Genomic DNA, 72,089 nt, shown 5'->3' on the forward strand with positions numbered 1-72,089 from the left:
ACATACATACATACCATGATCGAAGAGAAGCGTGGGTTGATTGGGAGGAAAACATCTTTGATGAGCGACGTAGTTTGGGAATCATCGATTGGAATTTCGAATTCCAACATGCTTAGAACAGAAACGGACATCACTTTACTGTTGAAGTATTGTCCTGTAGGGCTCACTGGCTCAAGATATTTGTCCTCTTTTATCAACTCCATTGGATAGGACTTGTAATAATATCAATCTAAGAGCATCAGGTTGAGAATTCATAGAGAAGTCTTTGAAAGAATTGGATATCATTGACACACACACATATATGTCCATCGAGGGTTCTTAATTACGTTTCTGGCCATCCTTGTGACTGTGTACTATGACTCTCAGTACATTATAGGGATTAGTTGGGATAATAAAGTGTTGGTAGTTAGAAGTTGCTATGCATAGGGCATATTTTATATGGACGTGAAACACGTGTACTGAAAAAATCATAAAGACAGTTTTTCGAACGAACCCAGTTCAATCCAAGTTGCTACAAGTAGGACATATTTTATATGCAAAGTGAAGTTTTCACCATAGCCAATAACTTTCCGGACTTAGTGTAGTTCGGAAAAAAAGTAGCTTTTCAGGCTTTGTTTAGTAAAAAAGAAAAGGGTTAATACCACGAAAAACTTCAAACTGGTACACCTGTGACAAATTTTCCTTAAACTAATTTTTTAACTACAAAAAATCCCAAATTGGTACATTTGTGACAAATTTACCTTCTGTTAAATTGAATTAATATCACGAAAAATCACAAACTGGTACACCGATGACAAACAGAGGGTATCCGAAACTGGTACACCCGTCAATTACCACGTGTCATCCAACTCGAAATTTTGATGGCAAAATTTAACAGAAACTAACGGAGGGTAATATTGTCACAAATATACCAGTTTAGGATTTTTGGTGGTCAAAAAAATAATTTGGGATAAATTTGTCACGGGTGTACCGGTTTGGGGTTTTTTGTGATATTAACCCAAAAGAAAAAAACTTTTCAGGCTAAAAAACTGAATGTGTACAAATTTGTTGATGGTAAATTTTGCTAGTGATCATAATTTTCTGTGATTAAAAAAGATATTAAATCTAACTAATAGTAATAAGTATAATTATTTTTTTTTGGTAAGGTAATAAGTATAATTATTTATATCTTTGTATATCGAAAATAGAATGTGAATATCTTGTATTACAAATGATAACTTTTTCAACGTCAGCAACTTGTCAAGTTGAAAAGGCAAGCATTTATTTACTTGCTTAGTAACATTCGTTACCAAACCCTAAGTTTCAAATGCTTAGTATTCATATCTACTTCATAAGAAACTGCTGATCAGTGTAGAAAACTACCTGTAAACCAGTTTAACCAGTTGCTTATTCCATTTATTTAGATCTGATCCAAAGGTCTACATTTGTAGCATAAAATATGATGATCCAGATTACATGGATGGACTTCCACGGCCACATAGAATTCATCATAAAGATAAGAGAGTATTTGTTTCACTGAAAACTTCATGTTAAAGGAAAATATTTTTCAAGAAAATCATTTTCAAGGAAAGTGGTTATTTTTTGTTTGTTTTTTTGGTTTAGGGAAAGTGGTTTCCTTCTTACCATAAGAGGAAGTCATTTTCCCCGAATCTAAACTTGTTATTTTCAGTTCATAGAAAACATTCCCAAATACCAGAAAGTGGGAAAATAATTTCACTAGAACAATTTTGCTTCAAACAAACGGATCCCGAAAATAACTTGGTCACTAAGGACAAAAGAGAGAAGATCATTACAAAGGTGTTAGTAAGGTCGTGTGTACATATGCCGGCCAAAGAAGATGAAATAGGTCATGCATACATGATTCGAATTGGAACCCACTTGTTCAAAACCGATAGCGTTTTTTGTAAGGGATAATGACGCAAATAGTCCATAAACTTTGATCCAATATGCAATTTAATACATGAATTTTTAATTTGTTCAATGTGATCTCCAGACTTTAAGTATATGTTCAAGTTAGTCCAATGACTATATGAAAATATTCAATGCCATCATTTCATTAATTTAAGTTTAGGGATAACATTGAACGTTTTCATATACTCCAATTGTGCTAAAGTTTAGGAACCACATTGACCAAATTAAATGTTTAGGGAGCACATTATATATTGAGCCAAAGTTCAGAAATTATTTGTGTCATTTTCCCTTTTTGTAACATTCCAAAGTTTAATGTTGGGTGGAAACGATCTTATTGGATGATTCGCGAGTAAACACTTACCTCCAACAGTCACCATTACCTATAATACTCCTTTTTGAGTTTTATGTTATGTGCAGTTATTCAGAGTAGCCAATCCCATTTTGATATTGAAGTAATTTCCACCTTTAATACAAAGAATGAACGAAAAGACTTATATAATCGATAAAAAAAACCTTATAATAAGTCACTGATGAATTATTTAAAGGATTATGTCAAGCAACCAGATAAGGAATTTTTACATATGTCAATACATTAATTGACCTTTGTTGACACCTAAAATCTGGGGAGGTCGTGACAACCTTATTATATGTGCAGTCAATACTTTAAAAAATTGAATATTTTCTTCTTAAATACGTTTAAAAAATATCACACCGATTAACCACCAGATTACCGCTCGTTTGGATTTTTTGTACCCTCTTTTAACAGATATTCACGAAAAATACAGTGTGCTAACCGAGCCTTTTCTTTTAATAAGTTCGTCAATATAAAACAGTTGCATGTACATGATTGTGGCATATGGAAACCCATGAAAGATTGGAAATTTCTCGTGTCCGAATCAATCTAATAACTCACCGCTATAGTCACATCACGAGTAGGTACAATCTTTCTGAAGATGTCAGAAAAATTGAAGCTGGAGACACCTGGAAAAATTAAATAATGCCATAAAGTTGGCTCACAAATTAAATGGATGGTCAGAAGGGAAATAGAGGACACGAAGCGGCAGAAGAAAAAAAAACACCAAACACCCCAAAATTAGAATTACAGTTGACATCTTCCATGAGCTGACCTCAAAGCTCTAACCACCATGCATTGCAATTTCTGTAGGATCCAATTTAACCGCCTCTCTAACCATTTGAAGGATCTTTCTTTGCATTCGAAACTTTTAAAATCCTCGTAGATATATAGTTTCAATTGGTTTCTCGAGTTCTTTTTTCATGGGCCTTGCATAAGATAATGTTGGTGGTAATTGTAGGTTTGATATATGATTGATAATTCACTGGTAAGGGGAATTAAAAGTAAGAAAAGTGACATCTTAATAGGAAAAATGAGAACGGATTGGTCAACGAGATCAAGTTGGTAAGGATTAAAAAATTCATTCGTTTTTCTAGTCATCCCTATCGTCATCGGAGCCCCTTTACCATTATTAACCGATGGATTTGAAATCACTACTTATATACCTGGTATTGGTCATAATTCACAAGAACATTCTATAGTATTAGTAAGAGGGCGAATGGTTAAGGATTTACCGGGTGTGACATATTACATTGTTTGAGGAACCATAGATGTTGTCGAAGCAAAGGATCATCAACAAAGGCATTCTAGTGCGTTGTAGATTCTTATCCAATACTTGTATCATTTGATGATACCATGTGAATTGCTAGAAATATGTGAAGTGTATGGCTAACCCAATAATGAAAGTTTCATAAGGGGACTAGAACAGGCTACCATGAGACAAAAGATCTTCTTTCTAAAGAGATGCGATTCTGAATTGTCAGCCCCAAACCAAAAAAGTAATAGATGCTTGCAAGACTCCTGAATTTACCTAATTTTTGTCGAACTTACATTGCATCTAGAGGATAATGGGAAACACCTAAGAGAAGCCGACGGCTACCTGAAATAAATTAAAGAGCACTCCTGCTCGATCATTGAATGAGCAGAGCTGGCAGAACAATTTCAAAGAGCACCAATTTACCGACATTGAAAGCAAAGCGCCTTTTGAATCAAAATAGCTAGGCCTTGCTCAAATGGATGATTGGTAGTTTTCGATAAGAAGAAAGGTGTCGGCCTGTCTTATCCTATGATAAGAACATTCAAACCTTATTGTAGCATGCGTATGGACAAAAAGGCTCTTCAATAAGCATTCTTGGCTCCAATCCATTTACCACCTGTCATACCAAATCTGTCTCTTCCTGCATTTGTGTAGCCAGCCTTTTATCAAGATGAGGTGCTTCAAAAGACGCTTCCGGACCCGAATTCAAATGAGTGGTCGACAAAATGAACTTTCTTAATAAAATTTGTGGGAACCATCCATTTAGGACATCAATCCTGAGGAAAAGAGAAAGTGTATCGATTTCAATTACTCTTCGAAAATCTGCAGATGGCATTGAATACACATAATAGACATCCCTTGACTCCGCTGTGAGCGAATGGTCTCTCGTAAGAAGAAAGGCTTTAACCAAAAATATTTGTGCCAGAATAACAGATGCCAAGAAGAACATGTAGCTTACCTTTTAGACCTTTTCAAAAAAGTTCTGTTACTTGTATGTTTACTTTCATTGTGAGAAATGTATTTGGGTTTAAAGTCCTGCGTACTCTACGTCTGGAGGATCTGTGAATCCCTCCTTCCTATACAAAAACTTTCCAAGGCCCGCCTCATGGCATCCAAGTTGAGAAAGATAAATTGAACAAGTATGACTGTCCCTTATTGGGATGTACTATTAAATCTGAATTGGGGGATCAACCCCCATTACTTATCGGTACTTATTAGATATAGAAAAAATATGCTTCTCTCTGTAACTACGAACCGAATTATCGGCTCTTCCTGCTATGCCCTAGGCCTTTTGGTCTTATTACGTACATGGTCACCGCCCATTCATCAAGGCCCAGGTCTCTGTTGGACATCTTAGCAGTAGGATTGGATACCCGCATCTGATCCCGTTCTTGAAAATCCACACTTTTCCAAATCCAGAAAACAAACGGAATTCGAGGATTACTCCTCGGGGCAAATACTTTTATGCATACCTCTTTCGATTGATCTACACCATACTATATTCTCGTAAGATGATACACATCACTTTTATTCCTAAATCATTCATTCGAATCGCCATTCTATAAATAAATATATTTTGGGCCCCTTCTCGGCTATTGGATCACTCCAGTGCTTTGGGTACTACAGAACCTCTCAAATCCATTACAGTAGAGCCCTTTCATGAGTGGGGGGCTAAGCGTTGTTCTTTGAAATGCTATTTAGAAGAAATTAATGAAAGGACATCAATTCCAATCCCGGATTTTTGAATTGAGAGAAGAAAGATCTCCGTTCAGAAAAGAAAGGAGAAATCGTTTTGATTCGAGGCAGATCCCTTTTTTGTTTGCCTGAGTAAACAAAAAAGCTTTCTCGTTATTATTGGTTATAACACTCTAAAAAGCGGCTGCACGGTCCGAACGAAATGTAGTTGCTTTGACTTTTTTGTTCTTTGTTGAGATTGACTTGGTCTTTAGTGTACCGCACCAAAGCTTGTGGAGCCTATGCGAAGCAAGCAAGTAGAAGATAAAAAAGAATGCATTGGATGGATGCCAGGCTTCGAGAAGGAAGGATGCTTTAAGAGATGAAAGGCCATGGGGAGATAGCATCCGTGATCCATAAATCTGTGATCAGGAAATTGCATCCAAGCTCCGTGGCTAGTATACGCTTCTTGGACTTTTCAAACTTAGCGAATGGAAACATATGAGTAGCTAAAGGAAATAAAAATCAACTGAGACTCCGTTAGTAGTGGCGATCGAGAGCAGATTGACGGCAAGCTAAGGGCCAAGCCGAGGAGACCAATAGGACGATCTTACAAAGCCTTAAGACGACTTGATGGACCCACCCCATCGTCTCCACCCCGTAGGAACTCCCCCCGAGTCTACTCGAATGCCTTTGCTTGTGCGGCCATCACGGGAAGGGCTCGTGCAGCACAACAAGATTTGAAAAGGGAATTGATCGTGATTTCAAACCTGTTCTTTCTAGGACCCTCTTTAATTGAAACAGGACTAGAAGAAAGGTCATTATAAAGAAGCTTGGTCAGTGATAGTCTTCCCCAGCCAAGAATAGAAGGCGTTGACCATTGGAATGAATTTCAACTGCCCGAAGAATGTAAACTATCGCTTACGAATTAATTTGTACCCCGCCCGAGGCGAAGGAGAAATACGAGGTAATTGCTTGGGAAAATCGTATGGTTTTATGAAATCGTGTGCTATGAAGTAATCTAATAAAAACTTTCGCGGGTGAATATTTACTCTTTTAATATCTATTTTAGTTGTAGGGTTAGCTCATGAATTCTCGACTTGGTCCTTGGTTAGTTTCGCCATTCCACTTAACTATTTTTTTTTTTTATGGTTCTAAGATCAGTAGCTCCGGTGGTCGACTCGCTTCTTTTAAATTGGTCCCATTATTCCCTCAACACCTCAAGGGCCCTCCAAGCATGTGGCATTGCTCCATTAGGCTTTCGCACATCGCGGAAAACTCCCCACTGCTGCCCCCGTAGGAGTCCTTCCTTTCACTAGTCTTCGTGGCCGGAATCATCATCACATATGAACAAACAGTAAAAACTATAATTCTTATTGAGACTTGAACACATAGGGAAGAAAATCGATCTATGAATTGAATCAAATATGCATTACTTACAGAAAAAAAGTATTTGGTTGTTGGGGAAAAATCAATATACTTTCCACTCATGGAGTACTCCATTATATATATATAAAAGACCCATATGTATAGATATCATCATTTATATCTATATAAAAGACCCATGTGTATAGATATCATCATTTATATCTAGAAGCCCAAGCTCATGTAATTGTTGATCTTGTACCTATTCAATAGAAAAAATACCTATTTGTACAAATACTTTGGCGATTCCCATTCGTTAATACATATAGACCAATAAGCATATCTTCGATTGGTACGGAAATGGGAACCCAATAGCTGGAGACAATAGATTCATGTGAGAAAACATAAGTAAAGGAAAGAAAAGTCATGGACCGACCCCGTCATCTCCACCCTATAGGAACTACGAGATCACCCCAAGAACGCCTTCTGCATCCAGGGGTCGAAGGACGCTTTTAGAGGCAAAAGGCCATGGGGAGATACCATATATGATACTTGGATCTTCGATTGGGCAAGCCTTAGTAGGGCAATAGATTGATGTTCAATGCAATTAGTAGTGCATGAGCGGTACTCCAGTGCATTTCTTCCTCTGATTCAGAATAAATATGTTTTCGAACTCCCTTGAAAGTTATATTTTTTATTCGTTATTGATTTTGGCCCTGCTATGAAAAAAAAAAGAAAGAGGACTCGATCTAGATTTGTCCCCGTTAACAAGATCTTTATTTCAAAAAAAAAGGAAAAAAATAGGGTTTCATCATAAAAGTTGAACAGTGGAATAATGGAGATAGGAATGGCTTCTACTGCTTCCCACAAGCATTGTGAAGGATCACGTCCAAAGCATCATGGAGCGAGCAGGTGTGTAGCTCACCATCTAGGAACCCTTGCTGAGCTGCCACAGCTACTCTCAGATTTCCCGGATAGGTGATCATCCTTGTGTCGAGACTCTACATGAATGTATTTAATGTATTCTTTACATTATCGCTATGAAGAAGAATGCCACTCCCGATTTAGTCTTAGTGATTATGTGTTGTGGTAAACAAGAAACAATGATTATTGAACTCGAAATGCTATCAGACTCTTACTGATGACATGGGAGCGTAACTTTTGCGTAAAAAATGTTGCATATCATGTTGCATAATAGAAAAGTTTATCTTTGAATCCCATATATGTCCCAATTGTCAAAATCTAAATCTCGGAAGGAGATACATGCAATGCAATGACTTAAAAAATGAGGCCTAGTACCAAAACTTGAGACCTACCAATCAAGCATTGGTAATCTATGCTCTTTGGTCCAAAATCAAAACTTAAGTACATGCCTTTAAGCGGATGATTAGAGGCAGAGACAATTTCTGAATTGGCCCTATAACGTTGGAGATGACCATGCTTGAGTTTCTCATTGTCCTGTTAATCTACCTTGCTACCACCTGCAATAATTAAACACATTTTGTACAAGCAAACACACATCTGTTTTTTATCAATAATATCAATAAGAAGTAATGTTAGGTACACTTAAAACAGATTTACTAAATATATGACAGACCACAATAAATTATGCAATGAGAATGTGCCATGTTCAATACCTAACAATAGCCTATCACATCACTTACATTATCAATTTTGTAAATCAGACGTATCGTCCATTTGTTTGAAGGAAAATTGATTTCCGACTTTTTGATATTTGAATGATGGAAAACCAATCGATGTTTGGAAAGCGTTTTTCATGGATTGAAAACAATAAGCTTGGATTGGGAGAAGACAACTTTCTGTTGAGGTTGATGTCTTGTATTCTGTTATCCGAGAGATTATGAGGCGGTTCCGAAAGGCCCCCTGACGACTGGACAGCACGAGGGTCCCGCTCCCCGGTGAGCGGGCGGGGGTCCGAGGGGGCCGCCCCGGCGGGGGTCGAGGGGGCAGCGCCCCCGGGCCGTCAGAGACGTTTTATGTTCAGTCATAAAATAATTTATATGGGAAAGCTAAATATTTTAGGCTGTGTGGGCAATTTTGTAATTTGTGCCATGTAGGGTTTCGTTATATATATTTAGGGCAAAACGGGTCTTTAGAATAGAGGTAGGGAGTGAGAAATAGTGGATGTACACTTTTCTACGTTATTAGTTAAACGGATCTTTTTTCCCCGTGGACGTAGGTAGGCATAACATCTCTCCTACTGAATCACGTAAATTCTTGTGTTGTGCGAATTTTCATTACTTTCTTGCATCGTTGATAGGATCAAATTTAGATATTCGACAATTGGTATCAGAGCCCGGTTCGACGAGCTATCAAGATAGCAGGAAAGGGTTTGAGTGTCAAGTATGACATCGAGAGGTTTAATGGAAAGAACAACTTCACTCTCTGGTGACGAAGAATGATGGATCTTCTGATTCAGCAGGGCCTATCGAAAGTGCCGCTGGGGAAAGGGAAGGAACTAGAAACGAGTGATGAAGATTGGGGGGAGATGGAGGAAAGGGCGGTAAGCGCCATTCGATTGAACCTATCTGATGAGGTTTTGCAGTATGTGGTGGATCTCAAGTCGGCGCTGCAGGTGTGGACGAAACTTGAGAGCATCTATATGACCAAGTCCCTAACGAACAAACTTTTTTTGAAAAAATAGTTATACTCTCTACAGATGAAGGAAGGCTCAGATATGCTAGAACACATCAACATGTTCATTCAGATTCTGAGTAAACTTGCAAGTCTGGAGGTTTCAATGGAAGATGAAGATAAAGCCCTATTACTGCTATCGTCGCTACCAGCATCTTATGATCATCTGGTGACAACACTCTTGTATGGAAAAGAGACGCTTGAGACAGATGAAGTCACTGCTGCCCTATTATCTAATGATATGAGAAAGAGGGTTAACAGTGCTACGGCACAGGGTGAGGGTCTCATCGGAAAAGTTAAGGAGCAGGAACGGGGAAGAACAATCCAGCGGGGATCCGAGAATAAGGGTCGATTGAAATCAAGAAGGGGTAAAACGAAATTATCTTGTTATTATTGCAAAAATGAAGGCCATCTAAAAAGAAACTGTTATAAGAGAAAGGAAGACTTGAAGAAGCGCGAGAAAACTTCTAATCAAGCAAGTGTGGCTGATAGCTCATACGGTGATGATGGAGATCTTCTCTCTATTTCATTAGGTAAGAATCAGTTCGCTGATTCATGGATTTTAGACTCTGGATGCTCTTATCACATGTGCCCGAATAGGGATTGGTTTGATTCATACCGGTCATACAGTGGCGGATCTGTTCTAATGGGAAATGATGTGGTTTGCAAAACCATTGAAATAGGGACTATTAAAATCAGAATGTTTGATGGTGTAATCAGAACTTTGGTGGATGTAAGGCACGTTCCAGATCTAAAGAAAAATTTGATATCTTTGGGTGCGCTTGATGTGAATGGCTGCAAGTACGCAGCAGCAAGTGGAGTTCTCAAAGTCATCAAGGGAGCTATGGTTGTCATGAAAGGAGAGTTGACTGGAAGTTTATACAGGCTCATAGGGAGTATAGTAACAGGTGGAGCATCTGTGACTACAGCTGCAGAGTCCGATATAGACGACACTCATCTATGGCATATGCGGTTAGGGCATATGGGTGAAAGGGGTATGATGGAGCTTCATAAAAGGAAGCTGTTAAAAGGTGTCAAAAGCTGCAAATTGAACTTTTGCAAATACTGCGTTTTCGGGAAACAGAGCAGGGTTAGTTTCAGAACTGCAAAGCATACGAGCAAGGATGTACTTGATTATGTACACAGCAATGTATGGGGTCCTGCACTGATCAAATCAAAAGGTGGAGCCAAATATTTTGTAATCTTCATTGATGATTACTCAAGGAAAGTCTGGGTCTACTTCATGAAGGAAAAAAATGAAGTCTTCTCCAAATTCAAAGAGTGGAAGGCTGAAGTAGAAAGGCAGACAATAAAGAAGCTAAAGTGCTTGAGAACAGACAATGGACGGGAATACAGGTACACACCATTCCTGGAACTATGTAGAGCTGAAGGGATCACACGTCACTTCACAACATCAAATACACCACAGCAAAACGGTGTAGCTGAGAGGATGAACATGACACTTTTGGAAAGGGCTCGGAGTATGAGGCTGAATGCAGGGCTGAGTAAAAGTTTCTGGGCAGAAGCAGTTAATATGGCATGCTATCTCATTAACAGGTCTCCATCTACAGCCATTGAATGCAAAGTTCCTGAGGAGGTATGGACAGGTAATCTGATCGACTATTCTGGTTTGAGAGTATTTGGTTGTCCAGCCTATGTTCATGTACAAAGTGGACATCGTTCCAAGTTAGACTCAAAGTCTAAGCAGTGCATCTTTCTTGGCTATGAGAAAGGCGTGAAATGATTCAAGCTATGAGATCCAAATGCACGGAAGACCGTGGTTAGCAGGGACGTTATTTTTAATGAATCTGACATGGTGAAGGCAAGTAACAGTTCACATGCAGATGGCAAAAGTGAAGAAGGATCTACTGTGCAGGTGGAGTCAGGTGAACCGGAAATAACGGGAGGAAGGGAATCATCCAGTAACTCACCAGAATCACAGGAGACAATAGAAGATACCTACACCATCGCAGAAGGTAGAGGAAAACGTACTCACAAAGCACCTATGAGATACGAGTTTGAGGATATGGTTGCTTATGCCCTCACAGTAGGTACAGGCGATCCATCTTCCTATCAGGATGCGATATTTGATGCTGATAGTGATAAATGGATGTCAGCTATGATGGAAGAAATGGAATCCTTATAGAAAAATAGGACTTGGAAGATTGTGGAGAAACCTAAAGGGCGAAAGATCATTGGGTGTAAATGGATCTTTCGCAAGAAAGAGGCAGTGTCTAAGAATGGGTAGGTAAGGTACAAGGCTAGACTTGTAGCTAAAAGATATGCACAGAAGGAAGGGATGGATTATAATGAAATATTCTCTCCAGTAGTAAAGCACACTTCCATTCGGGTTCTACTTGCCTTGGTAGCCATGTTTGATTTTGAGCTGGAGCAACTTGATGTGAAGACGGCGTTTCTTCATGGAGACTTGGAGGAACAGATTTTCATGGAGCAACCTGACGGGTTCAAAGTGGCAGGAAAGGAAGATCACGTTTGTTTGCTTAAGAAGTCACTTTATGGCCTTAAGCAATCTCCGAGACAGTGGTACAAGCGTTTTGACTCTTTTATGATGAAAATTGGCTATTCGAGAAGTGAGTATGATTGCTGTGTTTTATTTTAAAGTGTCAGATGATAATTCGATTATTCTTTTGATGCTTTATGTTGATGACATCCTCATTGCTGCTACGGATATGCATGATATTATCTCTTTAAAGTCCTTGTTGAATAATGAGTTTGAGATGAAGGATCTTGGTGCTGCTAAGAGGATCCTTGGTATGGAAATTCATAGAGATAGAAGTGCAGGTAAACTCTAGGTATCTCAAAAGAGGTATGTTGAAAAGGTGCTTGAGCGTTTCAACATGAATAAGGCTAAACCAGTGAGGACACCATTAGCTAGCCACTTCAGGTTATCTGAACGGCAATGCCCCACAAAACATGAGAAGATTGAGGAGATGTCTCGAGTTCCCTATGCTAACGCAGTTGGGAGTCTCATGTATGCTATGGTGTGTAGTAGGCCAGATTTATCTCATGCAGTCAGTGTTGTTAGCAGATACATGAGTAATCCAGGGAAGCAGCATTAGAATGTAGTCAAGTGGATCTTTAGATATCTTAGCGGGACTGCATACTTGGGTATTATGTTCAGTCGCAATGGAGGTTCGAAAGAGCTAGCGGGATATGTTGATTCAGACTTTGCTGGTGACCTAGACAGGAGGAGGTCTACTACAGGATATGTCTTCACATTAGCTGGTGGACCTATCTTATGGAAGGCGATGCTCCGGTCCACAATTGCATTGTCTACTACAGAGACAGAGTACATGGCAGTTATAGAAGCTGCTAAGGAAGGGCTCTGGTTAACTGGGTTGGTTCGTGAGTTGGGTTTAGAGCAAGGAGGTGCGCTGTTACATTGTGACAGTTAGAGTGCCATACATCTCGCTAAGAATCAAGTGTTTCATGCAAGAACAAAGCATATAGATGTGAGGTTTCACAAAATTAGGGAGCTTGTGTCAGATGGTAGCATTCACTTGAGGAAGATTCACACGAATAGCAATCCTGCAGATTGTTTTACCAAGCCAGTCACTATTGAGAAGTTTGGGTCCTGTTTGGGCTCAATTAATATAACTCGCTGTTGAAGGTGAGAGACGCACTCAATGAGTGCGGGAGTGTACCTCTTATGGAGGTACGGGGATGAAGACATCTATATTTCATATTCTTTCACAGGTGGCTTTATAGAATCCAAGCCAAGGTGGAGATTGTTGAGGTTGATGTCTTGTATTCTGTTATCTGATAGATTATGAGGCGGTTCCGAAAGGCCCCCTGACGACTGGACAGCACGGGGATCCCGCTCCCCGGTGAGCGGGCGGGGGTCCGAGGGGGCCGCCCCAGCGGTGGTCGAGGGGTAGCGCCCCCGGGCCGCCAGAGGCGTTTTATGTTCAGTCATAGAAGGATTTATATGGGAAAGCTAAATATTTTAGGCTATGTGGGCAATTTTGTAATTTGTGCCATGTAGGGTTTCGCTATATATATTTAGGGCGAAACGGGTCTCTAGAATAGAGGCAGGGGATGAGAAAGAGTGGCTGTACACTTTTCTACGTTATTAGTGAAACGGATCTCTTATCCCTGTGGACGTAGGTAGGCGGAACATCTCCCCTGCTTAACCACGTAAATTCTTGTGTTGTGCGAATTTCCATTACTTTATTGCATCGTTGATAGGATCGAATTTAAAAATTCAATACTTTCCATTCTGGCAAGAAGGAAATCACTTTCTCTATACCACCAAACAAATGAATCCATGAAAAATATTGTCCTTTATCATGGAATTTTCAGTGAAACAAATGAGTGCTTAAAAAAGTTAGCTTTTTTGATTAATTAATTGTCTTTGTACATACTGTTGGATGTTTTTTTGTAAAACAAACAAAACAATACTTTTTCCTTTGTCCCACATAGGAAAGTTTTGGGTAAGTGGGCCATTTTATAACTGTAAGTGTCTTCTTACTCCTTAGAGTGAAGACAATGGGGTGTGTGCTAGTCCACACAATATCCGCGTGCGGGTGCGCGAATAATTGCTCGATTTTGGCGCGATTATTAGGCGCACTTAGCACTTAGCACGCTTGCGCGGCCGCGGTTTAATTAGCTCTAATCTCTTTATTTTTTTATTTTATTTCGTAAGGTTATCTCCTTAATCTTTATTAGTTGAAAGGTTGTTTTTTGTTTATTAAATAATTTTCGAAATTATGAAAATTCGGAATTTTATTTATATATATATTTTATTTTATTTTATTCCAAATTTTACATGTGTCTTTTCAAGACAACTTTTGGAGATTATACTTGTTCAGATTTCAACCTTTTCCGAAGGGTTGCATTTGTTCAGTTTGCAACTTCTTTCGAAGGAATATCTTTGTTAGCTTTGCAACCTTTCGTGAAGAGTTGCTTATGAAGACCGATTTCTATATATGTCAGTTTTTGGCAAGAAGGAAAAATCAATCAATTTTTCAAGTCTTCTTTCGAAAAAACTACGGCCATCATTTTCAATTGTTTCCTAGAGAGATCCTGGAGAAATACTAGAATTGCTATCTAGTATTCTCACTTTGAGACTTTATTGTATCCTGGAGGATTTTTGCCGGTGACCATTAGCAACAATTGTGGGGCAAATAAATCCTTACGGAAAGTGATATCACGCCTCAAAGTCCGACTTGATTGCTCTCTTGATTCGAAGCCATTCAATTTTTACAACAATCTTAAGGATTTATTTCGTTCAACAATGGAGTCGGAGACAATCAAAATCATGAACCAAGACATGGTCAAACTGGACCGGTTCGATGGGAACAACTATGCTCGCTGGAGGGACAAGATGATGTTCCTACTCACTACGCTGAAGATATCCTATATTCTGGATCCAAAATTGGCTCCTATTGAAGATCCGAAGCCTACTGTTGAGGGAGAACAATCAAGTGCGGAAGCCGTTGAAAGGGTTAACAAGGATAAGAGGAAACGTGAGGAGGACGAATTGCTGTGTCGTGGACACATTCTGAATACACTGTCTGATAGATTGTATGACTTATTCACTGAGATGAAGTCGGCCAGAGAAATTTGGAACGCACTGGAATTCAAGTACAAAGCGGAGGAGCAAGGTACCAATAAGTATTTAATCGCAAAGTATTTTGATTTCAAGTTTATTGATACTAAGCCCTTGTTGGAACAAGTCCACGAAATACAAGTGCTCGTCAACAAAATTCGTGCCCTCAAAATTGAAATTCCAGAAACCTTTCAAGTTGGAGCAATTATTGCAAAATTGCCTTCAACTTGGAAAGACTACGGAAAAAGGCTGATGCATAAGTCGGAGGACTTCACCTTGGAGCAAATACAGAAACATCTTTGTATTGAGGAAGAGTCACGTACACGTGATAATTCTGTTTTGTATAATTCCAAAGTAAATGCTGTGGAGAGAAAAAGAAAATTCGGCCAGAACTTTAAAGTAAAGAATGGGCATACATTTAAGAAGACACACAAGAAGAAGAAGGGTTGTTGTTTTGTTTGTGGCAAACAGGGACACTATGCCAAGGACTGCATTCATCGCAAGAGCATATCAAAGGACAAGAACATTCCAACGGTGAAGGCAGATGCAAATTTGGTTGAAGAGAACTATGTGGCCATGATTTCAACCAAGTTTTCAAATATGAACATTGCTGAAATCAATGGTTCGATGGCTATGATTTCTGAGATCAATTCTGCCACTGTCCAATCCGGTTGGTGGTTAGATTCTGGAGCGACAGTTCATGTGTGCAAGGACAAATATTTGTTCAAGCAATTTGAAGAGACTGTCGACACAAATGCTCAAGAGGTCTTGATGGCGAATAATGCTCTTGCAAAGGTTGCTGGCAAAGGCACGGTGGAGATAGATTTCACTTCTGGAAAGAAGATAACTCTTCTTAATGTGTTGTTTGTACCTGAAATTAGGAAAAACCTAGTTTCTATTGATTTACTTTGTAAAAGGGGATTTCGGGTTTTGTTTGAATCCGACAAGGTTATCCTGTCGAAGAATGGGCTATTTGTTGGAAAGGGCTATGCCAATGATGGCATGTATCAATTGAGTATCAATAATAATATCGCTACTTCTATTTATATTGTTGAGTCTCTATCTTTATGGCATAGTAGGTTGGCACATATAAATATTCGTTATTTAAAGAATATGAAAAAGTTAGACTTGATAAATTTCAATGGTGACATCGATAAATGCGAAATATGTTCTAAGTCTAAATTAACTAAGAAACCATTTCCTAGTGTCAAAAGAAATTCGAATTTATTGGAATTGGTGCATAGTGATATATGTGAATTCAATGGCATGTTAACTCGAGGTGGTAAAAGGTATTTTATTACCTTTGTGGACGACTGCAGTAGATATTTATACGTTTATCTCATGAGGACGAAAGATGAAGCTTTTACCATGTTCAAGAAATATAAGGCTAAAGTAGAAAATCAATTAGAAAGGAAAATCAAAGTTCTACGTTCAGATAGAGGTGGAGAATATTTCTTGAATGAATTTTCTTCATTCTGTGAAGAACATGATATCACTCATCAAGTTTTGGCACCATACACTCCACAACAAAATGGTTTGGCCGAAAGGAAAAATCGTTCCTTCGGAGAAATGGTTAATTGTATGCTTTCGAATTCAAAGCTACCAATTAATCTTTGGGGAGAAGCATTGCTTACTGCATGTCATATTCATAATAGAATACCATCCAAGAGAAATGACATAAGTCCTTATGAAATATGGAAGGGTAGAAAACCAAACTTGTCATATTTTAAAGTGTGGGGGTGTTTAGCATACTACCGAGTACCGGACCCCAAGAGAACTAAACTTGGTCCTAGAGCTATCAAAAGTGTCTTTATTGGATATGCTGAAAACAGTAAAGCTTATAGGCTTCTTGACTTAGAATCCAATGTCATTGTAGAATCAAGAGATGTTGAATTCTTTGAGAACAAATGTTCTACAGGTTCTGAAATTATTGAAAATTATTCAAGACCTATAGAAACTCGTGTAGATTCTCAAAAGAAAGGAACAAATGATTCTAGAGACATGACTGAATTGAGGAGAAGCTCTAGAGCAAGAAAATCTAAGGATTTAGGTCCAGATTATATTACTCACGTTTTCCTTATTGAAGGAGATAGAGATAATAACGTGGTAAATAAATACCCCATAGTATTAAATTTAGAAGACGATCCTAAATGTTTTAGTGATGCTATGTCTTCTAGAGATGCTTCTTTTTGGAAAGAAGCTGTAAATGATGAAATGGACTCAATTATGTCCAACAATACTTGGGTGTTAGTTGATTTACCGAAAGGATCCAAGCCTATTGGATGTAAATGGGTCTTTAGGAGGAAATACAATTATGATGGTTCTATCCAAACTTTTAAGGCTAGATTGGTGGCCAAGGGGTATAGACAAAAGGAAGGAATAGATTATTTTGATACGTATGCTCCTGTTGCACATATAACTTCTATTCAAATTCTTTTTGCTATAGCTTCCATTTATGATCTTTGTGTTCATCAAATGGATGTCAAGACTGCTTTCTTGAATGGAGACTTAAATGAGGAAATTTACATGGAACAACCAGAGGGTTTCGTTCTTCCTGGAAATGAAAGGAAAGTATGTAAATTGACTAAGTCTCTTTACGGACTTAAGCAAGCACCTAAGCAGTGGCATGAAAAATTTGATTCAGTCATATTATTTAATGGTTTCATTCACAATAGTGTTGATAAGTGTATATACTCTAAATTCACTAAAGACTATGGTGTCTTAGTGTGCTTATATGTTGATGATATGCTTATCTTTGGAACAAATATGACTGGAATTATTGAGACTAAGAAGTATCTAACTTTCATGTTTAAAATGAAAGACTTGGGTGAAGTAGATACTATCTTAGGTATTAAAGTTAAAAAACATAGTGGGGGTTATTCTTTGAGCCAATGCGATTACATTGAAAAAATGTTAAATAAATTTCAACATCTTGGTTTCAAGGACATAAGTACTCCATTTGATTTCAGTATTAAATTAAATTATAATACTGGTAGGGTTGTAGCACAACTTGAATATGCGAGTGCTATAGGGTCTTTAATGTATGCGATGCATTGTACTAGACCTGATGTTGCTTATTATGTGTGCAAGTTGAGTAGGTACACTAGTAATCCAAATATGGAACATTGGAAAGCTATTACTAGAATGTTTGGTTATCTTAAGAGAACTAAAAATTTAGGCTTGTTCTATAATAATTATCCAGCTGTATTAGAAGGATACACCGATGCTAGTTGGATTACAAGTGTGGGTGATAAATATTCCACTTCAGGATGGATTTTCACTCTAGGTGGAGATGATGTTTCTTGGGCAAGCAAGAAACAGACATGTATAACTCACTCAACTATGGAGTCAGAATTTGTTGCTTTAGCGCAATTGGGAAAGAGGCTGAGTGGATTAGGAATTTGTTGTTGGATATCAAATTATGGCCTAGTCCTATGCCTCCTATTTCTATCCATTGTGATAGTCAAGCTACTTTGGCAAGAGCTTATAGTAGTACCTATAATGGGAAGTCTAGACATATTAGCCTAAGGCATGAGTTTGTGAGACAATTGATTAAAGATGGTACCATAACAATTGTCTACGTGAGGTCAAGTAATAATTTGGCTGATCCTTTGACAAAGGCATTACCAAGAGAAATGGTAAAAATGACCTCACAAGAAATGGGGCTGAAACCCTTTAATTAAAATCACCAGTAATGGTAACCCAACCTTTTTCTAGAACATCACTAGTTAGAAGGTTTAATGGGTAAGAACAAGTTACTGAATGTGATTGTTTGATACTGACGCTAGCCTTAATATGAAAAGTTAGTATCGTCTGTTACGTTTTAGATAATGAATTAAATTCTTAATGAAGTATAGTACAAACTTGTAATGTGTTAATAGTAACAGAAACACATGATAGATACTTCACCTATATGAGCTTAGGAGTGGTGCCGCTTCTTACAAAAGTTTGGGTTACTTTCTAGAGAGCTCATGAAACAGGATCAAGCACAAGGCCATAATAGTGCGGAGTAATATAGAACTTCTCGCTGAAACAAGAGGTTAGTATATGTGCGGTATGTCCGATTCTATTATTTAAAAGTACAAGTTTAAAGCCGAGCTACTTGTCACTTTGATAGAGTTTTGAGATACTTGCACTAAGTAAAGGTTTAACTCGAAAGAGACCTTTATGCATGTATATTAATCTCACCAAAATCTTGGCTGTATGGTTTTTAAAATTTTAAAAAAAATTTTAAAATTTTTTTTTTTACAAACAAAGTGGGGGATTGCTGGATGTTTGTTTGTAAAACAAACAAAACAATGCTTTTTCCTTTGTCCCACATAGGAAAGTTTTGGGTAAGTGTGTCATTTTATAACTGTAAGTGTCTTCTTACTCCTTAGAGTGAAGACAATGGGGTGTGTGCTAGTCCACACAATACCCGCGTGCGGGTGCGCGAGTAATTGCGCGATTATTAGGCGCACTTAGCACTTAGCACTTAGCGGTTTAATTAGCTCTAATCCCTTTATTTTTTTATTTTATTTCGTAAGGTTATCTCCTTAATCTTTATTAGTTGAAAGGTTGTTTTTTGTTTATTAAATAATTTTCGAAATTATGAAAATTCGGAATTTTATTTATATATATATTTTTTATTTTATTTTATTCCAAATTTTACATGTGTCTTTTCAAGACAACTTTTGGAGATTATACTTGTTCAGTTTTCAACCTTTTCCGAAGGGTTGCATTTGTTCAGTTTGCAACTTCTTCCGAAGGAATATCTTTATTAGCTTTGCAACCTTTCGTGAAGAGTTGCTTATGAAGACCAATTTCTATATATGTCAGTTTTTGGCAAGAAGGAAAAATCAATCAATTTTTCAAGTCTTCTTTCGAAAAAACTATAGCCATCATTTTCAATTGTTTTCTAGAGAGATCCTGGAGAAATACTAGAATTGCTATATAGTATTCTCACTTTGAGACTTTGTTGTATCCTGGAGGATTTTTGCCGATGACCATTAGCAACAATTGTGGGGCAAATAAATCCTTAAGGAAAGTGATATCACGCCTCAAAGTCCGACTTAATTGCTCTCTTGATTCGAAGCCATTCAAATTTTACAACACATACTTCTGCGTTTCTACTTTTTTTTCATGGTCTTTAGTAGCTTCCCTATGAGGAATACACTGAAGGAACCTTGTTTCTGCTTAATCACCTCAAGAGGTTTGGGAACAATCTTCAAAGGATAGAGAACTGAGAATCGATTGATTTCAAATTTGGTAGTCTCGAATTAAGTCGGACCATATCTCTCACTAACTTGTAATCTTGCAAATTCCTCATATCTAGCAACACCGGCACCTTGGAGTTGGTGCTTAGGTTCAAGTTTAGGCTTGCTCTTTGCATGTACAATTGGTCATCAAGAAGACAATTCCCATAGTCACGTCGTTGGTAGTCTGTTTGGGAGGAGAAAATTCATGTGAAAAGAACTTATAATGTACCAGTATTTTGCCCACAGGGTCATTGCATTATTGATTGATTTGAAGCCTTAGGATTATTAATTGATTTCTCTGAAGTTTAAAAAGCAAATATACCTATTTCCAACTTGACCCTAGTTCAAGAAATAATGTTGCATAGTCATCGTCGAATATTACCTAAAGATCTTAGCATTCGAGGTTCCATTAGGTGTATTCACTACGATTGATAGAGAAATTGATTGATGGAACATGCTGATCAAGATATTTCTCCATCAAATGTCTCACTCATGCTTGCCAAAATGCGAATAAAATCAAAGAACCATCTAATGTTGGACCATCAAACATTCCTTTTTTTTGGTATTAAACGTGATGGAAAATGCAAGGAAACAACCGACATGGTGACTTTGTGGACTTACATACGACACCATCTGTTGCAAAAATCATAAGATCGAGTTTTTCTAATGATCCAGTTGGATCCCCGTTGACCAAGCTGAGTGCTAAAAAGGTTGGTCATTTAGGGGTGTTTACGAATGAGCTTCTATCTGATGTGAGACCTGGGGATGTTATCTTTTATAGATATCCATTTCTTGTTGACTCGGCCCAAAGTTACTTGAATGAAAGCCTCCAAATCTCACGAAGGTTGGACGAACCATCAGCCACTTTCAGCGGCTGTGCTGCTTGCCATTATGCCTGGCCAAAGAATGAAACACAAACAGTAGGGGATTTCGTCATTACTGGAGACTATCTTGAATGAAAAGGAAGATTCTTGGGAAGGTTTTGCTTGGAAAACAGTATTTCCAGGGAAGGAAAACATGATCCCGTAGATAAAAAATGTGAGTAGCACTAGCAATTGTGGATCACACCTCACGTGATTCAGTAGCACCAGCGCTATGGAGTTGCAGCTCAGGTTCGAGTTTGGGCTCGCTCTTTGCATGTACAACCGTGTTGCCAAGAAGATTACTCAATTAATCACGTCGTTGACGGTCTGTTTGAGTGAAGAGAAAATTCATGTGAAAACAACTGATGATATGTTAGTTTTTTGCGTAATCATTTATTTCCACGCTGTAAGGTAATTAATCGATATGTGTATAATGAAAAAGATATACCTACAGTTCCGACTTGACCTTATATGGTGACTTAATTGTAAAACAGACATAATTCAAAGCTAAAAAACGTAAGTGAACTAATCCAGCTGATAAACTAGTTTCCTCTTATTGGTGGGTTTGTTTAAGAAATTCTACATCTAGGGTAGATAAAATTTTAAAAAAAAAATCTATGTTGCATGCGGACATCTATATCTATAATCATGTAAATAAATGCAAAATTATCATTGGAAGAAGAAATTAACTAGTTCTCTAGATCGAAATTGTCCTGCTGTTTTCAAGGATGTCACGGTGTCCTCTATTGGGTACGTAGAAAAATCGTCGCACGCGTAAAATAAGAAAAAAAATTAATGTGCATTAAATGCATAAATCCATGTTATTTTCCTCGGTTAAACCTTGTACACCCCGAATACTAGCTGTATACTTATTTACAGTCTGAGGATAGTAAATGTCTAAAATAAATATCACCTAAACTACATATATTTTGCAAATATGTTAGAAAAAATTAAGACTTTTGAGCTAGTTATGTGAAGGTGACCATTATAATGCAAAAAATTAGAGACGAAAGTGTATTTTAAAAAATAAAATGCTAAAAGATCGAGTAATGCATGTGTGATGCAAGAAGCTAGACTTAGTATAGTCTTCATAATGATATTTGCTACCACTCGAAGGCGAGACTTGATCTCTTTGATTTGATCCAACGAGAACGTGATCGTCGACATCGAAAATGGCCAGAAGCTCTCCGACCCACACTGAATCGGCGACAAATCATCTTTGACACAAGTGCTTTTCTAGACGCTCCAACCAAAATCTCTTACGGTGTCAACGAGCAGCCAAAAACATTTGCTAACCACCTTCCGAAGTCCAATGTTTCTGTCATCTTTCTTGACTGAGCTGAAGTTATTGACTGAGGGAAAGGTTACCGGAAGAGAGGGATCGTCGGCTCTTTGAAGACAAGACAAGAGAGCACCCACAAGAGAATAGCCATCCCTGAGTGCATGGTGAAGCGTGAAAATTAGGGTTCCTTGTGCTTCACTGGTTGGACTCTTGATAATATGTATTTCCCACAATGGTTGGCCTTGTGGAAATGGTTCCATAGCTATTTGCGAAATGTAACTTTTGAGGAAACTATCATTCTCGGATGGAGATGATGTGCCCTTTGGAGAGCAAAAACTAGGGAAGTGTACATGGTTTTCCACATTCACTTCCACCTTCTTCCATTTTCTTCCTCCCTTCTTTGCATCCACCTATCCAAGACAAAAGAAAACCAAAATAATATCTATGTATGTGCAGTGAATTAGGGTTTATTCATTTAAGATATGTGATCATGCACGCAATCATCTAATAAACACTAATTATCCATATGTCAATCCCACCACTGGTGAATATCTATACATGGGGTACATACATACATACATACCATGATGGAAGAGAACCGTGGGTTGATTGGGAGGAAAACATCTTTGATGAGCGACGTAGTTTGGAAGTTATCGATTGGAATTTCGAATTCCAACATGCCAAGAACAGAAACCGACATCACTTTGCTGTTGAGGTACTGTCCGGTAGGGCTCACTGGCTCAAGATCTTCATCGTCTTTTAGTAACTCCATTAAACAGGACTCGTAATAATTTCAATCTAAGAGCAACAGACTGAGAATTTATAGAGAAATCTTTGAAAGAATTGGACATCATTGACATAAAAGAAGGGAAAAAGACAAACGGGGTTATCTCCCGTAACATTTAAGTACAAAGTTACCTACAGTTATTTGGTGAACAGTGCTCTATTTGTCTTTTGTTATAGTAGGTCGTCCTTTACTAGTACTATCTTATAAGTTTTTTTTTTTGTCGATATCTATCTTTTAAGTCTGCAAGGTCACTTTCAAAGAGTTTACTATCTGATAAAGTGATCTCTTCAGCATTACTCTCTTGGATGAACATAGAACACCTAGCCTTTTTTACTTCCAAGGCAAGTTGGACTCGTTCAAAGTTGTCAGGGGTCACTTCTATCATTTTCCTACTAGGTCCTGAAGTGTTGCTAGAAGAGCAAAGACCGGGATCATTGAATCTTGCATTGGGTTATGTTGGAGTTTCTGTTGGCTAAGGCCAGGTAGATGTATCGGGCATTCCACATGGTGGTACATTAGTTATCATGTCGTCTGGAAGACCAAAATCCCACGGAACCTGTGCAAGCAGTCCACCCAAAGGTCTTATTTTTTAGGTGAATGGACCGGAAGTGGAGGCTGTTGTCTTGCATTGAAATCTGCAAGAGCTTGTCTGACAGAATCCCTGGTTGGTTTGAATGCCTGTGAGTAATCCCATGGGACTTCTTCATTGTTAGCACTTGGTCAAATAAAGTGTTGTAATGCCTGTGAGCTTGTCTGGCCTTCCTTGTGACTTTGTGTACTATGACTCTCGGTGGACTATAAGGATTGGGTGGAGAATAAAGTGTTGGCAGTAAAAAGTAGCTATACATAGGACGTCATCTGCAGGAAAAATTCGACGGAGTTTTTCTAACAATCCAGTTTGATCTACATTGGCCAAACTTAACATTCAAAAGGGTAGCCATTTAGAGATGAATCATTTTTTACGAGTCAGTAGATATCACGTCTCCTATCAAACGTGAGACTTGGGGGTGTTCCACTTTTTTCCAAATGCTTTAGGCTCTTCAAGCGTCCGATTGCACCCCTTGTGCCTAAGACACACGGCACGTTGCCAAGGTGCACACGTTCGCGCTCAAGACAAATATGTGTTAAGATTGATGGGAACACTTGCCAAACTGCCTCTTTGAATTATTAGAAATGGTTTTGTTGGTGAGTGTTCTTGTAGCACTTATTACACATGAAAAATGAGGTATTTGATTTTCAGAGTAGTAATAGTACCTATCACGAGAAGGATCAGTGCATTAAAGATTACAATATTTTCTTATTCAGTTGTTTACTAAGTGTTATGGAAGCGCTCTTCAACAAAATCTTTATGCTAATATGCTTGTAAGTCTCAAAGATTTTCTTTAACTATGCTCCCACAAAGTTCCTACCAAAGCACGGATAAGTTGTTGTCCTCTGCCTTTTCTTTTACAGTTCGGCCCCACTACAAGAATAGTGATTGACCATGATTATGATCATCAAGATGTAGTCACATGATCACATAATGTAATCTTACCATAAAACAGCAAGAGAACCACCTCATAACAGCAAAAATCTCAGAGGATGAAAGTAAATGGAGAAAATATAAAGACAACCAAAAGATTTTTTCCCTTCAACACATGAAGAAAAAGAAAAGGTTGACTGAAACCTAATTCTTGTTATCTCTCTTCTTCTTTTTCTTGCGGTTAGGAATTCAGTAAGAGTACCATGGCTTGTGCCAGGTCCGGAGAAAGGTCCGGATACTAAATAGGCCACTCATCATCAATTGCTATGTCAAGCGACTAGAGAAAGGTTCGGTTCCTAGGCAGGTAATCTTTACAACTATGTCAGGCGATTGGAGACAGGTCCGGGTCCTAAACAAACAACCTATTGCTCCGATAGGCGACCGAAGAAAGATTTGTGTCTTGGACAAGCAATTTCTCTATCAAGGCAACCGAAGAAAGGTTCGGTTTCTAGATAAACAATTTGTTCCTCTGACAGGTGATCGAAGATAGGTTCGCATCATGAATAGGCCATTTCTCCTATCAAGAAAACAGAAGAAATGTTTGGATCCTAGACTAATAATTTTTTGGCCCAACAGGCAACCTGAGATAGGTATAGATCTTGGAAAGGCAATATTTGCCGTCAAGACGACCGGAGATAGGTCCGAGACCCAGACAACTAATTCATTGCTCTGACAGACGACTGAAGATAGATTTGGATCATGAATAAGTAATTTTCAATGTCAAGGTAACCGAAGATAGGTTCGGGTGCCAGTTCATGCCTCGAATTATTCTACCAATTCCGCAAGGTAAGTGATCCCATATATGTTTTATTTGCTTAAACATGCATCATCCAAAAATGGGTTCCATGTTCCTGACAAAATATTATTCATTGCATTTACATAATCAAAATTTAGGTATCAGTTTGTCTTTGAATGCAATTCACTTTCAAAGAGGGAGAGTTGTTAACACCTAAATTTTGACTACCCTTTCAGTGATAAATTACATAGAAAATTAGGAGTTAAACTTTACCTCCGTAAACACAAAAATAGTATAATTTAATTGCATAGCATACATACATTAGAAGCATTTGTATTAATAGCAATAGAATTTATTAAAATATATTTTCCTTAAAAAAGAAGAAGAAGAAGAAGAAAATAATTATTAAAAAACGGGGCGATTCGACCTGGTTCCTTTTTCTCCCCTTGTTCTTTCTTTCTTTCCACGACCTAGCCCTTTCTTCCCTCTCCTTTTTCCTTCTCAACCCAGCCCTCCCACACGCCTGCTTCTCTCTTGTCTTCTCTCCCTCCCGAGAACGACAAACAGGAGGAAGGGGCTACCACAAAGGAGATGACAGCTGCGATTCAGAGAAGTGGAAGTAATGACACATTGCTACGGAAAACTTACGACCATTTTAGCCGAAAACAGACCTAACTCAGCTCTAAGAAATGGACCGGCTGCAGGCGTGTACAGAGGCAGGGATGGTGCGCTGATTGGTGGCATTTTCGAGCTGAAAATGGAAGGGAGAGGTAGCTGGCTTCATTGACCATCTAGAACCGCTCAGGAGGATGCTAGAGAGAGGACTAGTGACAATTTTTAAAGAGAGGGGAGGGGGGGCCGAGGAGGGGGGAAGCCACGGGAGAGAGAATGACGGAAACAAATTCCTAAATATAATACAAAAATTGCGGAAAAACGTGCCCATTTTCATACTTGAATCACCGATCGTTTAAAGTATATTACATGAATGAACATACCTCTTTTGCCACAAATTAAATGCACTTATCGCAGCCTCGAGAGAGAGAACAATCCTTAGATCGTTGAACAAAATCCCTTCTGCTTTGTCCTTTTGTGAGAATAAGTTTCTGTTTATGAAAAAATGCAACACACACCCACTCTTACGTGTGTTCTCACTTTTTGTGTCTAGACAATAACTGCCAATTGCAGTTATTTCCTTTCATGGGCTGGGTTAGCCCATCATGAGCGGCCCATCATTCACAAAGAAAACCCATCATCTCCCACTCGCACATGGTGGGCTAAACATTAACTCTCTCTTCTTTGCAATATTCATACTAGCAAATAATCCGTGCGACCAGCATACTTCGAGAGCTCGTTGCGATGCATCTGTTAGGAATACATAGCAGCTCAAAATTGGGCATTACGTTATCGAGTAGATATAGTATGCAATACCCTAGATCAATCAGTCACATTTATATCTCTCTTGATCTCTTTTAGTATCTCGTATATTGTATTCACAACTATGATTTACTTAAAATCATAATTGGTCGACTTGTGAATACAAAAATAGAATGTGACATCATAAATAAATTGATCTTCCTCTTTTCTTAAACCTCTCTATTTCAGTCCAGCACGCTTTTCTAGAAATGCCCCATTAGATCGAATCATTCATGACCATTGGCAACACCCTAAGATAGCGAACACTGAATAAAAACTTTGAGAATAAGTCAGAGTCGTGAGGGTACTAAATGAGGAACTCTGTATCCTCAAGAGTCTCACACGGCATAAAGTTGAGATCAAGAACTTTTGCCACTCTTATCGGTCGTCTCATGCATACGTAGTATGAAATACATATTACAGTATTAACTCCTTTCCCATGGAGCGTATGTCTTTACATTCAATACCGTACAGATGATAGTTCAGACATACTCAATGTCTAAACTTGAGTTCACGTATCTACTCTTCTAAAGAATCCATTAGAACTCATATCTGGCATCAAAGACAGATAAAGTAAAATATGTGGACTATTTTACTTTCGGACATAGTAAATGTTATGTCCTCATCTTAGCATTTAGCTAAGGCGACATTTATATTTTAAGCTTGAGCTCTCGATTATCACCTAGATAATAATAAGCTTAAAATTGTCTCATCTCTATTTATCACATAGTAAATAGAGGCGATTACTCGTGTGAGTAGGTTAATCTTATCTGTCCGACATACTTTCTTGACATAATACACTAAGTATTAAGATGCATAAATAAAAAACAAATCATAGGCATTAACAATGATATAACAATTTCATTTAAATGTGAACATTCAGGGAAATTACAATATTCAGTACATCAGCATCTACGCAGTCCTAGAGATTTTACATGACCATTGAAAACATCTCTAGGAATTGGCTTCGTCATAGGATCTGCTATCATTCTATGCATAGATATGTACTGCAAGTTCACATCCTTTCGTTCTACCATATCTTTAACAAAATTGTACTTGGTATCTATATGTTTGGTCTTGTCATGATATTTCGGATCCTTGGTGTATGCTATCGCTGCTTGACTATCACTATTGACTAACAATGAGTTTTCAGCATTCTTAGCAACACCTAAATGATCCAAAAATCTCTTAAGCCAAACACCTTCTTATACTGCTCCTGACAACGCCACGAACTCAGCTTCCATCGTGGACAATGCTATACATGTTTGTTTCTTACTGCTCCAAGATATGGCGCCATTATTCAGTAAGTAAACAAAATCAGAGGTAAATTTCCTTTCATCTAAATCTCCTCCCCAATCAGCATCTGAGTAGCCTTCAAGTCGCAGATCCTTGCCTTGATAACTCAGTGAATAATTAGCAGTACCCTTTAGATACCTCATGATTCTTTTTACGGCTTTCCAATGTGCTTGACCTGGATTGGATTGATACCTACTTACCATCCCAACTGCAAAACATATGTCAGGTCTTGTACACATCATAGCGTACATTAAACTTCCAATAGCACTAGCATAAGGAACACGTTTCATTTGTTCCTTCTCTTGTGGAGTCTTAGGACACAACATATGGCTCAATCCTTCACCTTTTGCAATAGGAGTATCCATGGATTTATAGTCTTGCATACAAAATCGTTCAAGAACTTTATTTATATAAGTCTCTTGCGAAAGAGACAATAATCTCTTAGAACGATCTCTTGAAATCTTAACTCCAAGAATATATGCAGCCTCACCCATATCTTTCATCTCAAAATTGGACGATAACCAACTCTTAATAGTATTAACCAACTCCATATTGCTTCCGGCAATCAGTATATCATCAACATATAATGATAAAATCACAAATTGATCTTTGGATCTTTTGATATACACGCAATGATCTTCATCAATCATTGTAAAATCAAACGTCACTATGGCATTATGAAAACGTATATACCATTGTCTCGAAGACTGCTTAAGGCCATATATCGATCTTAGAAGTCAACATACCTTTTGTTCTTGGCCTTTCACAACGAAGCCTACTGGCTGCTCCATGTAAATTTCTTCTTCTAATTCTCCATTTAGAAAAGCAGTCTTTACATCCATTTGATGTAATTCAAGTCCATGCTTGTCACTATTGCCAGAATAAGGCGAATTGAGGTAAATCTCACTACAGAAGAGAAAGTTTCTTCATAATCAATTCCTTCCTGTTGATTATACCCTTTCGCCACTAGGTGAGCCTTATATCTTTCTATTGAGCCATCGGATTTGCGTTTTATTTTGAGAACCCATTTATTCCCAATAGCTTTGCGTCCTTCTGGAAGATTAACCAGTTCCCAAACATGATTTGACTTTATTGACTCCATTTCTTCTTTCATTGCAATCATCCATTTTTCTTTGTTAGGGCAATTTAGAGCCTCATTTACATTCCTTGGCTCGTCTTCATCTTGTGGAGCGATCATGAAAGTTTCCCCTTCAATGTCAAAACGTCGTCGGGGAATACTTTTGCGACTTGTTCGCCGTATGGGAGATTGTATACGTGGTATATCATTCTCCATTATGCTCCCACTTGGATTAGATAATGACGGAATCGTCTCATCAAAAGGTTGCAATTGAGATTGAGTCGAATTCAATTCCTCACTTCTCACATTGCTTCCACTTGGACGAACTTTATCGATTTTACTATCAGGATCCAAGGTTTCAAATAGTGAGTAGTTCTCACCTATTTCGCCCTTCTTAGGAAACTCATTCTCTAAGAATGTGACATCTCGTGATTCAAATTCAGTTATACTCCCACTTTCTTGCTCACCTATAAATACATATCCTTTTGAGGTTTCCGAATACCTTATGAAGATACTCTTCTTACCTCTAGGACCTAATTTCCCATACTTATGAGAAGATTCATGTGTATAAGCGGCACAACCCCAAGGTTTCAAAAAACTCAAAACGGGTTTTCTACTTGTCCATAACTCATACGGAGTGAAAATAACTGATTTAGAAGGCACACGGTTAAGTATGTAGGCAGCAGTTAATAAAGCGTCACCCCAAAAGGTGATAGGTAAGTTAGCCTGCGCCATCATGGACCTAACCATTTCTAGTAGGGTTCTGTTTCTCCTTTCCGCAACACTATTTTGTTGAGAAGTATAGGGAATAGACAACTGTCTTTCTATTTCCTTTTCATCACACAAATTTCTGAACTCATCATATAGATATTCTCGACCTCGATCGGATCTCAGTGCTTTTATTTTCTTATCTAATTGATTTTCCACTAAGTTCATAAATATCTTGAAGCAACTAAAAGCCTCAGATTTATGAGAAATCAAATAGACATATCCGAATCGAGTATAATCATCAATAAATGTGATAAAATAAATAGCCCCATGTCTAGCCCTCACATTCATTGGACCACAAATGTCAGAATGGATTAACTGCAAAGGAAATTCAGCTCTTGTTCCTTTTCCAAATGGTTTCCTTGTTGTTTTCCCAGCTAGGCAGTGTTCACAAGTGGGCAAATCGACTTTTTCAATATTGCCCATTAAGCCTTCTTTGGCTAATCTATTCATTCGTTGTTGGCCTATATGGCCAAGCCTAGCATGCCAAACGTTTACATCATTATCACACGAAGTAGAAGACGTGAAGTGGGAATAACAAACATTGACATTTACAGAATCAACATCCAGTACAATAAAACCATCTAGAAAATAACCACAACCATAATAACTCGTATCTAAATACAAGTCTACACCATTGTTATGGAAGTTCAAATTAAAACCAAGTCGAATCGACACTAAAACAGACACTAAGTTCCGACGAATTTCCGGAGCATATAATACATCATGTAGGAACAAAGTGCGTCCACCACGCATAATTAACTGGCAGGTGCCAATTCCTTTAACATCAGCTCTGGAGTTGTTCCCTACATAAATCCATTTAGTTCCCGTTGGAACTCGTCGAAATTCTACGAAGGCTGCTCTATCCTTTGCTACATGGTCTGTTGCTCCCGAATCTATAGTCCACAAAGGATTTGATTCAGTTAGAAATATAGAACTTGATACATAAACAAAGTTCTCAATAATACAAGATGAGTTAACCTTCTTTGGCTCACGACAATCGCTAGCAAAGTGGCCTTTCTTGCTACAGTTGTAGCACTTCACTCTTGACATCTTTTTCTCATGAGGACGCTTTCCTCTTTGGTGTTGTTCATCTCTTGGTTTCTTCCCCGAAGAACTCGCTCTCTTACCTCTCCACCTTCTGAACGAATCAGGACGCTTGCGCTTAGAGCTCGAAGGCCCTTGTGAGTTAGAACCTGCATAGTAAATATCAATTACCGGCTTATCCGCCAGGAGACGGTCCTCCTCTAGCTCTAAGTGGCGCACTGCATCCTCAAAGGTTTTGATGTTCTCATTGTGAGTTAGATGCAACTTCATATGCTCCCAACTTTGAGGCAAAGAACAAATCACTGCTTGCACTTGCTGCTCATCAGTCAGAACATGGCCAGCATCCTTCAGCTCATTAATCATGTTTGACATTTTCCTTAAATGTTGTTTCATGGACTGACCATGTGGCTTCTTATATGAGTCAAATCTTATAGTGAGCTATCTAAGCTTGGTTACAGATGTATGACCAAACCTTGCTGCCAATGCTCCCCACATCTTCTTAGCATTTTCAAAACGCCTAAACTCTCGCATGACATCATTTTCCATGCTACTCAGCAACGTGATGCGAGCAATGGAGTTCTTCCTTTTCCATATAGCAAATGCATCCTTATCTCTCTTATGTTGTGCAGTGTTTCCATCTTCAGGCTCTACCATAACCAGGTTAAGAGCTTCAAGAGCCTCTTGCTCTTCTAGCACATATTGGATTTTCATATGTCAAATTTCATAATTATCACCGTTAAGCTTCTCTCCTTTGTTCAGTTCAGCAACTATATTCTTTGATGCTGAAGCCATGGTATCTGAACATTTCAGATATATACGCACGAATTATTAATGCCACTCATTTATGCATCAATTTTACACAAACTGATTATATTAATTAATAATTTCACATAGGCTTTAGATTCGAAAGTTCACTATGTTCCCAACCATCATAAAAAAAAACTAATGTGAAATTACCGTTAATGTAATCATTAAGGTAAAATTACGTTCTTTAAAGTTACTAAAACTTTTAGAACTCCCACTCAACTCCATATGATACTAATAAGATAAATATTAAAACAGAATAGTACTATAAACTATTCACAACATGAATATCCATCAACATTCATTTACCTAACACTATGTACATAAGGAATGAATCCATCAAAGGAAATAAACATAAACACCAACATAAAAAGAACTATCCACCCAAGATATTTAACACCAACCTATAGTGAACATATCCATAAGAGCTTACGAAAAATAGATAAACACAATCAGGTGGTGATATTCTTTCTATAAACCGAAAATGACTTATGAAAATCCTCAGGAAATTCTATTTTCTTTGGCATCCAAATGGAGGCACCCGGAAAACCCCTAGATTCGGGCAACGTATTGCGCCGAGACCGATTCAATGCAAGGGTTGACGTCCATCTTGCCCCGACCCGTATGTACTCTATCATGAATTGCTCCACAATCATCTTATAGCTCGGACCTTCTAAGGTGTCCCAAACCCTATCAATCATTCTTCCCAACTCATCAGGAATGGTGTATTTGAGAGCTCCGACCATCACATACTCTGGCATTACGAAACCATTCCAAATGATATCTTGTATCATTTGGTTGACCTTGATGATGTGTGTCATCATGTCATCATCAGCATCCCACCGGTAAAGAGCCAGCTTGATTCTTAGTTTCTCAAGCTTCTTCTTTTGAGCCGCCGTTCTGGGGATAATAGGAGTTCGATATCTTCGTACCATTATTCTTGCAACAAATGCAGAAAAATAAAAGGATTACTCATAATACAAGGTACAATTTTTTTTTTGTTCGCCGGTCAACACCGGTCAACGGTGGTCAACGCCGGTTAATGGTCAACGGGTCAAGTCTACGGGTCGGGTGGACTATCGGGTCAAGTCGGATCCGGGTCGGGTCGGGTCTGAAAAACCCGGTTGAGCAACCGCATGGCTGACGTTAGCGAGACGTCAGCCACGCCGTACACGCACGCGGGGAGGAACTGCCACGCACGTACCACGCACGTGCCGGCGAGACCGCCACTTGCAGCGGCGCGTGTGGGCGCGTGCGGCTCCTCCCTGCCGCGTGCCACCCATCAAAATTCTCGTTTCGACGAGTACTACGACCCTACAGTTTTAAAATTTAATTTTACCGCACGGAATTTCGAAAAACAATGCGGACCAGTACGGTCGGGTGTCGGTATTTCGTACCCGAGCGTTCGTCGGCGCCGTTTCACGAATTCCGACCAATATTCCGTGTTATGCACACTTGCAACGATTAGGAAACAAGAACACTTGCTCTGATACCAATGACGGAAACAAATTCCTAAATATAATACAAAAATTGCGGAAAAACGTGCCCATTTTCATACTTGAATCACCGATCGTTTGAAGTATATTACATGAACGAACATACCTCTTTTGCCACAGATTAAATGCACTTATCGCAGCCTCGAGAGAGAGAACAATCCTTAGATCGTTGAACAAAATCCCTTCTACTTTGTCCTTTTGTGAGAATAAGTTTCTGATTATGAAAAAATGCAACACACACCCACTCTTACGTGTGTTCTCACTTTTTGTGTCTAGACAATAACTGCCAAGTGCAGTTATTTCCTTTCATGGGCTGGGTTAGCCCATCATGAGCGGCCCATCATTCACAAAGAAAACCCATTAGAGAACAACAGAGAGAGAGAGAGAGAGAGAGGTGAGACGGGGAGTGAGAGTAAAACTAGAGAGTGAAATACGTAGCTCGGTGTTACTGGAGCTTCATCCAACGTATGTCGACACCTGCGGCTCCCTTGTCTTGGGGTTCACACCTTCGGTAAGCCCTGTTCGCTTCGTTTGAGACTCAATCGCGTTTTACCCCAAGGATCCCGGCTCAGTGACAACGACGACCGCGAGTCAGACTCGCTTCCTGGCCGCCGTCGCGAGCTAGGTAGGGCCTCTTTACCCGAGCGCGCAAACGTGCTCTATTCTGCCCTGTTTGGTGCTCGTCGGACCAGAACCTGCAATTCTCCGGCTTGCGCGCATTCCGACCCCAACTACATTGTGCTTTGCTGCTGTCAGGTCTTTGTTTATCCTTTACTGTCTATCTCCGTCCTCGTCTGAGGCCCCGGTTGGGCTTTTGTTCGTTTCTTAGACGGTACACGCCGCCTGCTCGACGAAATGCCTAAGTGAGATGGTTGTTTGTGTTTTTCATTTACGGCCGGGACTCACTGTTTTTCATTTATGCCTTTGCTCAGCCCGAACGAATCGTCATTGTGCTTAGGGTGAGCATGGTTCTAGGTTCTACCTTAAAACCTGAGAACTTGTAGATTTCAAATTCCAAGATATGTAGGATAGGTTCCAGGCTTTAAAAATTGGGAACCTATTTTGACGGGTAGGTTCCAGGTTCTAGGTAAATAAAATATGGAACCTGAAACCTAAATGAGTTTTTTGCATTTTTTCTTGGTCTATATTTTCACGTAATCATGTGGTGTTTCATAGTATTAGATGATAAGTGTATAATGTAGAACCACTAGTCAAAGCTTTCATTTTATGACTTGTTAATATTTCATATTTTTTGTGTGTCTAAATATAAGTTGTGGTCAGTGGATCAAAATAACAAGTGATTGAACTTGGGTAGGCCCTAGAACCTATGATAGGGTAGGTTCCAAATTCTAAAAATTGAGAAACATATTTATTTGAACCTTTATAGAACATGAAATTACTCACTCCTAGTATCGATTCACGCAATGACTTCTTATTTTAATTGTATTTATTTGAATCGTAATGCCAGGAAAACTAGTCTTTTGTATTCTTTTTGGTGAATGACAAGCTTGTTCAGTATTGTTGCGTTCATTTTCGTTTTGTTTAACTAAAAATGAAATAAATAAATAAATAAAAACCTGTGAGATCTTGAAACCTACCTTGGAACTTGTGACAGGGTAGGTTCCAGGTTCCAAGTTCCGACGGGTAGGTTCCAGGTTCCAAAAATGAAGAACTTGTACTCGATGGTAGGTTTTAAGTTCCAAGTGGAATCTGTAAGGAATCTAGAACCGCTCATCCCTAACTGTGCTAAAGTTGAATCTAGCATGTTCATTGTTCATGGATTTTGGGTCTAAGTTTGAGTCTTGCATAAATCTATACCATTTTTGGAGCCACCTGCCAGGTGTTCGATGAAATGTCAAAGTCAAATTTATTTTTACAGTATTCGTTCTCCACCCGAGCTAAGTTCTTGTCCTTGTTGTTAATTTTAGGTGTGGGCTCAGCTTTATTTTAGTATTGGGTTTTATTGATTTTGGGTTGGCCGGTTCAAGGTCCAACCCAGGTCCGTTTATTTTATATATTATATTTATTATTTTAATATAAAAATATTTTAAAATTAAAAAATTAAAATTAAAGAAGGATTCCGAAAAAAATTTATTTTTCTAAAATTAGGAAATTGCTAAGAAATTAGGATTTGAGTAGTTTTCCTTAAAAACGTGCGAAAATCTATTACCAAAAAAATTGTTCTCAAATTGAACAAGCTCTTAGAGTTTTATAATAGGATTTTGGGTGTTCTTAGGAACGAATGCTATACCGTTGTTTACGCAATTCTATTTTGATTATTGCTTGATTGCGCACTTTTGATATATTGATTGTTGTTTCCCTTTAGCTTGGTTAGGAATAGGACTTTAGGATTCACAACTCGTAAGATTGTTGCATGAACACTTCAGTTAGTGATTGAATAAAGTTAGGTACCGAAAATGAACTAGTTGGGTAATTAGTGTAATCAATTTCTCGAACTTATTGAATTTTCAGTTGGTCGGAGTAAAGTAATTCTCCCGTTACTTTACTTGGGTATCTAATTGACCCATCAAAAATTTATTAGTGACGACTCCTAATTGAAAATCATTTATATGTTAAAATTTTGAACCATAAATCGTGAATTAGTATGGGCTTGGGAGAACCCGAGTTAAGTATAGTCTTAATAATTCTTAGCCAAACCCTTAGATGGTGCATCGGTCCGAGGAGGTTGCGACAGATCCGAATTAATTGGACGGGCTTCCTCGTCCACAAAGAATTCATCATAAAGATAAGAATCACTCGGTCACAAAAGAGTAAAAGACCAACCCTCGGTGAAATGTATTTCGCTTATTCCCAACGAAACAGACTATATTGAGTTCCCCACCATAGAACTCAACAGTTACACTTATTTGCTGTAGTCTTATAATTTGGCCCCTCAAGACACGATTTCTAGATTCAGATCTTCGTAACGAAAGATAAGGGAAAGAAATAGGGTTTCATCAAAAAAATGATAGGAATAGGAATGGCTTCTATCGCTTCCAACATGCATTGTGAAGGATCATGTCCAAAGCATCATGTAGTGAGCGGGTGTACAACTCAGAATCTATGAACCCTTGCTTAGCTGGCACGACTACTCTCAGATTTTCCGCATAGCTGATCATCGTTATTTCGAGACTCTGCAAAAAGAAAGCACGAAGGAATTATTTCATGTATTTGTTACATCATTGAGTTACATCATTGATACGAAGAAGCAAGCCACTCGCGACTTAGTCTAGTGAGTACGTGCTATGGTAAATAAGAAGAATCAATTTTTTGAATTCAAAATTCTGTGTACTCCTAAAGATGGCATAAGAGCATAACTATTACATAAAATGTTAAACATTTGTCTTTAAATCCATCTATGTCCCGAATATCGAAATCTATATCAATATTTCGGAAGATGATGCATGTAACGGCTGCGAAATTGAGGCCTAGTACCAATAAAGCCAAGGTAATTTTGTGCTCTTGGGCAGAAAATCAAAACTTTACAATAATTACATAAATACCTCGGGTGAGCCGACGACGGTGAAGTACATGCCTTTAACGGGATGATTATCCAGAGACAGTTTCTCCATTGGCCCTCTAACGTTGGAGATGATCATGCTCGAGTTTCTCATTGTCCTGTTAATGTGCCTTGCTACTTCCTGCAATAATTAAACACATTTCGTACAGGCAAACAAGCATCCATTTTTGTTAACAATAATATCAATAAGGAGTAATGCTAGGTACACTTAAAACCAATTTACAAAATATATGACAGACAGCAAGAAATTATACAACAAGATCATGCCGCGTTCAATACTTTTACTAACTTATCACATCACTTACCATATCAATTTTGTAAATTAGACTTAGGCTCTTTTTGATTTGCAGAAAATATTTTCTTCATTTTCCAGCGTTTAGTTTGCTTAGGAAAATGAGTTAATGGAAAATGTTTTCCTAGTAAACGGAAGTCCTATGCTTAAATTCAGAAAAAAATGATTTCCTCTTTTGAAAAATCAAAAAACATTTTCCAAAATATGACTAAGTATTGACGCACGGACCTGAAACTCTACACTTGGGCACGAAAACCCTAACGTTGATTCTCAGGTCCCGACATTCATGACCAAGTCTCCAACGGCCGGGCCCAAGTCCATCAAGGTTGAGCCCAGGCCCCCAACGCCCACTTCCGGGTCCATCGAGGCCAGGCCTAAACCCTTGCTACCCATGCTTGATTCCCCAGCACCCTAGCCCGTAAAGGTCGTGCTTAGATTCCTGACAATCGAGCTCTAGCCCACAAAGGCCATGCGCGGGCCCTCGGCGCTCGGGGTCGGGTCCGTGTTAATTAAATGTTCCTTCCTATAAAAATATTTAAAAAGAAATTTGTATTTTAATAAATTTTTTAAACACAAAATTTTAATTATTTTGTTTTTTCTCTTTTTTTTTTCTTTTTCTTTTTCCTTCTCCCTCAGCCACTGGCTAGCCATGGTGACGGAGACAGCCGGCAACTAGCCACAGGTGAGGCCAAGACCTTGCCGTCCGTCACCGTGGCCAGCAACAGGTCATGAAAGATGGAAAAAAAAAAGAAAAAAGAAAAAAAATTGAAAATTTGAATTTTTTGGTAATTTTTAGATTTTCCCTGCCAAATAGCGAAAAATATTATCTAGTTCATTTTTAGGATTCAGCCAAATACCGGAAAATATTGTCATTTTCTTGGGAAATGACTTCCTAAAAAACATTTTCCAGAAACGTCACATTTTTCGTAAAACAAATGGAGCATTAGCATACTTAGCATTTCTGATTAGTTAATCATTGCGACGTGTGCATACCTCTGGGTTTCTGCATTTCTTCATCATGTCTAGCAGCATCCCCGTGAGGACTACACCGAAGGAGCCGTTTCCTCCTGATCACTTCACGAGCATTGAGGACAAACTTCAAAGGATCAGAGAACTGAGAATCGCCTGGTTCCACCTTTGGTATTGGCACGTGCAAGAATGCAAAATTGTTTCCCCATGGTGACTTGGAATTAGGTCGGACCATGTCTCTCACTGACTTGTAATCTCACAAATTCCTCGTATTCAGGAACACCAGCGCTGTGGAGTTGGAACTCAAGTTCGAGTTTTGGGCTCGCTCTTTGCATGTACAATCGGGTCGCCAAGAAGATTATTCCGGTAATCATGTCGTTGATGGTCTGTTTTATAAAAGAGAAAATTCAAGTGAAAAGGACTGATGATACGTAAGCATTTTGCCCTCAAAGTCGTAGCATAATTGATTGATTCGAAGCCTTGAAATTATTAATCGACTTCTGTATAATGAAAGAGTAAATATGCCTACAGTTCCAACTTGACCCTATTTCAAGAAATAATGTTGCATTTGTATCGTCGAATGCTACTAAAGATCATATCATTTGAGGTCGATTCCCGTCCACTAATGTAATATTGATATATTACTCCGTCAAATGTCTTACTCATGCTTGTTAAATGTGAATAAAGTCCAAGAAAGATTTAACGTTGGATCAAGAAACATCCCTTTATTGTATTTATTGTCATGGATAATGCAAGGAAATGCCCAATATGGCGACCTAATTTTAAAAGAGACATAATTTAAAGCTGAAAAATGTAAGTGAACTAATCAAGCTGATAAAGACTTTTTCTGATTGGTGGGTTTGTTTAAAAAAAATCAATGGTGCACCTAGACATATATTTCTAAAATCATGATATTAAATGCAAAATTATCTTTGGAAGAAGATATTAAGTAGTTTTCCAGAAGTTATCTTCTATATATTATAAAAAGAACCAGTTTCTAGCTCAATTGTCTTTCTGTTCTCAAGGATGTGATGTTGTGCTTTTGTGGCTTGGAAAATCTTCACACACGTAAAATAAAAAAAAAATATTATGCGCATTAAATGCTTAAATCCATGTTGTTTTCCTCGGTCAAACCTTGTACACCCGGAATACTAGCTATATCCTAATTAACTGACTGAATATACATTATAGTAAACGTCTAAAATAAATATCACCTAAACTACGTATATTTTGCGAATACGTTAGAAAACATAGTAACTTTTGAGCTAGTTATATGAAGGCAACCATTACAATGCAAAAGATTAGAGACAAAAAGTGTACCATAAAAAGTAAAATGCTAAAAGATCGACTTATGCATGTGTGATGCAAGAAGCTAGTGTTAGTATAGTCTTCAAAATGATATTTGTTACCACTCGAAGGCGAGACTTGATCTCTTTGATGCAATCCAATGAGAACGTGATCGTCGACACCGAAAAAGGCTGGAATCTTTCCGAACCACACCGAATCGGCGACAAATCATCCTCGACACGAGTGCTTTTCAAGACGCTCCAACAGAAATCTCTTACAGTGTCGACAAACGGCCAAAAACATCTACTAACCACCTTCCGAAGTCCAATGTTTTTGTCATCTCTATTGACTGAGCTGGAGTTATTCACCGAGGGAAAGGTTACCGGAAGAGAAGGATCGTCAGCTCTTTGAAGGCAAGACAAGAGAGCACCCACAAGAGAATAGCCATCCCCGAGCGCATGGTGAAGCTTGAAAATTAGGGTTCCTTGTGCTTCACTGGTTGGACACTGGATAATATGTATTTCCCACAATGGTTGGCCTTCTGGATATGGTTGCATAGCTATTTGCGAAATGTAGCTTTTAAGGAGACCGTCATTCTCGGACGGAGATGATGTGCCCTTTGGAGAGGAAAAACAGGGGAAGTGTACATGGTTTTCCACATTCACTTCCACCTTCTTCCATTTTCTTCCTCCCTTCTTTCCCACCACCTATCCAAGACAAAAGAAAACAAAAATAATAGCCAAGTATGTGCAGTGAATTAGGGTTTATTCATTCAAGATATGTGACCATGCACGCATATACACTAATTACCCATATGTCAATCCCACCAATGGTGAATATATATACATAGGGTACATACATACATACATACACGCATACATACATACCATGATAGAAGAGAAGCGTGGGTTGATTGGGAGGAAAACATCTTTGATCAGCAACATAGCCTGGGAGTCATCGATTGAAATTCGGATTCCAACATACCAAGAACAGAAACCGACAACACTTTACTGTTGAAGTACTGTCCTGTAGGGCTAACTGGCTCAAGACCTTCGTCCTCCTTTATCAGCTCCATTGGACTTGTGTGTAAACCCAATCTAAGAGTAACAGGTTTAGAATTCATAGACAAGTCCATGAAAGAATCGGATGTCACTGATATATACATATGTCCACCGATGGTTCTTATGTTTCTGGCCATCCTTGTGACTTTGTGTACTATGACTCTCGGTATAGGTATTAGTTGGGATAATAAAGTGTTGATAGTGAGAAGTCGCCATGCGTAGGACATATTTTATATGGACGTGAAACAAGTGTACCGAAAAAATCATAAACACAGTTTTTGTAACGAACCCAATTCAATCCACATTGATCAAAGCTGAGTACTCAAAAGGATGGCCATTTACAGGTGAATCATCATTTACGAGTCGGTTCACAGGGCATATCCTAACTATGTCACGCTTCTTTCCACCAATTGGGTGCTTGAGGCTCTTCAAGCTTCCGACTGCATCCCCGTGTACCGAACATACACTGCGAAGTTGTCAGAGCGCACATGCGCACATGATCGCTCTCAAGAAAAATATGTGTTTTGATTAGTGGAAGCAATTGCCTGATTGACTTTTATGAAAAGGTTTAGTTAGTGAGTGCTCTCATCACACTTATTACACATGCCGAGAAGATATTCGACTTTCGAAGTATAAATTGTGGGGAAAAGTGCCAAAAAAGTCCTAAACCTTTTGTATTAGTGCCAATTTAGTCCTAAACCTTTTTTTGGTGCCAATTCAGTCCTAAACCTTTTGCATTGGTGCCAATTTAGTCCTAAACCTTTTTTTTTGGTGCCAATTAAGTCCTAAACCTTTTAAATTGGTGCCAATTCAGTCCTAAACCTTTTATTTTTGTGCCAATTTAATCCTTCCGGTCAACTTTGACCGGAATTTTGATGTGGGCGCTGCCGGCCGGCGCGATCCAGGCGCGACGTGGCGCGACGTGGACAAAATAAATAATATTTTAATATTTTTTGAATTTTTATTTTTTCCTTTTTTTTTTTTTTTTTCCACTTTTTTGTTTGGTTTCTTCTTCATCGGCCGGTCGCCGTACGGCGACCGGCCAGGCAGCGTGGCCGGCGAGCTCGACCTCGCCAGGCCCCGGGAGAGCGGCCTCGCCGGCGAGGCCGAGCCTCGCCTTGGTCGGGCGAGGCTCGAGCCCTCGCCGGAGGCCGTGGCGAGGCGAGCCTCGCCATGGTCGGGCGAGGCCCGACCTCGCCGGATCCGGCGAGGTCGAGCCTCGCCCGGCCGCCGGCGAGGCTCGACCTCGCCAGATCCGGCGAGGTCGGGCCTCGCCCGACCATGGCGAGGCCCGACCTCGCCGGATCTGGCGAGGTCGGGCCTCGCCTAGCCGCCGGCGAGGCCCGACCTCGCCGGATCCGGCGAGGTCGGGCCTCGCCCGACCATGGCGAGGCTCGCCCTCACCGCGGCCTCCGGCGAGGGCTCGAGCCTCGCCATGGTCGGGCGAGGTCGGCCCTCGCCGGCGGCTGGCGAGGCCCGACCTCGCCAGATCCGGCGAGGTCGAGCCTCGCCCGACCATGGCGAGGCTCGGCCTCGCCGGCAGGCCGCCCTCCCGGTGGCCGGCGAGGTCGAGCTCGCCGGCCGCGGCCTCTGGCAGCGTCGCCGGACCGGCGACCGGCCAATGAAGAAGAAACCAAAAAAAAAGTGGAAAAAAAAGAAAAAAAGGAAAAAATAAAAATTCAAAAAATATTAAAATATTATTTAATTTGTCCCGTCGCGCTTACGCGTCGCGCGATGTGACGCCGCCGGCGGCAAAGCGTCCACGACAAATTCGGTCAAAGTTGACCAATGACTAAATTGGCACAAAAATAAAAGGTTTAGGACTGAATTGGCACCAATTTAAAAGGTTTAGGACTTAATTGGCACTAAAAAAAGGTTTAGGACTAAATTGGCACCAATGCAAAAGGTTTAGGACTGAATTGGCACCAAAAAAAGGTTTAGGACTAAATTGGCACTAATGCAAAAGGTTTAGGACTTTTTTGGCACTTTTCCCATAAATTGTGCATATCACTTATTGGTCGATACATTGAAGATTACGGTATTTTTTATTTAATTATTTGATGAGTGTTGCGGAAGCACTCTTCAACAAAATCTTTATGCAAATATGCTTTGGCGTTTCAAATATCTTCAACGGTGCTCCATAAAGTTTCTAGGAAAGCAAAGATAAGCTATTGTCCTCTGTTTTTCTTTTCCTAGTTTGCCCTCAAATTCAGGAATCGTAACTAACAATGACTAGATGACCTTGAAGATTTATCATGTTTGCAAAATGTAATTTTACTATATTTACAAATATCATTTTAAGTCAGAAAGCAGTACTTCAATTATAGAAATTAATACGATTTATTATTTGTAATTACTTAATGAGCATGCCAAGCAAAAACTTTCTCGATCTATTCCGATTTGCTCTCTAAAGGGTTGGCTGTAAAAAGAATGCTCAAGTTGTTACAATAAAGACCCATTACTTTATCATTTACTCTTGTTAAGTTTTCACCATAGTTGTTGTAATATTAAGGAACGTGGAAGCTAATCCGGATCTTGCAAATTAAGTCAATGCGAAAATCACCAGAGAAATAACAGGGAATAATTTAGAACGCCCAAGATTTACGTGGTTCGATACGACGTATCGGTACCTACATCCACGTCCTCACTGCCTCTGGCGAGGAATCGAGCCTTGCTGGTGAGGGCAAAGGCAAGCCTCACCATGGCTGGATCTGGTGAGGGTCAAGCCTCGCCGGCCATGGGCGAGGCACGACCTCATCGGCGAGGCTCGAACCCTCGCCAATGGTCGCGAGGTCATGGCCTTCAACCACAAGGCCTCTGGCATGCCTCACCCTCGCCATTCCTAGCCTCTAGCCAGTCGTCGAGGTCCGGCGATTGGCTAGAGGAAGAAGAAAGGGAAGGAGAAAAAAGACAAAGAAAAAAAGATAAAGAAAATTTAAAAAAAAATAATTTGAAAAAATATCAAAATATTACTAAAAGTTGTCCACGTCAACGTCGGCGGTGCCACGTAGGCTGGCTGATGCCCACATCGGCAATATCCAGCCAAAATCAATTGGAAGGACTGAATTAACACTAGATCAAAAGGTTCATGACTAAATTAGCACCAAAAAAAGGTTTAGGACTAAATTGACACCAATGCAATAGTTTTAGGACTTTTCTAACATTTTCCCCTGGGAGAACACTTAGTCTTTCACATTTGAGAGTTTACGAAAGCATTGCCTATGCTCATGTCTTGAACTAGAAAAGATCGTAGTTGGAAAACAAGAGCAAAAAGCTCATTTTTATTGGGTATGAATCCTCATCCAAAGCCTATGAATTATTCGATCCTAACACTATGAAAGTGAGCAGAGATGTCAAGCATAGTAAAAAGCCAACTTTACAATTTCTAACAAAGTTATAAAAGTTCAATGGGTAACAACAAGCTATTGTATCTTTACAATGATCAAATACTAAGGCACAAGGTTAGTACTCATGGAAAGTTAAGAGGATGAGTGTAAGAAAACACTCTTAATGATGTTCAAGGTTTTAACAAGGCAATGCTAATGTAATAAGTTAGGAACTTCACCTACATGAACATAAGAAATGGTGCCACTTCTAACCAAAGTCGGATGAACTTTTGTAAATGTTCATGAATGCAGGAAGGAACACAAGGCCATAAAAGTGCTTAGGCATAGGAAATTTCCAATTGAATGTGTGTAAATTCATATGTGTGATTATTCAATTAACAAATGAAATCATGGCTCAAAGTTTTATCTACCATTAATTTCGTTAAATTATTTACACTAATAGAATGCTTAAATCTTAACAGATACCTTCTTGTATGTATGAATTTATGTAAATTAGAACAAATAAATAACTAAGTAGGGGATTGTTGAAATAGTTTGTTATTATGAAAAAAGATGAGTCTTGGTCATGAAAAGAGGTTACTCTTGATTATGAAAAGAAATGATTGTTGATGAGAAAAGTGGTGATGGTTCATCATGAAAAGTGGTGATGTTTGGGATAAGTACCTATTCCAAAGAGATGTGTCGATAACACAAAATCATACATTTTCCATCACAACTATATTCAAGGATCACAAATGTTCAAAACAACAACTTTTTCTTTGTAAAACTCTTCTTCTCTTTTCATATGCACAATACGCACAACTTTGATAACACATTCAAGGTGAAATTTCAAGAGAGAAATTGAGTAATTACTGAAGTCGTTTCTCTATGGCTATCCTGACAGCAACAATAGTGGGGGCAAATAATACTTTGATCGTCATCACGCATCAAAGCATCAAATACTTATAATTACTACTCTGTCTTCATTAACAATCAAATTTCCCCCACAGAGGACAACTACGGCATTGACCTACACATGAACCTCCCCTCAAGCTCTGGAAAGATGGCAAGCGAATGAAGGTATTTCCACAATGTTTAACGGTACGTCCTTCTCCCAAACCCATGCAAGCATCCCTCCAAAATCAGCATGCTTTGCGGACACATTCGATTCCATGGATTGCCAGTGAGGGGAACAATAAAACAGTGTCTTACCGAGGAGTAATTGTGCTTCTGTCATATTTATTTCAGTTAATTGGTCTTCTTACAGCCTTCTGATGATTTATACTGCTCAAGCTGAGTGCATAGAAGCTACTTATTTAGGTTTATGTTCTTTGATCTATTATTCTTTTTCCTCTCTCATTCGTTCTTTTATATCTTTGCTTGTTCAGATGATTTTGCGGTGGTCAAGCAAAGAGGTTAAACCAAGTTGAGAAGAGGAGGGTAGATATGTGTATGATATTTCTTTTACATTGCACAAAAAAGAAAGTGACTGCTTTCACTTGAATGTAGTAATGGGTTGAGAAAACTTTCCCTCTCTTCCTTTTCCTTATGAATGATCACATTGATTTTCCTTCTCTCATGTACTCATTGAGCTTTCCGCTGTGAAAAGCATCATGCCCTGGTCCTTTTGATATGATTCTCCAATCCTGCCTGTGCAACATGTATTAGGTGGATCATTGGATTATGATGCATGCCAGCAAATAAGTTGGCCATTTTTCATATGTTAGAAAAGAAGACTGACCAAAAGCTTGATGAGACAGAGAGTGGTTGGGTTGGGTTAGATTCTGCAACTGAAATCACATGTTAGGAAGATGCATGAGTTGGGGACATGTTAGAGGAGCATGAAAAAGAGTGGACCTTCTCATTGAACATGATATTAATTGCTGCGCACGTGTTGCGGGACCCCTTCCCCTGTTCTTTTTTTTTCTCCGTGTTGTTGTGGGAAAGAGACAATTCATGCGATGAGTTGATGCTTTCGGGATTTAAATTACGAAAGTCGGGTAATTATAGTCTTCCTTTTATGTTATTTCTTCGTTTTGGTTGTAGCGTGAAAAGGACTGGAGTTAAAGATAACCAAACACCATTATTGGTTTGCATGAAATTTCCCATCTAGTTGTGGGTGTCGTGAAACCTGACAATGACATATATATAACCGAAGAACCAAATCCTACGAAAACATTCAGAAAATCATAGGACAGTTGCTACTAAGGTCGTGTAGGAAGTAAGTTTCAGGAGAATCGACTAACCTGTTCAATGCACAACGAACAAATTTTTCAGGAACGTACATTGAATTACCAGCGAATGATGGACGAATCTATTTCACGTTGGTCCGAATACAATCACGAGAAAAGTATTCTCGTTCCACAACGTTAATGCCAATTGTTTTCTCAAAGTAAATACGGAATCCTTATGTGCCATTCTTTGATGAAGAGAGGATAGAGAGAGAGAGTTCTATTCTTCAGAACTTACTTATCTCTTGTTAGATTTTTATACTGAGAAAGTTACCTTAACTTCCCTTAAGAAACTCTCCTCGCACCTCTTCAAAAGGTGTCTCTCAGACACACTTCTAATTAGAGCAAATGGTGCCCTTTGGACACACACTCATCATGGGTGGACCGACGAAATATAACATCTCCCACTCGCACATGATGGGCTTGATGATGCTCTATCAAGAACATAAGGCATTCAACATTCATCTACTTTAGAAACAATTCATACTGGTAAGAAAGTCGTGCGATCAGTGAGTACACCTACACTTGGGAGCTCTAATTATGCACCTGTTAGGGATAACATAATGGCTACAACCCTACAAGAAATAATCAATTGATGTCTCACAGTGCCCCAGACATATTTTGTTACATCAGTGCAAGTATACCTATCCCTTAAAGGCTATACTTGACTATTCTCAAGAACACCATGTATTTACAATTATTTCCGAAGCCATCGAAGGCGAAATAATTGGTCAACTGGTAAACACATGTGATAGATGTAAAATAACAATAGTCTTCCTTCGTACTTATGTCTCTCTCCATTTCAGAACAACTACTTTCCTAGACACGTCTCATAAAGCCATATCTATTCATAACCGCCGGTAACATGCTAAAGTAGCAACATTGATCTTCTACTTCGAGAACATAATCAGAAGTAACATATGGCACAAAGTGAGGTAAATTATAAATTATCTCAAGGACTCACACGATGAGTAAATGGGGATAATTGTACTCATCTCACATGTAGTATAAATTACATGCTATAGTGGATTTCTCTTTCTATAAGAGCATATGTCATTTATTAATCATAATCACTATACGGATCTTAGCCTAAACATAATCACATGTTTCTCACGTACATATGCTTAGCTCAAGTGCTATATCAGCTCGCTTTCTACGGCGCCTGATTAAGTACTCGCATCCGGTTTCCATCATGCATACATGATTATGGGGAGAAGAAGAGCAAACGTGCCAAAACTTGTGTATGGAGCTCACTTTAGTGCCAAAAGTTTGTTTTGGATCACTTTAGTGCCAAAAATTTTGAAAAACGATCACTTAAGTGCCAACTCCGGTCAGTTTGGCCGGAAATCCAACATCACATTTTTTTATTAATTTCTGAAACTAATGTGGCTCGCCGGAGAATTTAGTCAGCATGTACACATCAAAACGACGTAGTTTTAGCATGTACACTTGGATTTTTCAAATACTTTTTTTGATTTTCTTTTCCTTCTTTTCTTTTTTTCTTCTCTTTCTTCTTCTTCTACCTCCAGTCACCGGCCGCGGCCAGCCGCCTGGCCTCACCCGGACGAGGCCACCGTCGCCCGCCACAAGCGAGGCCCGGCCGACCCTCGGCAAGGCCGCCTATCGCCCAGGCCACAACGGCTTCGCCGGGCGTCGCCTTCCCCTGGGCGACACCTGGCGAGGCCGTCGTGGCCTGGGCGACAGACGGCCTCGTCGGATCTGGCAAAGGGAGCCCTCGCCAGTGCTCGCTCTCGCCAGATTTGGCGAGGCTGGCCGTCGCCGTGGCCACGGCGGCCTCGCGGGGCATCGCCTTCCCCCGAGCGATGGCTGGCCTCGCCGGATCTGGCGAGGGTCGGCCTCGCCTTGCCTGGGCAAGGGCGAGCCCCGGCGAGGCAAGGCCGACCCTCACCAGATCCGGCGAGGCCGACCATCGCCCGGGGGAAGGAGACGCCCTGACAGGCCACCGTGGCCACGGTGACGGCCGGCCTCGCTAGATCTTGCGAGGGCGAGCCTCAGCGAGGCTCCCCTTGCCAGATCCGATGAAGCCGCCGTGGCCTTGCCAGGGCTCGACCTCGCCGGGGCTAGCCCGCCCTCGCCCAGGCGAGGGTCAGCCGGGCCTCACCTGTGGCAGGTGACGGCAGCCTCATCCGGGTGATGCCAGGCGGCTGGCCGTGGCTGGTGGCCGGCCTCCGGTCACCGGAGGTAGAAGAAGAAGAAAGAGAAGAAAAAAAGAAAAGAAGGAAAAAAAATTAGAAAAAAAACATTGAAAAAATCTAAATGTACACATGGAAATGCCACGTAGATTTATTTTTTTAAAAAAAATCCAATTAAGACTAAAATTTTAATTATAAAAGCCATGTATTAATTTGGCCGGAATTTCTCTCCGTTGGCACTTAAGTGATCGTTTTTCCTCCGATTTAACACTTAAGTGAGCCTGCGAAAACTTTTGGCACTAAAGTGAGCACCACACACAAGTTTTAGCACTTCTAGTGTTCTTCTCCCCATGATTATGGGACTATCATGTTCAGTCTTATCCATATAATCAGAAACCTCATCTTGATCCTAATCAAGGCAATGTAGAATTGTATTATGTACTAAATTTGCTCTTTCAGCATTTATAGTATATATCGTCTCATCTCACCCCGCTTATTACAACGTTTGGGGTGATTGCTCGTGTAAGTGAGACAATCATTGCCTGCTGACATACCTTTTAACAATATATGTATGTTTGTGCTAGTCTCATAACATTGTACTAACTGATAAAACATCAATTCATTAACAAACAAGTACAATACATATATACACATAATCCAGTGATCCTCAACAATATTACATATCACATTCTACATAACCTTAGAGACATCCTGTGGGTCAAGAACATGTCTCTAGGAACAGCCTTCGTGAATGGATCAGCAACCATCCTGTTGGTTGAAATATATTGGAGGACCACTTCCTTCTGCGCTATTATATCTCTAATAAAGTTATTTTTTATGTCAATGTGCTTCGTCCTACCATGATACTTGAGATCTTTCACATAGGCAATGGCTGCTTGACTATCGCAATATACTGTCACTAGTCTTAGGACATCAGTGACAATGGCTAAATTTTCCAAGAAACATTTTAGTCATACTGCTTCTTGCACTGTAGCAGAACATGCAATAAATTTTGCCTCCATCGTAGATAAAGTTGTGCATGTCTATTTCTTGCTATTCCAAGACATTGCACCATCATTAAGCAAGAACGCATATCTAGACGTCGATTTACGCTCATCTAGGTCTCCTTCCCAATTAGCATCAGAGTATCCTAATAAGTGTAAATCACTCCTTTGATAGCAAAGTCGATAGTCCACAGTACCTTTCAAGTATCTCAGAATCCTCTTAATTGTTTTTCAATGTGCTTAACTAGGATATGATTGATATCGGCTCACTAACCCCATAGCATGACATATGTCGGGTCGAGTACACATCATAGCATACATCAAACTTCTGACAACACTAGCGTAAGGAACAATTTCCATTTCTTTCTTTTCTTCTAGAGTCTTAGGACACATCTTAGTACTCAAGCCTTCGCCTTGCATGACAGGGGTATGAATGGGATTACACTGCTGCATATTAAAGCGTTCAAGAATCTTCATTATATAAGACTCTTGTAATATAGCAAGGAGTTTCTTTAATCGATCTCTTTTAATCCTAACTCCTAATATATATGCAGCTTCTCCCATGTCTTTCATTTCAAAATTAGAGGATAACCACTCTTTTATGGTTATAACCAAACCCTTGTCATTCCCAGCCAACAGAATATCGTCCACATAAAGAGACAAAATTACAAATTTATCCTCGGACCGTTTGATATACAAATAGTGATCCTCTTCAATCATCGTGAACCCAAAAGAAGTTATGGCTCGATGAAAACGAAAATACCACTGTCTAGATGATTGCTTAAGGCCATATATTGAGCGATGAAGTTTGCAAACTTTACGCTCCTGACCTTCAGCTATGAAACCTATCGGTTGCTTCATATAAATTTCTTCATCTAGTTCTCCATTGAGAAATATTGTCTTTACATCCATTTGATGTAACTCTAGGTCCAAATGCGTGACGATGGCTAGAATAAGGCGTATAGAGGCAAACCTTACAACTGGTGAAAATGTATCCTCATAATCTATACCTTCTTGTTGAGTATAGCCCTTTGCCACAAGGCGAGCCTCATACTTTTCAATGGATCCATCCGCCTTTCGCTTAATTTTGAAAACCATTTGTTTCAAATAGCCTTGCGATCGGGTGGCAGATCAACCAAGTCCCAGACGTGGTTTGTCCTCATAGACTCCATTTCGTCTTCCAAAGTTTTTCTCCATTCTTCCTTGTCAGGAGATGAGAGAGCCTCTTGAACTATCTTAGGCTCTGCATCGTCTTGTGCAACAATCATAAATGTTTCCCCTTCAATCTCAAATCGACGACGGAGAAAACTTTTACAATTACTTTTACACAGCTAAACTTCTTGATAATTTAGTTTGCCAGGCAACGCTACACTCCCACTAGGTCTTGTATGTTGAGGTAAATATGTATTTCCCTCAATAACATTAGTGGTTGTGTTATCGGGATCTTCCATCTCATATAATTGGAAGTCCTTATCGATCTCACTTTTACTAGGAAAACCGTTCTCCAAGAACGTGACATCTCGTGACTCTATTTCAGTCACACTTCCATCAGCTTGTTCACCTATGAACATGTACCCTTTGGAGTGTTCAGAGTATCTAATCAAGATACACTTTTTTCCTCTATGGCCTAATTTGCCATATTTATGGAAGAATCATGAACATATGTTGCACACCCCCAAGATAGTAGATTACTTAAGTCTAGTTTCCTACCGGTCCATAATTCATTGGGGGTAGAAGCGACTGACTTAGAGGGCAGACGATTAAGCATATAGGCAGCAATCAATAACGCATCTCCTCAATATGAGATAGGTAGATTTGCTTGCGCCATCATAGACCTAACCACTTTCAATAGGGTTCTATTCCTTCTCTCTACAACCCCATTTTGTTGCAGAGTACCGGGAATAGTCAATTGTCTTACAATTCCCTTTTCATCACAAAGAGCCTTGAATTGCTCAGATAGATGCTCACGTCCGCGATCGGTTCTTAATGCCTTTATTGTTTTATTCTACTAATTCTTTACCAAAGCTATAAATCGTCTAAAGCAATCCAATGGTTCGGACTTATGGGAGATCAGAAAAACATAACCGAAACGCGTGAAGTCATCTATAAAAGTGATGAAATATGAGATTTCATGCCTCGCCCTCACATTTAATGGACCACAAATGTCAGAATATATGAGTTATAATGGAAGTTCAGCTTTGGTTCCTTACCAAATGGTTTTCTAGTTATTTTTCATGCTAGACAATGTTCACATATGGGTAGTTCAACATTAGCGAGTGACCCCAAAAGGCCTTCTCTTGCTAATTATTTCATTCTTTGTAACCCAATGGGACCCAGTCTAGCATGCCAAGTACTTGCATCAATCTCCACATTACTAAAAGATACAATTAAAGAAAAACAACCATCAACATTAACTTTTTACACATCATAGTCAATGTCTAATACCATTAAACCATTCAATACATGACAAGAACTATAATACATTGTTCCAAATAAATTGTCAACACAATCACCATGAAAATTAAATACATAACCTAAACCAAGAAGAACAACTACAGAGACCAAGTTTCGCCGAATATCTGGAGCATAGAGGACATCATGTAGGAATAGATTTCAACCACCATGAAAGGTTAATTTACATGTATCGATACCCTTCACTTCAACTCTTGAGTTATTTTCAACATATATCGATCTTCTTCCAGGCTATATCCGACGATACTTCACAAACGCTCCTTGGTCTCTAGCTACGTAGTCTGTTGCTCCTAAGTCTACAGTCCACATTGGATGAGATTGAGCAAGCATTACAGTGCTAGAAATAAAAGAATTACTCAAAGTAATTGAGTAATGTGGTACCTCTTTCGGCTCAGTGCATTCACGAGCGAAGTGACCCAGTTTACCATAATTATAACACTTCATCTTGGCCTTGTCCTTCTTCTCGCCACGCTTCTTGCGTCGGAAGGTCTTAACTCTCTTGGGTGCTTGTTCAGTTTCTTTCCCTTTATTGTTGAATTTATGGTTCCTCTTGCGCTTAAAGCCGAAGCTTTGCCCGAACCTGATTCAACAACATAAGCATGAGTAGGGGATTTTGTAGCTAGGCACTCAGTCATCTTCTAATTCCAAATGATGCGCAATATCGTCAAAAGTGATGATATTCTCACTGTGCGTCATATTGATTTTCATATGTTGCTAGCTGTCAGAAAGAGATCTTATAACAGCTTGAACACGTTGTTCATCAGTTAGGGTATGACCTGCCGACTTCAGCTCGCGTAACATGTTTGACATCTCCTAAAGATACTACCTCATCGTTAGATTTGGGTGCTTCCGGTATGTATCAAACTTGATGGTGAGCCTCCTCAACTTGGTGGCAGACGTACCCCAAAACTTATCTTTCAAGGCAACCCACATTGCTTGAGCTTTGTCATAACTTGTAAACTCACACATAAGATCATCTTGCATATAACTCAGCAACGTGATGCGAGCAATGCTATTTTTTCTTTTTCCAAGCTTGATAAGCTTCTTGATCTCTTCTGTGTTGAGCAGAAGTTCCATGCTCAGGTTCATCCATGGTGTGTTTGAGGGTTTCCAAAACCTTTTGCTCCTCAAAGATATACTGAACTTTTCTATGCAAATATCATAATTGTCATCGTTTAGCTTCTCACCCTTATTGAGGTCAACCACAATGGTTTTGGATGTCGAAGCCATAATCAATTTCTGCTACACATTGACATAAAAAAACGCATAATCAATACTAGCACATTTTCCACATAAACACACATATTTTAATTTGCAGCAAAGACAAACTAAATTAATGATAATTCAACAAAAGACATCGAAAAGAAAGTTCACTAAGTTCCCAATCAGCTTCGGCGTACAATTGTTCTACTATCATTAACTTGTTTAATTTGCACAAATTTTAAGTTATAGGTGATAACTCCTTTGAATTCTACCAACCTACGAACTCCCACTAGAAAAGATGATTACATGACATCACGAAATGATTACCAACTTACAAATAATTCATTACATCAAATATAATCATATGCGGAATTCAAGACATAATGAAAAAACAATGATCTCCGGCCATTGTTCAAGTACGCTCGGAATCAGGAAATTGTAAGCACGTTAAATCATATATATGCCATCATTGAACCAAGCTCTACACAATATATATGTGGCCATTTACATGTAGGCTAACTTTTGTATTTCTAAAAACCACAGTGAAATACAGGTTAGAGGAAATAAACAATGTACTTATACTCAAAAAATACGCGTACTCAGGGTTTCATATGCATTTTTATACCTTTAAGAGCCTCAAACATGTAAAATAATTATACCACAATGTAGAGGATGTTGATACAAAGGCAACAACACCAAAAATGCGCCAATCCGACCTTCCACTCGCCCACACGCACTGCCTTTGTGCGCAGCGCGTGTGGCGCACGCGCCAGCGAGCCATTCTGGCTCCTGGCCGGTCCAACCGGTCAACGGTCCGATCGGTTGACTGGTCAACTGGGTCGGGTCGCTGGCCAGCCGATCGCCGAAGGGTCGGTTCGCCGGCAAGATGACACCATCAATGACGTCAGTGTGTCGGTTACCGACAGTTTTGCTGTCGTCATCGATGACGTCAGCATGCGCCAGTTGGCCGATGCGCGCATGTGGGCATGTCCGGCGTCTTCCGGTGGCGTACCACCCGCCGTTTTGATCGTCTCGATGAGTACTTTCACCTTGTATGATCAAAAATGATTTTCTCCAGAAAAATATTTCGAAAAACAATCAGAACAGAACTGACGTTTATCCTCCAAACCCGTTCTTCGTGTCAGATTTTGTTTTCGACAATTCATGTTGCAATTTCCGAGCAATGAACATCCAGACGATATGAAGTTCATCCTCTCAATTCCCATATCAAATAATAAGCGTAATAATTCAACGGAAAAACAAGGTAGAGATCATAACCTTAGCTCTGATACCAATGTAGGAAGTAAGTTTAAGGAGAATCGACTAACTTGTTCAATACACGACGAACAAATTTTCCTAGAACGTACGTTGAATCACTAGAGAACAATGGACGAATCTACTTCACATTGGTTTGAATACAGTCACGAGGAAAGTATTCTCGTTCCACAGCATTAATGCCGATTGTCTTCTTAAAGTAAATACGGAATCCTTATGCGTCGTTCTTTGATGAAGAGAGGAGAGAGAGAGAGAGAGAGTTCCATTCTTCAAAACTTATTTATCTCTTGTTAGATTTTCATACTGAGGAAGTTACTTTAAATTCTCTTAAGAAACTCCCCTTACACCTCTTCAAAAGGTGTCTCTCAGACACACTTCTAATTAGAACAAATGGTGCCCCTTGGACATACTCATTATGAGCGGATCGACAAAATATAACAGGTCCTGTATGTATGATTCTAATTAGGACTCACTTGGTCAAGGGGCCAATTGCTTTTCCCTGGTGAAGTATTTGCCGCCTCTGATTTTCTTGTGAAAATACCCAAAACAAATGGGGGATAAACATGAAGAATACAGAAAAAGAGACCATATAAAATTGAAAAGCTCGTGAAATAAATTGCAGAGGAATTACTTGGAAAAGAAAAGGCGGGGCTTGATCCTAAGGCGTCGCGTTGTATATAATACTAATCGATACGCGGCTTCTATGGCTTCCCTCGTGCATCGTGAAAAATCATGTCAAAAGCATCGAGCAATGAGGCGAGTGCATGACTAGGTGTCTATGATTTTAATCATTATGAATGAAAACAATAGTAAATGTAACCACATGGCACCTAAATTCGCCTCCGTTCCCGACTCAAATCAATTGAAAAATGAGAAAGAGCTTTAGTGACAAACCTTTATCGCAACCAATTATTTGTAGGGGCAGGATAATATCTGTTTCTGTAGATTACATTTCTCGTCTTTAATACTAATCCAACACCATGGCCAAAAGATAGATTACCAAAATTAATACCTTTTCCCTCTAATCGTTGCTCATAAGTCAAGTCACACAACATTAACATTTAGAAAGATATGTATTATCTCTTTTAGTACTTTCTCTCGAGCTATTTGTTCCTTAGCAGCGGTGATTATCTCTTTTATGTTTACAGTAGCTATAACGTTATTATTCTTTTGCTAGTTCAATACTAATTTCGATATTTTTTCTTCCAATAAGATGACAAAAATTATTTTTTACATAAATAAACAACATAAAAGATAAGTTACGTTTATAATTTCCCCCGCAATTAACTCTAATGTGAATAATTTGATCGGCTGAGCCCTAGTTATCTTTATTATCATTCACAATTCGATTTTCATTAAACCAGAGTTTGATTAGACAAGGGATTAGATTTCAATCCTTGTAGGGTATCTCGTATTCTATATTCAAAGTTAAACATATCTCGTCATATAGCGATTTGTTCAAATTATATTTCCTTGGTTTATACACTAGCGATTATTATCGACCTTCTTTTATCACACTAAATCAATGATCTGCTGTTATAGAAGCTGGTTAAGAAGCCCACGAAATGTCAGCATATTACGTTCTTTCTGTGTTCAGTTCTAGATCTACCCACGTCGAAACTGGTTCGACCAAACCGTAATTTTACTTCATTAGGATCTTCTTCTTCAGTTTTGAGAGCGAGCGTCAACGTTAGTTTGCGAAAAGAGGGAAAAAAAAGCTGAATGTAACAGAGAATCAAAAGTAAGAAAAGCAGACATTTTAACGGGAACAGCGAAAACAGGTCACGCGCTAAATTTTTAACTTGAGACCTCGTTTTGGGATTAGTTTGGGCTCCCAAGACTCGATTTCTGGATTCATCCACTTGAACAATATCATTGCCAAAAACAAGGGAAATAGAATTAGGGTTTCATAGAAGGCGTTGCACAGTGGAATAATAGGAATGGGAATGGCTTCTACTGCTTCCCACATGCATCGTGAAGGATCATGTCGAAAGCATCAAGCAGCGAGCGGGTGTACAGCTCGGAGTCTATGAAGCCTTGCTCAGCTCGCACAGCTACTCTCAAATTTCCCGCATAGCTGAAGATCATTACGCTGAGACTTTGCAAAAGTTAATCACAAGAATAGATTTCATGGGTTCATCAGGTTGTCGTTTATGGAGAAGAAGGCCGCTCACAATCTGATTATGTGTTATGGTAAATAAGACATATCGATTCTTGCATTCGACATCCTATCGACTTCTTGTGGATGGCATAGGAGAGTAAATGTTGCATAAAATGTATTACGATATCATGTAGAAAAGTTTGTGCTTAGATCTGTAGATGTGGCAAAAGTTGCAATCTATATCAATATTTCGGAATAAGATGCATGTAACGACTCAGAAAATGAGGCTCAGTACCAAAACTTTAGACCCACCAATCAAGCATTGGTAATTTTATGCTCTTGGGTTGAAATCAAAATTAATGATAACTAGAAATATACCTCAGGTGTGCCGGCGACTCTGAAGTACAAGCCTTTAACAGGATGATTACCTAGAGACAATTTCTCCATTGGCCCCATAACGTTGGAGATGCCCATGCTCGAGTTTCTCGATGTCCTGCTGATGTGCTTTGCTACTGCCTGCAAGTACAAGCAAACAAGAGTGCATTCATATCAATTTTTTCAATCAGACTTAACATATTTAGCATTTTTTTATTAATTAATTGTCGCGACGTGCATGATAGAATAATTAAATATTAAACTGTACTTTCATCTAATAGTTTACAGAGGTCCCGCAAAACCTTACATGGTATTATAGTAGGAAAATCTTTAGTTCCAATAGTGATAGAATAATTAAATAGTAAACTGTGACTTTATCTAACAGCTTAAGCTATTAGACCATACCTCTGCATCTCTACATTTCATCATGATCTCAAGTAGCTTCCCTGTGAGGACTACACCAAAGGAGCTCCGTTTCCTCTTGATCACCTCATGAGCTTTGTGGACAAACTTCAAAGGATTAGAGAACTGAGAATCGCTCGGTTTCACTTTCAATATCGGCACATGCAAGAATGCAAAATGGTTTCCCCACAGTGACTTGGAATTAGGTTGGACCATGTCTCTCACTGGCTTGTAATCTCGCAAATTCCTCATATTCAGTAACACCAGTGCCGTGGATGTGACATTCTGAAATCCGACCCACTTGGGATTTATGAAATGAATGATTTATGGACATACTTGTAGTTAGATCTCGCCCGGAATTGATCACTCCTGAGATACTAATCGTTAGGGAAAGGCTAATTAGGGAATTAAACTCGCGCGACCAACGAAACTCGATCGTGAATCGACTTTCGACCATAAAAATTGCCGAGGTGACATTTTGAGCCGGTGTAGGCCGATCCAAGGATAGCTAGGGATCAATTCGCCGCTGTCACATTAGTGGATCGCAGGTGATTCCGCTTGACCACGGGATGAACTGACGAATGACCCTAAACCTATACCAAACGATCGAGCCCGTCGGAACTAGCGATCGATCCTCGCGATTAAGTGACAACTGAGGTCATCACGATTCGAGTGAACTTGAACGTGGCTTGATTCAGTATCGGCCACGGGTCAAATGTGTGAAATTCCCCAAAAGCCACCCGTTAGTTCGAGATATGCTCAAGTTATGTTAATTAAATTTGGTCATTAATTAACGACCAAGATTGGGCCTTGGAAACTATGAATGTTACGACAGGATGTTGTTGGCTTAGTCAGTCTCAGAATTGTCCAGGTTCTTCAGAAAATTCGAATTCTGGCGAGAAATGAAAAATGACCATTTTACCCCTGGGATTTTGTTAAGGCCAAGAATAATGGAGGAGGGGCATTTTGGTCATTTCACACTAGCTTTAGAAATAGAAGTTTTTGGACAATTTTGCCCTTGGAAATTTTTTGAAATTCCAATTTTGCCCTTGGATATTTTGATGAGAATCGATATGGGCCGTCGATTTCTAGATAAGCTTGAATCTTGGCCGTTGGATGGAAAGTTGAGAGAAGGGTAAGATGGTAATTTCACCTAGGGTAGGCTTAGAATAGCCTTTTCTCTTCCTATTTATTTTCTTTTCTCTCTCTCTCTCCTCATTTTCTTCCTCACGTCTTACCTCTCTCCCTCTCTACCCATCTCGGCCGACCTCTCTCTCTCTCCTCCCATGGCCGTGGCCGACCGGCCAAGCTTGCTGTCGCCGCCGTTCCGTCGAGCCACCGTTCGCCCCTCCGTCTCGTCACACCACCGCCACCACCGTCCCTCTCTCTCTCCTGTTTTTCCCATCACCAAAACACCATCACCAGCCTTCATTCCTGTTCAGTCCAGCCGAGGAAAACCAGCAGCCCATCGCCGTCGATCGCCGCCGCTCGTGGACGCCGGTGAGTCGCCGGTATCCCTTTTCGTGAGACACCGCTGCCGCTGCTGGTTGCCCCCTGTCCAGCCGCTGTTGATGCGTCAATTTCGCGTAGGAATCACAAGTAAGTGATATCCTAACCCTCGCCTAGGATAAGGGGTATTTTCGGGTTAGTTCGGGGCCGTTTTAGCGAGTTTTAGGGGTTAATCGTGGGACAATGGTTGGACTGATTTGGCTGAGTGCTTTGGGTGAAATTGTGATGATTTTTGAAGTGGATTGGAGGTTAGAAATGATTGGTTAGGTAATCGGAATGATTCCGAGTGATTATTGTGGCTTATGGCGCGAAAAACGGGCCTAAATGTGCCGTTATGGTGATTTTGGTGGTGGCCGAATTACTGTTCATGCTGTGGCCGAATTAGTGCATTTTGGCGATTAAAATATAGTGCGTGTTGGTTTGGGGGTTGTCGGCAGGAGTACGACACCCGTGAATAGTGAAATTCGGCTTAAAATGCAAAAAAACTCGAGTTAGTTGTGCACGTGCGAATTGAATTGGATTGGCTGGTTTGTGGATGGAATTGTGATGTTTCGGGGCTGATTTAATGCCGAATTGAAGGCTGGAAATTGTGGCTCGTAATGATGAGCAATATGGTCCGATTCGGGGACTAAAAGTGTCGGTTGATGTGTGTGGTGTCGTGGCTGGTTGTGATGCTTATTATGGCTTGAAATATACCTGGAAATGCTGAATTTATGCTCACGACATTGGCTGTGATTGTGGGTCCGATGGCGGCCTTGTATGCTCGTTGGTTTGTGAAATAATTGATTGAAATGTGGATTGTTATATACGCGCATGGGCTGAGTTGAATTGACTGTTAATTGGTCATGATTGGGTGTTAATTGAGCATGTGAAATGCGTGAGATTCGATGCGTGCATGGGCCGAATTTGATCGGCTGGTAATTTGGCATGATGGTGTGTAAATCGAGCGAGTGAATGAATGAGAAATTGCGTGATGTGTCGTGCGTGTGGTCACGAGAATCCCTGAGGCGGTACTATTACGTGGGGAATTGTGCCGTCCTGAGGCGGTACCATAATGCGAGACGATGCCCAGTATTACCTGATGACGGCCAACCTGAGGCGGTACCATAACGCGGGTTGTGCCGTAGGTGGTGGATGTTGAGCCTGAGGCGGTACCATTACGCGGGCAAGATACATAGCCTGAGGCGGTACCATTACGCGGGCTAAGAAGTGTTGTGAAATTGAGGTGATGGATGTTGAGCCTGAGGCAGTACCATTACGCGGGCAAGATACATAGCCTGAGGCGGTACCATTACGCGGGCTAAGGAGTGTTGTGAATATGAGTTGATCGCAGTGAACCTGAGGCGGTACTATTACGCGGGTCACTAACGAGTCGGGTGAAAATAGTGTGATGAGGCAGGAACGAGTGTGTGGAATGTGGAATTGGGAATGCCATGTGTTCGACTTGTGTATTGGGCATGAAATTAATTTGAAATGTGCATGCGATTGGAAATTATATAATTGAGACTAACCTGCAAATTGCGCGTGTAAAAAGCCCAGGTAAGTGCAATTGTGTGCTTGTGATGTGCTTATTGAGTGTTATGGTGTTTGAACTTGTCTGGAGGTACGTGTTAGCCTAGGTGAGGTTTAGGGTGTTACTTGCTGAGACGTGTCTCATAGTTGTTTCAACCAAAACATTTCAGAACCCTGGCCTGAACCATGAATCTTCCACCACCGCCGCCGCAGCGTTTTGGGATTCTTACGCACACCGACCATGCAGTAGTAGAATACCCTATAGATAATCCGATCGAGATTGAGGCAGATTCTGAGTCGTCAGAGGAGCAGGTGAATCAGGAGGAGTCAAATTCAAGTTCGGAGGAGACCGACTCGGAATGGACACCATCTAGAGTTCGTAGGGGTTAGCTGAGGGTAGGGTGATCATTTTTGAAGTACCATTTTTTGAGTTAGTTTGCACCCAGACTACTGGTCTCTTTTGATGTTAGCGGTGTGAATTTTAGAAGCCGGTATGCTTGTACGATAGTTTTATTGTGAATATGGTGGGTGTATGAAGTGGTTGGTTGTTGTACATGATGGATTGTATTGGATATTGTAAATATATCACAGTGTAATATAGTGCTTGGTGGTTGGTGGTTTGTCTCTCCCTATTACCCCATGATTTTATTGTCAGGGTTTATGTTCTCGTTTCCGCCTTGTTCGAACTCTGATGTGTTGGGTTGGGTCGGCGATGTTCCTGGGACGTCGCATTATTCGACCGAAGAGGGATGTTGCGAGCTCGAATAGTTCGGGGCGTGACAGTGGAGTTGGTGCTCAGCTTCGAGTTTGGGCTCGCTCTATGCATGTACAATCGTGTTGCCAAGAAGATTATTCCGGTCATTACGTCGTTGACGGTCTGTTTCAATGAAGAAGAGAAAATTTACGTGAGAAGAACTGATGGTATGCTAGTTTTTTGCCCTCGAAGTCGATGCATAATCGTTTATTTCCACACCTTAGGATAATTAATCCATTTTTGTATAGTAAAAAAGCAAATATACCTACAGTTCCAACTTGACCTAGTTCAAGAAATAATGTTGCATTTTTATCGTCGGATGCTACTAAAGATCTTATCATTTGAGGCTGATTCCTGTCCACTAATGCAAATGTTGATATAGTTCTCCATCAAATGTCTTAGTCATGCTTGTTAAATGTGAATAAAGTCAAAGAAAAGGAAAATTATCCAAAAAGTCATAAACCTATTGTACTTTTGCCAATTCATTCTTAAACATTTTATTTGTGTCAGTTTTTTTATTGGTCTAGTTATTTGTGCCAATTTTTTTGGTCAAAATTTGTGCTAATTGAATCTTAAACATTCACGTTTTGTCAATTGAGTCCATCCAGCCAATTTTGGCATGAAATCGCTGACATGAACATCTGCTGTCTTACGTGGCAAAGCCAACACTGACGTGAATAAATTTTAATAATATTTCAATATTTTTTCGAATTTATATTTAATTTTTTTTATTTTCTTTGTTTTTTTTACAACTCTATGGGCCAACCATCGCCAGCCACAAGTGAGGGCCAACGACCCTCCCTGGGCTAGGCAAGGGTGTCGCGACCCTTGCCGAGCACCGGCCAGGGCCTTCGCCAGATCCACGTGAGGGCTGTGATGCCCTCGCTTGGTCTAGGTGACGATGTCGCGGCCCTCACCGAACACAAGCGAGGGCACGAAGGCCCTCACCCAGCCACAAGCGAGGGCCGCAACGCCCTCGTTGGGTAGAGTTGTAAAAAGACAAAGAAAAGAAAAGAAAAAAATTAATAAAAAATTCAAAAAAATATTTAAAATTGTCCACATCAGCGCTAGCCATACCACATAGGACTGCTGGCATCCACGTCAGCAATTTTCGGCTAAAATTGGCCAGATGGACTCAATTGGCAAAGCGTGAAAATGTTTAGGACTCAATTAGCATAATTAAAAAGTTTATGACTTAATTGATAAAAGCGCAATAAGTTTATGACTTTTTTGATAATTTTCCCCTCAAAATTGTCCTTTTGTTTTCAAGGATTTCATGTTGTGCTTTATGGCTAGGAATATCGTCACACACGTAAAATAAAAAAAATATTATGCAAATCCATGTCATTTTCCTTGATTAACCCTTGTACACCCTGAATACTAGCCATATACTAATTTACAGACTGAGTATAGTAGACGTCTAATATAAATATCACCTAAACATCTAATATATATATATATATATATATGTGTGTGTGTGTGTGTGTGTGTGTGTGTGTGTGTCCATCGATGGTTCTTATTGGCCATCCCTGTGACTTTGTGTACTATGACTCTTGGTACATTATAGGTATTAGTTGGGATAATAAAGTGTTGGTAGTTAGAAGTTGTCATGGGCCTAATTTCCTAAAAAACCTCAACTTTAGGTCAAGTCTCAAATCTGTCTTGAACTTTTTTTTGTCTAAAAAAAAACCCAAACTGTAGGTCCAATTCTAAATCTGCCCTGAAATTTTTTTTTTCTCTCTGAAAAAACCTCAAACTTTAAGTCCAATTCCAAATCTACACCAAATTTTGTTTTGTGTAAAAAAAATCATCAAAATTCAATTTTATTTTAAAAAATATACCCCCGTGATCCAGTCCAACTTGACGTGGCACTTCCACGTCGATAACAAATCAACATCATCAAAGTAATAGAACATTTTTTTAGACAAAAAAAAGTTCGGAGCAAATTTAGACTGAACCTAAAAATTAGGTTTTCTTTAAATTTAAAAAAAAATTTGGGTGGATTTGTTATTGTCCCTAACTTTTATATACTAGAATGGCTTTATTTTGGAGAATTTCAACAATTTTATTTTGTTTGATTTGTTATCGAAGTGAAAATGCGACGTCAATCTGTATCTATCTCCCCATTACTTTGCTGACGAGGATTTGTCATCAACGTGGAAGTGCCACGTCAAATTAGGATTGGATCACGGGGTATATTTTTGAAAATAAAATGAAATTTGCTTTTTTTTACATAAAATAAAATTCGGTGCAGATTTAGGATTGAACTTAAAGTTTGGGATTTTTTCTAAGACAAAAAAAAAGTTCGGGGTAGGTTTTGAACTTGACTTAAAGTTTGAGGTTTTTTCTAAGACAAAAAAAATTCGGGGTAGATTTAGGACTTGACCTAAAGTTTGGGGTTTTTTTACGAAATTCACCTCCGTTGGATAGGACTTGTAATAATTTCAATCTAAGAGCAACAGGTTGAGAATTAATAGGGAAGTCTTTAAAAGAATTGGATATCATTGACACACACATACATACACACACATATATATATGTCCATCGATGGTTCTTATTGGCCATCCTTGTGACTTTGTGTACTATGACTCTCGGTACATTATAGTATTAGTTGGGATAATAAAGTGTTGGTCGTTAGAAGTTGTCATGGGCCTAATTCTCTAAAAAAACCCAAAATTTAGGTCAAGTTCCAAATATGCCCCGAACTTTTTTTTCCTAGAAAAAATCCTAAACTTTAGGTCCAGTTCCAAATTTGCCCCGAACTTTTTTTTGCCTCTGAAAAACCCCAAACTTTAAGTCTAGTCCCAAATATACCCCGAATTTTGTTTTGTGTAAAAAAATTCACCAAAATTCAATTTTATTTTAAAAAATATACCCCCATGATCCAGTCTCAACTTGATGTGGTCCCAACTTGATTTAGCACTTCCACGTCGATAACAAATTCACGGCATCAAAGTAATTGGGCTTTTTTTAGACAAAAAAAGTTCGGAGCAAATTTGGACCGAACCTAAAAGTTAGGTTTTTTTTTAAAATTAAAAAAGGGTTTTTGGGGTGGATTTGTTATCGTCCCTAACTTTCCATATCCTAGAATGGTTTTATTTTGGAGAATTTCAACAATTTTATTTTGTTTGATTTGTTATCGAAGTGAAAATGCGACGTCAATCTGTATCTATCTCCCCATTACTTTGCTGACGAGGATTTGTCATCGACGTGGAAGTGCCACGTCAAATTAGGATTGGATCACGAGGTATATTTTTGAAAATAAAATGAAATTTGCTTTTTTTTACATAAAATAAAATTCGGTGCAGATTTAGGATTGAACTTAAAGTTTGGGGTTTTTTCTAAGACAAAAAAAAAGTTCGGGGTAGGTTTTGAACTTGACTTAAAGTTTGAGGTTTTTTCTAAGACAAAAAAAATTCGGGGTAGATTTAGGACTTGACCTAAAGTTTGGGGTTTTTTTACGAAATTCACCTCCGTTGGATAGGACTTGTAATAATTTCAATCTAAGAGCAACAGGTTGAGAATTAATAGGGAAGTCTTTAAAAGAATTGGATATCATTGACACACACATACATACACACACATATATATATATGTCCATCGATGGTTCTTATTGGCCATCCTTGTGACTTTGTGTACTATGACTCTCGGTACATTATAGTATTAGTTGGGATAATAAAGTGTTGGTCGTTAGAAGTTGTCATGGGCCTAATTCTCTAAAAAAACCCAAAATTTAGGTCAAGTTCCAAATATGCCCCGAACTTTTTTTTCCTAGAAAAAATCCTAAACTTTAGGTCCAGTTCCAAATTTGCCCCGAACTTTTTTTTGCCTCTGAAAAACCCCAAACTTTAAGTCTAGTCCCAAATATACCCCGAATTTTGTTTTGTGTAAAAAAATTCACCAAAATTCAATTTTATTTTAAAAAATATACCCCCATGATCCAGTCTCAACTTGATGTGGTCCCAACTTGATTTAGCACTTCCACGTCGATAACAAATTCACGGCATCAAAGTAATTGGGCTTTTTTTAGACAAAAAAAGTTCGGAGCAAATTTGGACCGAACCTAAAAGTTAGGTTTTTTTTTAAAATTAAAAAAGGGTTTTTGGGGTGGATTTGTTATCGTCCCTAACTTTCCATATCCTAGAATGGTTTTATTTTGGAGAATTTCAACAATTTTATTTTGTTTGATTTGTTATCGAAGTGAAAATGCGACGTCAATCTGTATCTATCTCCCCATTACTTTGCTGACGAGGATTTGCCATCGACGTGGAAGTGCCACGTCAAATTAGGATTGGATCACGAGGTATATTTTTGAAAATAAAATGAAATTTGCTTTTTTTTACATAAAATAAAATTCGGTGCAGATTTAGGATTGAACTTAAAGTTTGGGGTTTTTTCTAAGACAAAAAAAAAGTTCGGGGTAGGTTTTGAACTTGACTTAAAGTTTGAGGTTTTTTCTAAGACAAAAAAAATTCGGGGTAGATTTAGGACTTGACCTAAAGTTTGGGGTTTTTTTACGAAATTCACCTCCGTTGGATAGGACTTGTAATAATTTCAATCTAAGAGCAACAGGTTGAGAATTAATAGGGAAGTCTTTAAAAGAATTGGATATCATTGACACACACATACATACACACACATATATATATGTCCATCGATGGTTCTTATTGGCCATCCTTGTGACTTTGTGTACTATGACTCTCGGTACATTATAGTATTAGTTGGGATAATAAAGTGTTGGTCGTTAGAAGTTGTCATGGGCCTAATTCTCTAAAAAAACCCAAAATTTAGGTCAAGTTCCAAATATGCCCCGAACTTTTTTTTCCTAGAAAAAATCCTAAACTTTAGGTCCAGTTCCAAATTTGCCCCGAACTTTTTTTTGCCTCAAAAAAACCCCAAACTTTAAGTCTAGTCCCAAATATACCCCGAATTTTGTTTTGTGTAAAAAAATTCACCAAAATTCAATTTTATTTTAAAAAATATACCCCCATGATCCAGTCTCAACTTGATGTGGTCCCAACTTGATTTAGCACTTCCACGTCGATAACAAATTCACGGCATCAAAGTAATTGGGCTTTTTTTAGACAAAAAAAGTTCGGAGCAAATTTGGACCGAACCTAAAAGTTAGGTTTTTTTTTTTAAAATTAAAAAAGGGTTTTTGGGGTGGATTTGTTATCGTCCCTAACTTTCCATATCCTAGAATGGTTTTATTTTGGAGAATTTCAACAATTTTATTTTGTTTGATTTGTTATCGAAGTGAAAATGCGACGTCAATCTGTATCTATCTCCCCATTACTTTGCTGACGAGGATTTGTCATCGACGTGGAAGTGCCACGTCAAATTAGGATTGGATCACGAGGTATATTTTTGAAAATAAAATGAAATTTGCTTTTTTTTACATAAAATAAAATTCGGTGCAGATTTAGGATTGAACTTAAAGTTTGGGATTTTTTCTAAGACAAAAAAAAAGTTCGGGGTAGGTTTTGAACTTGACTTAAAGTTTGAGGTTTTTTCTAAGACAAAAAAAAATTCGGGGTAGATTTAGGACTTGACCTAAAGTTTGGGGTTTTTTTACGAAATTCACCTCCGTTGGATAGGACTTGTAATAATTTCAATCTAAGAGCAACAGGTTGAGAATTAATAGGGAAGTCTTTAAAAGAATTGGATATCATTGACACACACATACATACACACACACACACACACACACATATATATATGTCCATCGATGGTTCTTATTGGCCATCCTTGTGACTTTGTGTACTATGACTCTCGGTACATTATAGGTATTAGTTGGGATAATAAAGTGTTGGTCGTTAGAAGTTGTCATGGGCCTAATTCTCTAAAAAAACCCAAAATTTAGGTCAAGTTCCAAATATGCCCCGAACTTTTTTTTCCTAGAAAAAATCCTAAACTTTAGGTCCAGTTCCAAATTTGCTCCGAACTTTTTTTTTTCTCAGAAAAACTCCAAACTTTAAGTCTAGTCCCAAATATACCCCGAATTTTGTTTTGTGTAAAAAAATTCACCAAAATTCAATTTTATTTTAAAAAATATACTCCCATGATCCAGTCTCAACTTGATGTGGTCCCAACTTGATTTAGCACTTCCACGTCGATAACAAATTCACGGCATCAAAGTAATTGGGCTTTTTTTAGACAAAAAAAAGTTCGGAGCAAATTTGGACCGAACCTAAAAGTTAGGTTTTTTTTTTAAATTAAAAAAGGTTTTTTGGGGTGGATTTGTTATCCTCCCTAACTTTCCATATCCTAGAATGGTTTTATTTTGGAGAATTTCAACAATTTTTATTTGGTTTGATTTGTTATCGAAGTGAAAATGTGACGTCCGTCTGTATTTATCGTTCCATTACTTTGCTGATGAGGATTTGTTATCGACGTGAAAGTGCCACGTCAAATTAGGACTGGATAACAGGGTATATTTTTGAAAATAAATTGAAATTTCCTAATTTTTTACATAAAAAAAAATTCGGGGCAGATTTGGGACTGAACTTAAAGTTTTGGATTTTTTCTAAAACAAAAAAAGTTCGGGGTAAATTTGAGACTTGACCTAAAGTTTGGGATTTTTAGGGAATTCACCTCCATTGGAATAACTTCAATCTAAGAGCAATAAGTTGAGAATTAATAGAAAAGTCTTTGAAAGAATTGGATATCATTGACACGCGCGCGCGCACACACACACGCATATATATATATATATGTATATGTCCATCGATGGTTCTTATTGGCCATCCTTGTAACTTTGTGTACTATGACTCTCGGTACATTATAGATATTAGTTGGGATAATAAAGTGTTGGTAGTTAGAAGTTGCCATGGGCCTAATTCCCTAAAAAAAACCCCAACTTTAGGTCAAGTCCCAAATATGCCTTGAATTATTTTTTGTCTAAAAAAAACCCCAAAATCTAGGTCCAGTTTCAAATCTACCCCGAATTTTTTTTGTTTGAAAAAAACTCCAAACTTTAAGTCCAGTCCCAAATCTACCCCGAATTTTGTTTTGTGTAAAAAAAATTACCAAAATTCAATTTTACTTTAAAAAATATACCCCCGTGATCCAATCCCAATTTGACGTGGCATTTTCACGTCGATAACAAATCCTCATCATCAAAGTAATGAGGCTTTTTTTTAGCCAAAAAAAAGTTCGGTGTAAATTTGGACTGAACCTAAAAGTTAGGTTTTTTTTAAATTAAAAAAAGTTTTTGGGGTGGATTTGTTATCAATCCTAACTTTCATATCCTAGAATGGTTTTATTTTGGAGAATTTCAACAATTTTTATTTGGATTGATTTGTTAGCGAAGTTAAAATGCGACGTCGGTCTATATCTATCGACCCATTACTTTGCTGATGAGGATTTGTTATCGACGTAGAAGTGCCACGTCAAATTGGGACTGGATCATGGGGTATATTTTTGAAAATAAATTGAAATTTACTTTTTTTTTTACATAAAACAAAATTCGGGCCAGATTTGTGACTGAACTTAAAGTTTTGGATTTTTTCTGAGACAAAAGAAAGTTCGGGGTAGATTTGGGACTTGATCTAAAGTTGGGGTTTTTTTAAGGAATTAGGCTTCTCCTCCCTAAAGCCGGGACCCTACCCGCCGACCTCTCCTCCCTCTCCCGCCTCAGGACCCTGTCCCTCCAGAAGAACGCCTTCTCCGGCCCTGTCCCCAACCTCGCCAACCTCGCCAACCTCGCCTCCCTACAGGAAATCTACCTCAACGGCAACATTTTCACCAGGGTGCCCTCCGGGGCCTTCGCCGGGCTCACGAGCCTGCAGACGTTCAGCTTGAGCAAGAATTTCGACCTCGACCCGTGGCCGATCCCGTCCAAGTTGAATCAGTCCGCGAGCCTCGTCACCTTCTACGCCGGCAACGCCAACGTGATGGGGCCTCTGCTCGATTTCTTCGGCTCCTTCCCGAGCCTCCAGAGCCTGTGGCTGTAACAACCTCACACTCCCGCCTTCTTTCACCGGGTCCGGGATTCAGAACCTGTGGCTCAACAATCAGGCGCAGGGCTTGTCAGGTACTATTGGTGTTTTGTCTAGCATGCCCCAGTTGTCTCAAGTCTGGTCGCACAAGAATAGGTTCACCGGTCCGATCCCGGACCTGTCGAAATGCGAGAGTTTGTTCGACCTTCAGCTTCGCGACAACCAGCTCACCGGGGTCGTGCCTGCTAATTTGATGTCGTTGCCTAGTTTAAAGAATGTGTCGTTGGACAACAATAAGTTGCAGGGCCCTGTGCCCGATAACCCAAACAACATCCAGTTTACTTATGATGGTACTAATAGTTTTTGTAACACTGCGCCGGGCCCTTGCGCGCCGCAAGTCACTACGTTGCTGGAGATCGCAGGGGCACTGGGTTTTCCGATGAGGCTGGCCGATTCTTGGGAAGGGAATGATGCTTGTCAAGGGTGGAGTTTCATTGCTTGTCAGGGGAAGAATAACAAATCCTACATACCGGATAAGATAGAACGAAAACCTTCGACTCCATCCGCCATCCATAGTCTTTCCATCCGTGTAGAAATATCTCGTATTCTAAATTCAAAGTTAACATATCTCGTCATATAGCGATTAGTTCAAATTATATTTCCTTGGTTCGTACACAAGCGATTATTATGGACCTTCTTTATTCACACAGAGCCAATAATCTGCTGTTAATAGAAGCTGGTTAAGCCCACGGAGTGTCAGCATATTTCGAAACTGGTTCAGCCAAACTGCAATTTTACTCCATCAGCATATTTCTTCAATTTTGAGAGCGAGAGTCAACGTTAGTTTGCGAAAAGAGGGGAAAAAGCAGCATGTAGGAGCGAATTAAAAGCAAGAAGAGCGACATTTCAAAGGGGAAATGGTAACAGATCATGCCTTAATTTTTTCAACATGAGACCTCGTTTTGGGATCAGTAGTCTTATGATGTGGCCCCCCGAGACTCGAATTCTTAATCCGTTCATGTTAACAATATCTTCATTGCAAGAAACAAGGGAGGAAAAAATTAGGGTATCATCAGAAGGCGTTGAACAGCAGAATAATAGGAATAGGAATGGCTTCTACTGCTTCGCACATGCATCGTGAAGGATCATGTCGAAAGCATCAAGCAGCGAGCGGGTGTCGAAAGCATCAAGCAGCGAGCGGGTGTACAGCTCAGAGTCTATGAAGCCTTGCTCAGCTCGCACAGCTACTCTCAAATTTCCTGCATAGCTGAAGATCGTTATGCCGAGACTTTGCAAAAGTTAATCACAAGAATAGATTTCATGTGTTCATCACATTATCGTTTATGGAGAAGAAGGCCGCTCACAATTCAGTCTAGTGATTATGTGTTATGGTAAATAGGACATATCAATTCTTGAATTCGACATCCTGTCGACTTCTTGCAGATGGCATAGGAGAGTAAATGTTGCATAAAATGTATTATGATATCATGTAGAAAAGTTTGTACTTAGATCCATAGATGTCTCAAAAGTTGCAATCTATATCAATATTTCGGAAGATGATGCATGTAACGACTTGGAAAATGAGGTGCAGTACCATAACTTTAGACCCACCAATCAAGCGTTGGTAATTTTATGCTCTTGGGTTGAAATCAAAATTAATGATAACTAGAAATATACCTCAGGTGTGCCGGCGACTGTGAAGTGCAAGCCTTTAACAGGATGATTACCCAGAGACAATTTCTCCATTGGCCCCATAACGTTGGAGATGACCATGCTCGAGTTTCTCAATGTCCTGCTGATGTGCTTTGCTACTGCCTGCAAGTTCAAGCAAACAAGAGTGCATTCATATCAATTTTGTGAATCAGACTAAGCATATTTAGCATTTCTGATTAATTAATTGTCACGACATGCACCTACCTCTGCGTTTCTGCATTTTTTCATGATCTCAAGTAGCTTCCCTGTGAGGACTACACCGAAGGAGCTCCGTTTCCTCTTGATCACCTCACGAGCTCTGTGGACAAACTTCAAAGGATCAAAGAATTGAGAATCGCCCGGTTTCATCTTCGGTATCGGCACATGCAAGAATGCAAAATTGTTTCCCCACGGTGACTTGGAATTAGGTCTAACCATGTCTCTTAGGGACTTGTAATCTCGCAAATTCCTCGTATTCAGCAACACCAGCGCTATGGAGTTGGTGCTCAGGTTTGAGTTTGGGCATGCTCTTTGCATGTACAATCGAGTCGCCAAGAAGATTACTCCCGTTATCACGTCGTTGATGGTCTGTTTTATTATAGAGACACTACAAAAAAACAAGAATTTAGCCATGGAAAATTAGCGACGATAAATTTTTTGTCACTAATTTCCATGGAATTTGCGACGAAAAATAAACTTGTCGCTAATTTGCGATGAAAAAAAATTCGTCGCTAATTTGCGACGAAAAAAAACTTCGTCGCTAATTAGCGACGGAAAAAAAATTCGTTGCTAATTAGCGACGGAAAAAAAATTCGTCGCTAATTTACGATGAAAAAAAAATTCGTCACTAATTAGCCACGGAATTTGCAATGGAAAAAAAATTCGTCGCTAATTAGCGATGAATTTTGCGACGGAAAAGAAATTCGTCGCTAATTGCGATGAAAAAAAAATTTGTCGCTAATTAGCGACGGAATTTGCGATGGAAAAAAAATTCATCGCTAATTTGCGACGAAAAAAAAATTCATCGCTAATTAGCGATGGAAAAAAATTCGTTGCTAATTAGGGACGGAAAAAAAATTCGTCGCTAATTAGCGACGGATAAAAAATTCGTTGTTAATTTGCGACAAAAAAAAAATTGTTACTAATTAGCGACGGAATTTGCGATGGAAAAGTTAGAAAAGCAACGGAAGATTCAATTTTTTTTTAAATGAGATAGCAAAGTCGGGTTGCAGCTTGAAATCCTATTATAAGTTTATAAGGGTTTGGATGGATTGGGAATGTGATTATATCGGAGCCGCTACTAAAGGTGTGCATAAGAACCCATAGAAATGTGTGGAATCGATGGAACCGTTAGAACTTGAGAATATATAATAAGTTTCGAGATATGGAGTCATAACTATATCATATCCTCATTATAACTTTTACTCGTGCATACTACAAGGCAGATGATCACTTTAGATAATTATTTGTACCAAAAATGTACGAGAATATAGTAATTACTTGCTGTTTTATAGTTTTCAGGTACAAGTTTCAATATAAACTCGTAGAATTATTTTGTATTTTAGTTGTGCAATATCATTGGGTTTTGCTATCAATATAGTGAATTTGTACTTCATCGTATGATATACGAGTTTTTCTCGTGTTGCGACGTAATAGAATAGCTTTTCGATAAGTTAAAATGCACAAGTTTTCTTTTGTAGAAATTCAACAAACTATTTAGTAATTTTTTCTTAAGAAAGAGTAGATCAATGGATTTTGGGTTTCAAATTGAGGCAAATACCATTCTCACTTGAAAACCTGCTATCGCATAATAACATCCTAACTTTCCTTGCCATGTGAGGGAAAAATTGTTCCGTGACACGCGCAAACTCTCTTTCCATAATTGGTTTTTGGCA

General features: G+C 39.2%; 2 protein-coding genes and 3 pseudogenes across 4 annotated transcripts in view; all 5 read right to left on the minus strand.

The window, feature by feature from the left end:
- The window catches only part of LOC115683438 (wax ester synthase/diacylglycerol acyltransferase 4-like), a 10,050-nt gene extending 9,760 nt beyond the window's left edge, over nucleotides 1-290 (minus strand). For 2 of the 3 annotated variants that reach the window (XM_056302973.1, XM_056302975.1), the window contains exon 1: nucleotides 15-289. In XM_056302973.1, coding sequence (XP_056158948.1) covers nucleotides 15-203 — 189 coding nt within the window. In that variant the 5' untranslated portion in view covers nucleotides 204-289. Of the gene's footprint in view, nucleotides 1-14 lie in introns of all 3 variants that reach the window. The other variant, XM_030607980.2, reaches the window with a different exon arrangement.
- Nucleotides 291-7,414: 7,124 nt separating this feature from the next.
- Nucleotides 7,415-22,968, minus strand: LOC130134630 (wax ester synthase/diacylglycerol acyltransferase 4-like; annotated as a pseudogene).
- A 13,100-nt stretch (nucleotides 22,969-36,068) lies between these two features.
- Nucleotides 36,069-40,421, minus strand: LOC115683439 (wax ester synthase/diacylglycerol acyltransferase 7-like; annotated as a pseudogene).
- Nucleotides 40,422-56,316: 15,895 nt separating this feature from the next.
- LOC115683451 (wax ester synthase/diacylglycerol acyltransferase 7-like) lies at nucleotides 56,317-58,219 on the minus strand. The gene is made up of 3 exons (XM_056304162.1): nucleotides 58,196-58,219; nucleotides 56,791-57,072; nucleotides 56,317-56,526 (listed from the first exon to the last, which is right to left on the minus strand). Exons 1-3 carry the CDS (start codon nucleotides 58,217-58,219, stop codon nucleotides 56,377-56,379), a joined length of 456 nt encoding a protein of 151 aa, XP_056160137.1. The 3' UTR covers nucleotides 56,317-56,376.
- An 11,868-nt stretch (nucleotides 58,220-70,087) lies between these two features.
- Nucleotides 70,088-72,089, minus strand: part of LOC130134938 (wax ester synthase/diacylglycerol acyltransferase 4-like) — a 10,500-nt pseudogene continuing 8,498 nt past the window's right edge.

Source organism: Syzygium oleosum, unplaced genomic scaffold (assembly GCF_021117445.2).
Source record: "Syzygium oleosum isolate NSW1041296 unplaced genomic scaffold, Sole_v2.1 Sole_v2.01, whole genome shotgun sequence".
NCBI lineage: Eukaryota > Viridiplantae > Streptophyta > Magnoliopsida > Myrtales > Myrtaceae > Syzygium > Syzygium oleosum.

What these genes read in the sequence shown, in the direction of transcription:
- LOC115683451 (XM_056304162.1), bottom strand. Translation starts at nt 58,219, where the DNA reads ATGAAGGCTGGTGATGGTGTTTTG. An exon ending in AGGCTGGTGATGGTGTTTTG is followed by an intron (nt 57,073 to 58,195) that starts GTGATGGGAAAA and finishes GTCGGATTTCAG; the next exon opens with AATGTCACATCCACGGCACT. An exon ending in TGAAATGTAGAGATGCAGAG is followed by an intron (nt 56,527 to 56,790) that starts GTATGGTCTAAT and finishes TTGTACTTGCAG; the next exon opens with GCAGTAGCAAAGCACATCAG.